Source organism: Salvia miltiorrhiza, chromosome 1, assembly GCF_028751815.1.
Source record: "Salvia miltiorrhiza cultivar Shanhuang (shh) chromosome 1, IMPLAD_Smil_shh, whole genome shotgun sequence".
In the NCBI taxonomy this organism is placed as follows: Eukaryota; Viridiplantae; Streptophyta; class Magnoliopsida; order Lamiales; family Lamiaceae; genus Salvia; species Salvia miltiorrhiza.
In genome coordinates this window covers 38,259,253-38,331,341 of record NC_080387.1, presented here as the reverse complement: position 1 = coordinate 38,331,341, position 72,089 = coordinate 38,259,253, and the positions used below count along the sequence as shown (strand labels likewise).

General features: G+C 35.1%; 2 protein-coding genes and 1 long non-coding RNA gene across 3 annotated transcripts; all 3 read right to left on the bottom strand.

The window, feature by feature from the left end:
- Window positions 1–5,104: 5,104 nt before the first annotated feature.
- LOC131007831 (uncharacterized) lies at window positions 5,105–7,460 on the bottom strand. Its single transcript, XM_057934747.1, has 4 exons — window positions 7,453–7,460; window positions 6,782–7,385; window positions 6,404–6,664; window positions 5,105–6,184 (listed from the first exon to the last, which is right to left on the bottom strand). The coding sequence occupies exons 1-4, from the start codon at window positions 7,458–7,460 to the stop codon at window positions 5,105–5,107; spliced, it is 1,953 nt and encodes a 650-aa protein (XP_057790730.1).
- Window positions 7,461–38,652: 31,192 nt separating this feature from the next.
- LOC131014287 (uncharacterized) lies at window positions 38,653–39,450 on the bottom strand. Its single transcript, XR_009098163.1, has 2 exons — window positions 39,148–39,450; window positions 38,653–38,883 (listed from the first exon to the last, which is right to left on the bottom strand). It is a non-coding gene; the product is annotated as an uncharacterized LOC131014287 (long non-coding RNA).
- An 8,871-nt stretch (window positions 39,451–48,321) lies between these two features.
- LOC131014281 (phosphatidylinositol 4-phosphate 5-kinase 1-like) lies at window positions 48,322–52,684 on the bottom strand. The gene is made up of 8 exons (XM_057942214.1): window positions 51,092–52,684; window positions 50,836–51,000; window positions 50,533–50,698; window positions 50,230–50,340; window positions 49,947–50,140; window positions 49,729–49,859; window positions 49,553–49,646; window positions 48,322–49,071 (listed from the first exon to the last, which is right to left on the bottom strand). Exons 1-8 carry the CDS (start codon window positions 52,297–52,299, stop codon window positions 48,762–48,764), a joined length of 2,379 nt encoding a protein of 792 aa, XP_057798197.1. The 5' UTR covers window positions 52,300–52,684; the 3' UTR covers window positions 48,322–48,761.
- Between the last annotated feature and the right edge of the window lie 19,405 nt (window positions 52,685–72,089).

Here is a 72,089-nt window from a genome sequence, read left to right as displayed (position 1 = left end):
TTGTATAAATGACACTACAACATTATAAATGACACTGTATATAATTGACATTATTCGATTATACAAATGACACTATTCTGTTATACAAATGACATTGCCTATAATTGACACTATTCGGTTATACAAATGACACTAAAACATTTTAAAATGTCATAGTGTCGTTTGTATAACCGAATAATGTCAATTATGGACAGTGTCATTTGTATAACTGAATAGTGTCAATTATAGGTAATGTCATTTGTATAACCAAATAGTGTCATTTGCACGGTTTGGGTTAAGATGCAGATTCGAATCAAGATGCGGATTAGGATGTAGGTCAGAGTGTGGTACAACTAGTTATACCCAAGTTTTTATGAAAAATTAATAAAGTGATTAATTTGCATAATTTTTTGAAATCAAACCTAGCCAATGCAAAAAGATACGTCACACGCGTTCACTACAATTAGACATGTAATCTTGTATTAAATATCTAAACTTTTATATTATATTATATAAGATTAGGACTTAGGGGGGTGTATTCGTTGTGGATTTCCACAGACTTTAAAAAGTCCATGGAATTTAAATTCCATGGAATTCACATAGATTCCAGACGACTTTCAAAGAATTCGTGGTTGGATTCCACCCCGATTTTCACTGATTTTCGAAGAATTTAGGGGATAATTCTGGAATTGAAATCCATGATGCCAACGCCCGCTGAGTCCCAGCACCGCTGGAAACCCAGCGACCGCTGGGAATCCAGCGAGCGCTGGAAACCAAAAAGGCATCATGGAAACCCAGTGTTGAGCAATGCATTGGGCACCAATACGGCACAGCAGCTGAGAGGTGAGGGGTGCGCCGGGGCGGTCTCGGAGGAGTCGGGGAGAGGAGAGATGGTGCGGCGCTCACACTGCGCTGGGGGACTGTGGGCCTGCGGCGGCGGCAGCGGCAACGGCGTGGCGAGAGACACGGAGCGCGTAGAGAGAGAGAGGCAGAGAATTCAGACTCGCTCGAATCCAGTCCAGCATATGCTGGAATCCAGCATATGCTGGACTCTCTCAACGGTGGCTGAGTTCCAGCGCTCACTGGCTTCTTGGCCGCGGGCGCTGGAACTCAGCGCTCGCTTAAAATTTCATGGATTTCAATTCTCGTGGTTCTTGGCCGGATTTCGTCGTGTGTATTTTTTGGATGAAATCCATGAAAGTCATTCCAGATTTTAAGTCAATGGAATAACGAATACACCTGGATTTGTATGGATTTTAAAAAGTCTGAAACGAATACACCCAGATTTATATGGACTTTTAAAAGTCTTAAACGAATACACCCAGATTTCTGCAGACTTTTAAAAGTCTGGAACGAATACACCCAGACTTTTAAAATCCATAGAAATCTATTAAAATCCACAACGAATACACCCCCCTAAGTGAGAATTGCATGTGCATAAATTCATAAAATTCGTGAATAAATCAACAAAATTTATAAATAAATAAATATAGCACATTAATAACCATATTAACTTAATTAATGTGATTATCCGTAAGTTATTATTTTGTTTATTCTCGTTGAATATTATATATGTGTATGGGGGTGTATATTCGAAAGGGATAAGATTGGTTAGGCACTTCCACTAAACTCCACGACATAAAACATGGGAAGTCGAGTTCCAATACAAACAATGTTGTCTATATATTCTAATAGGAACTTTCCCACCTTTTCAACTAATTATATTCCTCTCTCTTTCTCTCCCCAACCTCACAATGGTTTCTCCATTGGAAGATGAACATATGCACTTTTTTGTAATTTTTTTAAAGGACTACCACAACATATTCAAATTACTAATTTTAAAAACCAAACAAACAAACTGATATTTATTTTAATTTATATATATAAGAGAAGTAAATGTCAATAAATTTAATTTGAAGGGTAAATTTGGAATTGGAAAAAATGAGTAGTTAAAAATAGGGAAAATTGCATCTAAATACACAAACTTTGCCAAAAATCCATATTTGACGCGAAGTTATGATTTTACATTTTAATACACCAACTTTCGTTGTTGTCCAAATTTGACACAACTTAATTCTTAAAAATTCAAAAAAACAACCTCTTTTTGTAAATAATTATACAAAGACCCACTTATGTTATAATTTGGGACATTTAAACCAAAACAAAATATTTCCTTATGATGTTTTCTTTTAAACCATTTTAGGCGCGGTTCAAAGATTAAAAGAAAACATCATAAGGAAATATCTTGTTTTAGCTTAAATGTCCCAAATAATAACATAAGTAGGTCTTTGTATAATTATTTACAAAAAGGGATTATTTTTTGAATTTTTAAGAATTAAGTCGTGTCAAATTTGGACAACAACGAAAGTTGATGTATTAAAATGTAAAATCCTAACTTCGCGTCAAATATAGATTTTTGGCAAAGTTTGTGTATTTTCACGCAATTATCCCTTAAAAATAAAATTCAATATATTCACTACATTTAAGCAAAAAAGAAAAAGAAACTGCCGACCTCTAATTAGGATTACAAAACCGCCAAAATAGTTTGTTGTGTAGCATATTATTAAAAATCTTTTATTTATTTATTTTCTTATTTTATAAATAGAACTCATTTCTTCATTTTCAAATAATTTTGTGTTTGATAAAATATGTAATGTACATATTGAATGAAAGCTCATGAAATGACTTAAAATTTGATATCTACACACACACACGCACATATATATATATATATATATATATATATATATATATATATATATATAGGGAGAGGTTCAAGAAAGAACCATAAATAAAAGAAGACCGGAGAACCATTTTCAACCATTCGATCATCAAGATCTACGGTGGATCCATCATCTTGTTGGATGAATGCAGATCCTGGGTTCGAATCCTGAAGGGAGCATTTTTTTTTAATTTTTTTAGTGCATTAATTTTAACAGCGAATGCATTAATTTTTACAATGGATGCATTAGATTTGATGGTTCTCCCGTTCTCACAAATAATGTAGTTCTCTCTAGAACCACACCCTATATATATATATATATATATGTGTGTGTGTGCGCGCGTGTGTGTGTGTGTGTAAAAATTAAATTTAAAATAAGCAAGTTATGATAATTTAAAGTTGTAATGCATAAAATAATTTATATTTATAAACAATGATATTTTCCTTCAAAAAGTATATTTCCTTCCAGAAGTATTTATATCGTGTATATATATATATATATATGAGAGGGCTACAGTGAAAACACTTCTTAAAATATAAATATAAACGTTTTTTAATGTACGAATTTATCCAACATAGTTACGAATTCTGAAAAATAAATTTTTGCTACCTTTGGGATTCGAACCCAAGACCACGAATTCATCCAACAAGGTTACGAATCAACTGTAGATCTTGATGATCTAAGAGCTGAAAATTGTTTATATTTTATATTTTAAGAACTGTTTTTATGGGAGGGCTAAAATAAAAACACTGCTTAAAATATAAAATATAAACAATTTTCAACCCTAAAATCATCAAGATCTACGGTTGATTCGTAACCTTATTGGATGAATTCGTGGTCCTGGGTTCGAATCCCAAAGGTAGCAAAAAATTATTTTTCACAATTCGTAACCATGTTTGATGAATTCGTAACTATGTTGGATAAAATTCGTACATTAAAAAACGTTTATATTTATATTTTAAGAAATGCTTTTACCGTAGCCCTCCCCCAAGAAAGAACCATAAATAAAAAAAGAACGGAGAACCATTTTCAGTCATCCGATTATCAAGATCTACGGTGAATGTATCATCTTGTTGGATGAATACAGATCCTGGGTTCGAATTCTGAAGGGAGCATTTTTTTTTTTATCTTTTTGAGTGCATTAATTTTAACAGCGAATGCATTAATTTTTACAGTGAATGCATTAGATTTGATGGTTCTCACGTTCTCACAAATAATATAGTTCTCTCTAGAACCACACCCTATATATATATATATTCTAAGGATTTGACATGTGTACATTTTTCTTTAAGTATATATTTTCTCCTTTTATTTTCCTTTTTATTTTTGACATTTTCTCCCTATATATATATATATATATTCTAAGGATTGGACATGTTATACAGAAGTGTTTATACCGTAGCCCTCCCATATATATATATATATATATATATATATATATATTCTTCTTTAAGTATATATTTTCTCTTTGAGCATGAATACATAACGATTATCCTGAACCGTAATGAGATGTATTATCTATGAGTGTGTCTTCTATAACGATAGTTTAAGCATTAATGTTCAAACTAAATTCATGTTAATTTCAAAATTGAAAAAGAACAAATGAATTCACTTATCAAATCAACAGTTAGGATGTGATAAATTATGATTTTTTTTCTTTTATTTTTTTTAGATTATTTTCTTTTTTGCATGTAAATGTGTTTTGAATGAAATATCGATGACGCTCTCCCTCTCTCGCACATCTGTATTGCACCGCCGCCAACCCTAGTTCGCGGCTGCCATTCTGCTCGTCTGTTGCCGGCCAGCTATTGGTATTCTTCGGCCCGGCATGATCCCTCCTTCATTGCTCTCCGATTTCCCTCTGCTCCAGGCCAATTCTCGGCCTTCGTTTCCTTCCATGCCTCCAAGTCTAGTCACCGGATTTGCCGTCGATCACGCGGACCTACTCCATGATGGTGCCCGCCTTCCAGTTGCCTTTGACAACGTTTGATTCCTGGATATTGGGGCGCCGCCACTCCGCTCTAACCCTTTTAGGGTTTCTCAGCTGTCTTTCTATTCCATGCCCACGTCCGAAGGCAATGTCGCCTCCTCTCGATACTAGGGTTTCGGCCTCTGCTTTGGCGGCGGAGGATTATACGCCTGGTGGATGTGTTGTTGAGGACCTATCTCAGTCCGTTCCATTCTCCCTGCCAGGTCAGCAATCTCTTATGTCGCCGGACCCTTCAGCTTTGGTCCTTTCTTCGGTTGTGGCCCCGTCGGATAATAGGGCTCCCTTGGTTCTTATTCGCTCGAACGAATCCCATGGTTCCCATGCTGGGTGTTCCGCCGGCGAGTCCTCTTTTTTTTTTTTTTTTGATAAGAAAAAGTTTCATTGGGGCACCAGAGATGCCAAAAGAAATGAGCTACATGAGTTTAGCAAGTAAACCCGGAGAACACCATTCTTCAAAGTTACAGACAAACCCAACTATCTTAAAAACACAGAACCAAGTCCAGCAACGGGCTTTGACCTCCGACACCAAGCTATCAACAGACTGAACCTTACCTTCGAAACGGCTAGAATTTCTTTGCTTCCAGATCGACCAGCAAGTGCACATCCAGAGAGCTTTTAGAAGGTTACGAATCTTCTTGCCTTTCCCAAGAAAAGAAAAAGAATTGAAGTGCACCGTGATGTCGTGATGGCGCGCCGACTGACATCCAAGCCAATTCTGAATTCTATCCCACACTGCCTGCGCTTTCGGGCATTGGAGTAAGACGTGATCTTCGGTTTCGGAGGGGTGAAAACAGGCATTGCATGACGTCTCAACAATTTCCAAAGGCACGTTCTTTTTTATCAAATTGGCGCAGGTTGGAAGCCTCCTCCTCAGAGCTCTCCAACTGAACACCTTTGTCTTGAAAGCAGCTGGGGGGCTCCAAACATTTGCCAGTAGATCTTTGTTGGCGATTGTGGGACCATCAACTGACCTGGCGTTCTTGATCAGTAAGTAAGCGGTTCTCGTTGTGAAGGCGCCTTCCTTTGCTGCTCTCCAAGTCCATCTGTCCACTCCGCCACCTGCACAAATTTTAACGTCGGCGATAGCAGCAAAAAGATTGTTAACAGCCACGGACTCGCGATCGAAGAGATCGCGTCTCCACTTAACCTCCCAAACCCACTCACCATTCACCCACTTCCCAGCTTCTTTGATCGATGCCTCCTTGTCCTCACACAAGTAAAAGAGCCTAGGAAAAACAAATTTAAGAGGGGTTTTCCCAGCCCACTTGTCGGTCCAGAATTTTGTATTTGATCCATCTCCAACCCTCCTCTCGATGTTGTCCAGGAACCAGCTCTCCCTCCCTTTTGAAACCACCATCGGCCACCAACCGCCCCTCGACCTCCCTCCCCCCTTCAAAGACAGCCCATCAGCCCCCCACTGAATCTCTCCGTAAATAGATCTCATCACCCTAGCCCACAACGTCTCACTCCCTGCAAGATACCTCCACACCCACTTGACCACAAGTGCTTCGTTAAACTATTCCACGTTACTAAATCCAAGTCCGCCCTCATTTTTGTCAAGACACATATCCTTCCAACTAACCCAAGAAATTCCGCAACGATCCCCTTTTTCCCCCCAAACAAAATTCCCAAAGATTGAACATAAGGATTTCACCACAGACTTGGGCATCAAAGAAAAAGAGAGTTGGAACGATGGAATTGCTTGCAGTACCGCTTTAACCAGCGTCACACGACCTGCCAAGGACAGTTTTCGGTTCTTCCATCCGTCAATCTTCTTCCTAACTTTCTCCACGATGTAGCTCCAGTCAACCACACTTTTCAGCCTTCCCCCGACTTTAATACCAAGATATTTGAAAGGAAAACTCCCCACCTTACAGTTAAGGTCCAGCGCCAATCTCTCCAGTTGAGCTTCCTCAACACCGACCCCCATCAAGCTGGACTTGTTGAAGTTTACCGCAAGGCCCGACATGAACTGGAATAAGGCAAGAATCGACTTAACAGTCCTCAAATTCTATTCCGTCTTGTTCAACACGAAAATCGTGTCGTCGGCATATTGTAAATGAGAGATCCTGATCTTCTCGGAGCCCACCTCGGCCGGCTGGATCAGTCCTCTAACTGTCGCTCCTTCAATCAAGGCGTGGAGTCCCTCAGCCACAATTAAGAACAGGAATGGGGACAAAGGGTCACCCTGTCGGAGCCCTCTTTCCAAATCAAACTCCCCGGACGGAGATCCATTCACTAAGACATTAGCAGAGGCCGAACTGAGACAGCCCCTGATCCATTTCCTCCAAGTGGGAGCGAAGTTGAATTGTTGGAGCATAACATCGACGAAATCCCACTCCACCGAATCAAAGGCCTTGGCGAAGTCGATCTTAAAAATGAGTCTGCCTTCTCCTGTCTTCTTGGCTTCAGAGATAACCTCGTTGAGGATCACGACTCCATCTAAGATAAATCTGTCTCTGACAAAAGCACTCTGACTCTCGGAGATGATCGAGGCTATAACTTCGCTAATCCTTCCCGCGAGGATCTTGGCGACGATCTTGTAGAGGCTACTGATCAGTGAGATTGGTCTGAAGTCATTGAGCGAGGTAGCATCATTAGTTTTAGGGATCAAGACGATGAAGGAGGAATTTCCTCCCCGAGGGATCTTCCCGTTTCTAAAAAACTCCTGAAGTACCAAGCTCAAGTCGGCTCTGATCGTATCCCAGGAGACCTTCCAGAAATTCAGATTGAACCCGTCCGGGCCTGGACTCTTGTTACCTTCGCATTCCCAAATAGCCTTCTTAAGGCGAGTCCTCTTTTATTGCCAATAGTTCGGCGATGGTTCTTCATGCTACGACTTTTCCGCCGAATGGGCTGGTTGGAGTGGGTGAGGGATCAGGTTCAAAGCTCGCCTTCATTCAGCCTTTCTCCGCTGATCGGACCAATGCTCGCTCCTTTGATGTTCGTTTCCCGAAGACCGGTGTATGCCCTCCACCTGGTCCGACAGATAAGCGGCCTCCCCAACATGCTAAGTCCTTTGTGAACACGATCAAGACGAACTCGGGTCGGCCTGCCTATGTGCCGGCTCACGACTTCGCGGTTCTCAAGCCATCGATGGAGGGGCCGTCCTTGCCTCACCCTCTCACCAGATTTTCATCACCGCCAACTCCGCTCGTTCCAATTTGCTGTGCATGGTCGGCTGTTTCTACGCAAGGGGAATGCTCCCCGTTTCGCTGCCGATATCTATAATGAGCTCAATGTTCTCTGGAAGCCGTCGCACCCTTAGGAAGTCATTCCTCTTGGAAAGGGTTTTTTCACCTTGAAATTATCTTCATCGGATGATTATGCTATCACTTTCTCTAAGGCTTCTTGGCGCCTGCGTACTGGAATTCTCCATCTTCAAGCTTGGGTTCCCAAGTTCAATCCCAATAAGGCCGCGTCTACTCTTGCTCAGGTTTGGATCCGTATTTTCAATCTTCCTCATGATTATTGGCATCCTGAGGTCCTTACTGGTATTGCTACGCACGTGGGTACTCCTATTATTATTGATTGTTGTTCTGCTAGAGCTTCTGTTGGTTATTTTCTCGTGTGCTTGTTGAAATGAACGTTGTTGTTGAGATTCCTGATTTTTTGGATGTGAAATGTGGTGATGATGTCTATGAAATTGAATTTGGCTATGAAAATCTCCCATATTTTTGTTGGATTTGCTCTGTTGTTGGCCATGCTACTGACGATTGCAGGAAGAACCGTAATGAGATGGAACCTTCTTTCCCGGCCGCTGAGCCTAAAAGTAAAAAGCTAAAAACTAGGGTAGGCCGAAAACCCAGGGATCGTTCTTTTGATGTTTGGCATAAAGTTCCCAGGGCTGCTGAGGATTCTGCCCCTCTTCGGGGTAATCATGACCCTGACACTGGCATGAGAAAAGTTCCTGATGGGGGACTTTCACGTCGATTGCCTTCGTCTCTCATCGCCGGGGCCATGATCTCTAATTCTTTTGCCATTCTAGCGGGTGAGGCGGAGGATATGGATATTATCACGCTTAAGCTGCATTCTTCTGGCGCCACGGCCGTAGGGATACATGAGCTGCTTTTAGCCTCTCCTTCTTAGCCAGGACGGCCACCTAATCAGCCGTCTTCCGCTTTGGCCTCGGTTGATACTTCGGATCCCTTCGCCATTCTGGCGACTAAGGGAGATGATAGGGATATTGTCACGCCACATTCTCCGTTATCTACTCCTACCGCCGTGGGTGCTTTACATCAGGTCCCGCAATCGGCGGCTGCTTCTGAGCCGAGTCAGCACGAGTCATCAGATGGGACGCCCCCTTCGACGATTGATCATCCAGCTTCGAACTTGGCTTCTAATGTGCCTAATATGCAGATTGTTAATGAGGTTGTTTTCACCCTGCCAGGAAATGCGGTGATTGAGGATCCTCCCATAACTCGCGGCCAAGGGCGTCCGAAGGGTGCTACCATGAAGGAGAAGATTTCTGATTCCTCTATAAAGCACCGACTCCGGCATATGATCAAGAATGATATGTCTTCGGATACGAGTAAGATCCAAAAAGCAACGGGCCGTGCTGCTGGGGCCGTTTTGCAGGGCGCTATTCTTGACACTTCGCCGCCAGTGGAGTTTTTGAATAAAGTGCAACAGGCTCAAGGTGGAGGTGCGATTCTGCAAAATTTTGTGATTCATTCTTCTTCCGATGCAACTCTATCTATGTCGGCTGTGGTTTCTAAAAGATGAGAAGATATGTTAGACGACGAAGATTCTTTGGACGAGAACGACTCTTAGTCTTGGTTTTGTTTATTTTTCGGTTACCCATGGTTTCTTGCGGGTGTTTTTCGTTTGATTTTGTTTTGCCTTTAGACGGATCCTTTGTGACCCGACCCTTATGCGTCTGTGCTCTCTAGGGTTTATAGGTCCTGTTTCTTTTTTTTCTTTTCCTTTTTCAATAAAATTTCTATTTCAACACTTTAGTAAATCCGTTCCGAATTCACTATAAAATATTCTAAATTTTCTGTGAAAAAAATATATATTTTAAAAAATAAAATTTTCAAGAACCCTAGACAAAAAATTTATTTAACAACGTTATGAATTCACCATAGATTTTCACGATCTAAGAGTTAAAAATATTTCTTATTTTATACAATATATATATATATATATATATATAGATGTGTTAAAATTAAAAGCTTATTTTAAAATATAAAATATAAATTATTTTCGGCCCTTAAATCATCAAGATCTACGATTGATTCATCACTTTGTTAGATGAATTCAAGCTCATGAGTTTGAATCTCATAGGGAGCGAAAATTTAAATTTTAAAATTCAGACATTTTCACAACAAATTCAAAGAATATTCGGAAATTAAACAACGATTGTCCAAAGATTAAATTCCAACCTTAGATTATGGATATAACAATGGTGTAAATTTGATCCTGGTTTACAACCTAACCAATTCCTATATATATCGAACTCAAGACCACTGAAGTACTTTAAAGGTCAAATGCAATTCTTTGGGAGGCTCTCTTTCATTATTCGAAGGGGAAGGTAGGGAAGTTAGTTGGCGGTGTGGATGGTAGTGCATGGAGGAAGAAGAGGTGGCGGATTGGTGGCATGATAATGAGTGGAGTGGGATGGTGGTGGCGATGGTGCTGGTGTGGAGGTGAGTGTAGATCTCGTGCAGCAACTCCGGCAAAGATGAAGCCATCAGAGAGAAATGTGGGCCGCCCATTTTAATTTAAAAAAAAAGTTGACTAACGGAGGAAAACGGCGTTTGGTCAAAGGGGTTTAATTGAGCGATTTTTAAGATTTCGGGGGCTTATTTGCACAAAGAGTGAGTAAGAGGAGCTATACGCTATAGGGGCTACCTGTAATGCCCCGCTCTTTTAAATATATATTAGATTAAACATGTGCATTAGTTATAAAATTCTTTTAATTATTTATTGTGACTATTTTATTCAGATAATATTATTTCAGCAAAAGTCTGTATAAGAGATACAGAGCTGCGATTTAATATTCAATCATGAATCAAACCAATAATTAAATTATTGGTTTAGCTACACGTTTGAGACCTTGCATTACCAGTTGATTGATTTAATCAATAGTATTAGAAATTTTAGATTTATAACCGATTTCATAAATCGTGTTATTTAAATCGAATTGCTAGAATTATAACTCGAGTTTATGTTAATAATATTTTTATTATTTCACGCTTTATATGTTTAGTACTAAGTCGCAAATTAATTTCGACTTTCACGTATTAAATCTCAAGATTGAGGATTTAATTTATATAAATACGACGAGTATTTATTAAAAGAGAATTGGAGAATTATTACAGGAACTAGGAGAAACTAGATCACGGCACTACACGTATGTCTCGATTTTTTTCATCCAACACATCAATTCCTACACTATTCCCTTGTTAGTCAAAAAGTTGGTGCTAACAATTTGTCAGAAAAGTTGGTGCTAACAATTTGTCTCGATTATTGACTAATGCGCATGATTTTTCAAATGCTACAGTAACACTATTCCATTTTTGACTAATACTACAGTAACACTATTCCATTTTTGGTTGACTAATGCGCATGATTTTTCAAAATGCTACAGTAACACAATTTGTCTCGATTATTGACTAATGCGCATGAGTTTTGGCTGCTTTTGACTAATGCTACAGTAACACTATTCCAGTTTTGCCTATAAATTGCTAGGATTCGCAGCAGTTTAAAAACACACCAAAGCAGAAAATACTCCTTTCTGTTAGAAAGAGCTCAAGTGAGCTCCCTTCGCCGGGCTGTTTCTTCGCCGACCGGCCACTAGGCTCTGAACCGAGAACGTGTACTCGTTCCTCCATCTTCAGGCTACCAAACCCAACAATCGAAAGGCCGAAGCCTTCTCTATATTTTCCTGACCAAAGGCCGCAATATCCTTCGGCGGCCAACGTCGAATTCCCGACTTAGCCACCGGCCAACTTACGGCCTTCGTTTCTCACTATCCTTACGACGAAAAAGGATCGAGAAACCACCGTTGTGTAGCCTGATCTACCTCGCACGAGGAAAACTAAGTCGTAGACCTTCGCGGCTAAACACCATCGCGGAACGACGACCGGAAAACCCCCGACGAACAACTTCCATTAGTGCTCACTTGGACAAGGGTAAGTTGACGCCCTTATTTCGATGCACTCCCGTTTCTATTATATTATGGGAAATTTCTGGGGTATATATGGGAGTGTGGTAAATGTTTGTACAAAGTTTCATGTTATTTGAACTTCGTTTACCACCCTTTTAAAATTTGAGAAGTCTACTGCCCGTATCTGTTGAAACTGTCGTGAGGCAGATGATTAGGTTAATTATTTCAGTAACCATATGTTGATATTTAGCTCTCAAATTTTTATTGTATGAAGATATATGTGTTAGCTATCTTCATATAAAATTTGAGGTTATTCCGGTAACGTTTGCTATTTTTTCAAAAATCTGGACTTTCAGTTGGCAGAAACTGCCGAATCTGGTAGGCGATGGGAAAATCGCTATATCTCTTAAACTACTTGGAGTTTTTCAACATACTTTTTTTTCAATTAAACTAGACTCAAAGAGGTTTCTATTGATATAAAATTCGACTCCATACGAGTTCGGAGTAAAAGCAGTTTATTAGTTGAAGTTGAATCTATACAGTTTTGTTGAGATGGAAATAATTCAAAATAATTCCTATTAAGGATTTTAAAGTTTTATTGTTGATAAAATATCAATTTTAGATTATAAATGAGCTATTGATGTATATATATATATTGGTGATTGGCATTATTAAATGGGGAAAAGGAAAACGTTTTATGTTTATAGAATTATTCTTTATTTATAATAGATAAATAAATGAATAATATAAAATGGAATTTCCTACATCCTCAAAGGTACATGAAATATTTTGATAAAGGAAGAACGATTACATATGAGTTAGATATAGTCGTTAAAGGAAATATGGGTAGTTAGAGAAATGAGTGAATAGTGATTCACTGCATTTGTTGTTATCTTTTCTATTATTCACTCGAACACATGTTTTCGTGTTATCAAAGGTTCAAATAAACAAAAGCGTCTGAGTAACCTATCGCGCTAAGGAAAGAGAATCATTGTCTTAAGTAGCAAAACACTGCAATCAGGTGGGCATTACTTTTACTATACGTATATAGAGATCCCCTGCGTGTCGTAGGCCTCTTATACGAATGAATGCATGAGATGATTTAACTGTTAATTTCAGTTTTATATATATCTATCAAATGAGTTTAATGTTACATTTGAGCAAGTTATTTCGTTACAAAATATTTGAGTTAAAGTTATTTCAAGTATTGTCTTGCCATAAAATGTTTAAATTTTAGTATGATATCTATCTGCTTTGGCTTTGCCAATGATGCAATCGAATTCGGGTCCTGAGCAGTTGATAGCTATCCTGCCAGGGCTAGTGTACACCAGTGACCGTGAGTCATCTAGCGGGTTGGCCGGTCAAGTGACCGTGAGAGGTGGCCACCTCTCCGGCACACAGTTCCAGATATGATAGATTACAAGAGAACTTAGACTGCAGTCGAACTTTAAGAATCACAAATGAATTTAGTAAGCTTGGGCCTTTTTAGCGAAAAACTCCCTTGCTGTACTGTTTATGATGGCATGACAATTTACAGTTTTGAAGCATGTATTTTTATACCTAGGCATACGTGCCCACTGAGTGCTTTTGTACTCAGCCCTGCATATGTTTTCTAAATGTGCAGGTTGAGCTGATGTGATGATGGTGCTGCAATGAGCGGAGTCTCAAGGGTTGTTAATAAATAGTTAACCTGTCTAGAATATGTCTTCATACATATGTCTAGCTACTTTCCGCTGCAAGATGTTGTTGATGTTATAGTATGTTATGTCATACTTTGAGTCTTAAGAGAATGGTTTCATATGATGTATAACTTGATTAATGATATTAATTAAGTTTTATGCTGTCTTTCATAGACTATTTTCAATTGAGTATTCATGAATAAAAATGACGAGTTTTATTAAGATGAGTAAGTTTTACGGCTATAAATGACGCCCCTTTTCTTCCCCTTCTTCTTTAACCCCATCCCTAGTCGTAGATCACTCGGCTTAACTATCCTTAGTTAGGGCGGGCTGTGACAAAGTGGTATCAGAGCCAAGGAAAGCTCTGAATTATAAGTCTTGAGTTTAGTCTAGAATGAGTTACTAGACTAATAGTTATTAACAACCGTGAGCTCAGCGCACCATCACACCAGACTCAACGAGGTATGTAAAATTTCAAAGTTTATTTGACATTAAATTTTGAAGAGCATGATGTTGAGGTTATATGATGAGTTATGATGTTACACTTTGAAGGTGCATAGTTTGAGTTTGAGGATGACAACATGATTAATAATGAGTTATTATGTTGTAAGAGCATATGTTGACGTTACATGATGAATCATGAGAGCATTTATATCATATGATGTTATATGATTGAGGATGCATAATTATGAGTTATGATGTGATGTATTTGAGATGTTTTGTGATGAGAATTGTTTGAGCAGTTGTGATAAGTCACGATGATTTAGATGAAGGAATCTAATGTCATTGTTAAGAGAGATTTTTTTTTTACTAAGTAGAAGGATGAAATGAGAACTTAGAGCTAAAGCTTGAGAGAATTAGCAATTGCTTTAAGTACTTGTTGGTTTGAGTTATGAGTTTGAGTTATGAGCTTGAGTATAATAGCATGATTAATGATGAGTTATTAGCATGCTGCAATGAGATATTGTACGATATGTTGAGATGTTTTGTGACGCGAGTTTTGCTCACGCAACCTTAATGGTACTTGAGGAGGTATCATGAGCCATAGTCTTTGGAGATGGCTTTGAGAGAAAATTGTTGAGTTGTCTTACTGAGTCACGATGATTTAGATTAAGGGATCTAATATCATTGTTTAGAGAGATCCCTACTGAGTAAAGATGGGACGAGATGAGAATTTAGATGTTTTGAGCTTGAGTTTTAAGATAACAGTACTACTTAGTAGGAGTTTTGCTAAGTTATGTTTTGTTTATTTCTGTTGCTAGAGCCAAGGAAGGCTAGGGTTGAAAGGATGAGAAGTAGCCGAGGAGGGCTAGAGTTGATGAGAATGAGAAGAGAAGCCGATGTAGGCTAGAGCTAAGGATGATCTTGAGAGTATGAGCAGTACACCCTTGTTTTTGATTAGTTTCAATTATATTGCGATGTATATAACTTACTTAGGAGATATTGATACTTGAGCTTTTGACATGCTGATAGATAAGCATGCGAATATAGTACCCTACTGATGTTAAATAGATGGATGTTCCTAGTGTGCTAAAATAGCAACTAGATGAGTTAACTGGTAACAATTACCGTAGGAAGTCCAAACCGAGACATAGCACCATTAATGGTGTCGGTTTAGAAGGGACATTACGATAGATACTATGGTTTTTGTAGGGTTTATATAACCCCTTTATGTAAGTCCTCTAAAAAGAGGCATTCTACTGATGGATATATTAGGTTGATCAGAGTAGTCTTTTGTTAGCATTTCGTGAGTGCTTATTGCCTTACAGATGAATGTTAAGGTGACCGTGAGGGTTTCCTTAAAATTGAGTTAGTAAATTGCACTTGAGTTTCGAGGATGCTTAGAGCGTTGGTCGAGTTGAGTTTTCCTTTTGTGATTTCAAAAATGCCTCAAGGATATCATCAAGAGTGTGATGTGAAGGATAGGCGGGATAATACTCCGCCACCACCACCGCAACATGAGAGGAGAGTCGAAAAATATTGAACTTTCGAAACAAGAGTCTAGAACATAGGACCCTGAGTTTAAGCTTTTAGCTTGCTGGTGTGAACTTAAGTTTTGTTATGTATAGTATGTTGAGGGTTTAGAAGACACAGAATTTTCAAGTTCGGGATAGTATATCCCGTGTGACTGGGGAGTGATTATGTTGGACCTGGCCAGTCCACATGATCCAAATCTCAGTAGACGTCTTTTGGGTTGAAAATCCATGTGTTTCAACTTTCGATTGAAAAGCCAGATGAGTTCATACTCGAGGTCATTTTTTTCGACCTAGTAGTTAATCATTTCATACCCTCTGGTCATTCTTTTGATTCTCTTGAACAATTTCTACAACACTATGCTTTGATGTTGTGTTGAGTTTGAGCCTTGCAACTCGTGAGTTGTCATAATAGATCCCCTTGTTTGATAAGACCAAGAAGTGTTAGTCTACCGATATAGTATACTACCCAAACTATGGCTTCATATAATTGTGTCTCATTGTGATTAATTTCCTTAGCCTTACTTGAAGTGGACGTGTGGTATGAAGATGTAGGGAAGGGATTAGTGTGTAGGTTTAGGGGGGGACAAGTATTAAATGGTGAATAGTGTTCGGTCTCCAATCATCCTTCCTAAGCAAGACAAATTCACTTCATTTCCCTCATTTTCTTCACCATTCGGCCACTCTCAATTTCTCTCCCTCTCTTCCGATTTTGCTCCAAAAGATCACCATAGATGAATCACCAAAGCTTCCAAGTTCACCTCAAGATCAAATCCTCCACCAAATCAACATAAACACCTTTCAATTCTTGAAGATTTCAAGATGACCGTGGGGTTTGGTTTGAAGAGTGAGAAAGGAAAACTTTGATCTTTGTTTAATCATGGGTAAGTGATTCTTATTTTTATAGATCTAGATTGTATGATGTTATGTGTGAAGTATATGCCTTGAGATGTGAAAGTTCGATGAAGTTTAGTTTACCCAAAATTGGGAACTTTTGAGTCAATGGTTAAGATGATTAATAGATGATGAAGATGAGTCCATGAGATGTATATGATGATGATTGATGGAGTAAATTGAGTATATGATGTCAATTGATGATTTTGATATGAGTTAGTTTAATAAAATTAGGGATATGTGTATCTATGCTCTAATTTGTAAATTGATGGGTTATATGTGAGATTAATTGGCTAAGATTGATAGATCTATGAATGGATTAAGGTATCATGTGTGTTTATTAAATTTCAAAGAGTTTACTTTAATAAAAATTAGGACTTTTTGCCTATGTGTTATTTAAGTGATTTTGGCTTAAGATATATGTATTTGAGCATGATATTAGTGTATAATTATGTTTGAGTAAGTCTTTTGTTGACTAAAAAATTTTTTGACTTAGTTTAGTTTGTATGAGTTTTTGAGTTTTCATATTTTGAGAAGTCGATGATTGATAAAATGAGGTCTAATTGCTTTATGACCATTATGTGAAAGTTTGTCATGTTTTATTAAGAGTTTTATGATGATACATGAAATTTCATTAGAGTTTAGTTTACATGATAAAAAGGAATCTATATGTGTATAATGATTTATATGATAAATGAGATCATGTTTGAGTATTTGAGTAATTTTGAGCACGAAAATGAGAAGAGAATTTTAATGATGAGTTCGTTGAAATGTTTTACTTGAGATTTGAGGTTATGATGTAAGAAGAGAGTCAAGATTTAGTATGATGAGTATTATAATGTGCTTGAATGTTTTCAAGTGCTATATGTGTTTAAAATGAGCTTTGATTGGTTTTCTTTGAAGGGATGTTGAGTTGAGCATTTAAGAGTTTGAAATGAGATTTTGGTGAATTTCGTACGCCTACTGACCTACTGTGATCGACGGTTTTTAGATGTCTAATAGCTTTGATAATTTTATAACAAATCCCTACATGAGTCTTAAGCACACCGGTAAAATTTCAAGTCATTTGGACTTCGTTTACTATTTTTATAAAATACAAAACCTAAACTGCACATTACTACCGAGAATTTCAGAGAACATGAGAAAGAGTCATTCATTTCAGTAGCTTCCTGTGTGATCTAGATTTCAAAATTTTTATGGTATTAACCTTATAGTGTTAGCTAGATATCCACCAAAGTTGAGCCCAGTTTGACAACGTTTACTATTTTTTAAAAATCCAAGTTTTCGATTGCTCAAAATTGCCGAATATGGTAGACTGTAGTAAAACAGTCATATCTCCTACAATACTTGGAGTTTTTGACTCTACTTTTTTTTATATGAAACTAGACTCGAAGACCTTTTCTTTTGGTATGAGTCTCGAGTCCAGGAGGTGTCGGAGTCAGAACAGGTTAGATTTTGAAGATGAGTCATTATAAAAATAGAGCATGTTTTGATAATGTTTGATTGTGTTTTCTTATGGGCCTTAGGTGATTGTGTTGTCTATGTGTTTGAATGAGATTAGACGAGCCTTATATGAGAGACAAATCGAGACTTGGAACCATGATTTTCTTGAAACCTATCCTTGAACTTAAGGATTTGAGATGAGTGGAGAGTTTATATAGAGTTGAGTAAGGAGATAGAATATGAGATAGAGCATAAGTTTCCTTTCATGTCTCTGATTATCATAAGTTTTTGATGTCGAGTCTAGAATAGTATCTCTAGACTTCTAAGAATGTCAGTAACCCTCAGCTCGCCGTCACACTGCCGCAACAAAGATACGATAATAGTTTCAAAAATATACATATATGTATTTCAGATGTTATGAAAGTTTTTTCAAGAAAATGTGCGCCTTATGTTTACGATGCTATGTGAATGCTTTTTGTCGTGTTTGGGACTACCCGAACCCATAACGACTCAATGAATGTATTTCGTGTTTGGGACAACCCGAGCCCTTAACGAATCAATGTATGTATGTATGTATGGTCGAGTTAGATTCCTTGAATCTTTCCGGCATAAGCAAAGTTTTCATGAAAGGGACATTAAATGTCCATATATGTTAAGGTTTCAAAAGAAACAGAAGTATGTATGAATGAATGAATGAGAAAGCTTTATGTTGTCGTTTTAGGCTAGCTGCCTATACGATTAGAATGATGGGTCCTCTTACAAACCGTTTGAGTACCACCCAAGAATGCTTTGAGAATGTTAATCGTGATAGCACCGCTTGATCGATTTAAGTAAAGACTGGTAAGATAGAAATGTTTAACATAGAGATGTTACAACATAGAGGCAATGCTTTAAGACTAAGGATTCACTTGAGCTATTTCAATAGCGGTGAGATTAAGTTTTTCACATAAGAACTTATGTTGCTTATGATTATGATGTTAGTCGTGATAGCTTGGCTAGAACAACATAGAATGGACTTTCATGGTATCAGTAACTTATGATGAAGTACTTATTAGTAAGTGCTTTAAGTTAGAAGTTGACTTAGAGCTTTATAAGAGATAAGAAGTTGACATGATTGGGGGCGAAGCTCCCATTTGACTGAGTGATTCATCGTGCTGGGTCTGGTCAGCCCATATAACTAAGATCTCGGTGATTGTCAATTAGGATTTTGATCCTGAGTAGGGCGTCATCCCAATGTATAGACTCACACTATGTAGTTGTCACAATAAGATCTTATTTTACCACGATAAGCACAGTAATGACTAGAATGACTTAGTTTGCTGTCAGTTCTCGAAGTACTAGAAGGTGATATTCTCACAGTTAGAAAGATACACTAAGCATCAACCTATCTTTTGACCGATAGTCGGTAGAAACAAAGCAACTTCTGGAATCCCAAGTGGAGAACCAGGGCAGATAACTAGTATGATAGATTTTTCAACAAAATGTCAGGACGTGCTCCAAATATGGTGGACACTTATGAGAAACGCGTGAAGGAGTTCGCAAACGAATGGCGTCATGAGATATTCAATTCCCCTACCAAGCCAAAGAAATATTACGTAGGAACAACCAACGAGCAAGACTCTCATCATCGAATCACTGCTACCAAGGGAGAATGGGAAGACTCCGACACAATCTGGATATACACCACCTCAAGATGTGGTGAAGGAAAGAAAATGGAATGAAGAAAACAACAGAAAATTCGAGAATAGAAAAAGAACTTTAGAATAGGACTTAAGATCTAACCCAGCCTCAAAGCCAACAACCTCACACTAGAAGAGTGATTGTTTCGGCTAAAGTGTCAAAAGCTCCATCAATAGGAAGCAAGTATTTGTTTTAAACTTCAGAGAACTTGAGCACTATGTCTCATTAGCCCCAAAGTTGAATTACTTGACTTATGACTTAGAACTCGTTGTGGTTGTGCACGTGTTGGAAATTTGGAGATACTATCTCTACGGAGTTAAGTGTGAGGTCCTTATAGCTGACAAGAATTTGAAGTGCTTTTTCGAGCAAAGAGATTTCAATGTAAGACAACAGAGACGATTCGAATTAGTGAAGAATTATGATGGTACTATCAATTGGACATTGAGATAAGATGTTTCACCACTAAATATAAAGTACTGATTGGTGATTGCCTTATTCGGTTTAGTAATTGTTCACCATCCGGAGACAATATCAAGCTGTGTAGTTGCATCAAGAGTTAAGTGTGAATTGCAAGAAAGGATTTTGAAAGCACGAAATGAAAATGGATATTGGTGAGAAAATGTGTCTCGCCTCAAGAATAAGAAAAACGAAAGGATTCACGAAAGTCAGGAATAGTGCACTAATGGTTAGTGGAGGATTGTGGATGTATACACTGAATATTACGTCTCGCAGTTAAGAAAGTATGTGATTAAGAAAGATGAGATAGTCCAAGCTCAGGGCTTAAGAGAAATCAGTTTAGTGACTAGATTGCAAGGTTCAAGTGTTACGAGCCAATAATATTGTTCTCGTCATGTAGTGGAACCATCACAGGATGGAAAAGGCTACAAAAGAGATGAATGAAACGAATGACTAGTATCACAAGCTAGAATACCAGGTATGCAAATTTCGGGACGAAATTTATTTTAAGGGGGGTAGTATGTAATGCCCCGCTCTTTTAAATATATATTAGATTAAACATGTGCATTAGTTATAAAATTCTTTTAATTATTTATTGTGACTATTTTATTCAGATAATATTATTTCAGCAAAAGTCTGTATAAGAGATACAGAGCTGCGATTTAATATTCAATCATGAATCAAACCAATAATTAAATTATTGGTTTAGCTACACGTTTGAGACCTTGCATTACCAGTTGATTGATTTAATCAATAGTATTAGAAATTTTAGATTTATAACCGATTTCATAAATCGTGTTATTTAAATCGAATTGCTAGAATTATAACTCGAGTTTATGTTAATAATATTTTTATTATTTCACGCTTTATATGTTTAGTACTAAGTCGCGAATTAATTTCGACTTTCACGTATTAAATCTCAAGATTGAGGATTTAATTTATATAAATACGACGAGTATTTATTAAAAGAGAATTGGAGAATTATTACAGGAACTAGGAGAAACTAGATCACGGCACTACACGTATGTCTCGATTTTTTTCATCCAACACATCAATTCCTACACTATTCCCTTGTTAGTCAAAAAGTTGGTGCTAACAATTTGTCAGAAAAGTTGGTGCTAACAATTTGTCTCGATTATTGACTAATGCGCATGATTTTTCAAATGCTACAGTAACACTATTCCAGTTTTGACTAATACTACAGTAACACTATTCCATTTTTGGTTGACTAATGCGCATGATTTTTCAAAATGCTACAGTAACACAATTTGTCTCGATTATTGACTAATGCGCATGAGTTTTGGCTGCTTTTGACTAATGCTACAGTAACACTATTCCAGTTTTGCCTATAAATTGCTAGGATTCGCAGCAGTTTAAAAACACACCAAAGCAGAAAATACTCCTTTCTGTTAGAAAGAGCTCAAGTGAGCTCCCTTCGCCGGGCTGTTTTCTTCGCCGACCGGCCACTAGGCTCTGAACCGAGAACGTGTACTCGTTCCTCCATCTTCAGGCTACCAAACCCAACAATCGAAAGGCCGAAGCCTTCTCTATATTTTCCTGACCAAAGGCCGCAATATCCTTCGGCGGCCAACGTCGAATTCCCGACTTAGCCACCGGCCAACTTACGGCCTTCGTTTCTCACTATCCTTACGACGAAAAAGGATCGAGAAACCACCGTTGTGTAGCCTGATCTACCTCGCACGAGGAAAACTAAGTCGTAGACCTTCGCGGCTAAACACCATCGCGGAACGACGACCGGAAAACCCCCGACGAACAACTTCCATTAGTGCTCACTTGGACAAGGGTAAGTTGACGCCCTTATTTCGATGCACTCCCGTTTCTATTATATTATGGGAAATTTCTGGGGTATATATGGGAGTGTGGTAAATATTTGTACAAAGTTTCATGTTATTTGAACTTCGTTTACCACCCTTTTAAAATTTGAGAAGTCTACTGCCCGTATCTGTTGAAACTGTCGTGAGGCAGATGATTAGGTTAATTATTTCAGTAACCATATGTTGATATTTAGCTCTCAAATTTTTATTGTATGAATATATATGTGTTAGCTATCTTCATATAAAATTTGAGGTTATTCCGGTAACGTTTGCTATTTTTTCAAAAATCTGGACTTTCAGTTGGCAGAAACTGCCGAATCTGGTAGGCGATGGGAAAATCGCTATATCTCTTAAACTACTTGGAGTTTTTCAACATACTTTTTTTTCAATTAAACTAGACTCAAAGAGGTTTCTATTGATATAAAATTCGACTCCATACGAGTTCGGAGTAAAAGCAGTTTATTAGTTGAAGTTGAATCTATACAGTTTTGTTGAGATGGAAATAATTCAAAATAATTCCTATTAAGGATTTTAAAGTTTTATTGTTGATAAAATATCAATTTTAGATTATAAATGAGCTATTGATGTATATATATATATATTGGTGATTGGCATTATTAAATGGGGAAAAGGAAAACGTTTTATGTTTATAGAATTATTCTTTATTTATAATAGATAAATAAATGAATAATATAAAATGGAATTTCCTACATCCTCAAAGGTACATGAAATATTTTGATAAAGGAAGAACGATTACATATGAGTTAGATATAGTCGTTAAAGGAAATATGGGTAGTTAGAGAAATGAGTGAATAGTGATTCACTGCATTTGTTGTTATCTTTTCTATTATTCACTCGAACACATGTTTTCGTGTTATCAAAGGTTCAAATAAACAAAAGCGTCTGAGTAACCTATCGCGCTAAGGAAAGAGAATCATTGTCTTAAGTAGCAAAACACTGCAATCAGGTGGGCATTACTTTTACTATACGTATATAGAGATCCCCTGCGTGTCGTAGGCCTCTTATACGAATGAATGCATGAGATGATTTAACTGTTAATTTCAGTTTTATATATATCTATCAAATGAGTTTAATGTTACATTTGAGCAAGTTATTTCGTTACAAAATATTTGAGTTAAAGTTATTTCAAGTATTGTCTTGCCATAAAATGTTTAAATTTTAGTATGATATCTATCTGCTTTGGCTTTGCCAATGATGCAATCGAATTCGGGTCCTGAGCAGTTGATAGCTATCCTGCCAGGGCTAGTGTACACCAGTGACCGTGAGTCATCTAGCGGGTTGGCCGGTCAAGTGACCGTGAGAGGTGGCCACCTCTCCGGCACACAGTTCCAGATATGATAGATTACAAGAGAACTTAGACTGCAGTCGAACTTTAAGAATCACAAATGAATTTAGTAAGCTTGGGCCTTTTTAGCGAAAAACTCCCTTGCTGTACTGTTTATGATGGCATGACAATTTACAGTTTTGAAGCATGTATTTTTATACCTAGGCATACGTGCCCACTGAGTGCTTTTGTACTCAGCCCTGCATATGTTTTCTAAATGTGCAGGTTGAGCTGATGTGATGATGGTGCTGCAATGAGCGGAGTCTCAAGGGTTGTTAATAAATAGTTAACCTGTCTAGAATATGTCTTCATACATATGTCTAGCTACTTTCCGCTGCAAGATGTTGTTGATGTTATAGTATGTTATGTCATACTTTGAGTCTTAAGAGAATGGTTTCATATGATGTATAACTTGATTAATGATATTAATTAAGTTTTATGCTGTCTTTCATAGACTATTTTCAATTGAGTATTCATGAATAAAAATGACGAGTTTTATTAAGATGAGTAAGTTTTACGGCTATAAATGACGCCCCTTTTCTTCCCCTTCTTCTTTAACCCCATCCCTAGTCGTAGATCACTCGGCTTAACTATCCTTAGTTAGGGCGGGCTGTGACAAAGTGGTATCAGAGCCAAGGAAAGCTCTGAATTATAAGTCTTGAGTTTAGTCTAGAATGAGTTACTAGACTAATAGTTATTAACAACCGTGAGCTCAGCGCACCATCACACCAGACTCAACGAGGTATGTAAAATTTCAAAGTTTATTTGACATTAAATTTTGAAGAGCATGATGTTGAGGTTATATGATGAGTTATGATGTTACACTTTGAAGGTGCATAGTTTGAGTTTGAGGATGACAACATGATTAATAATGAGTTATTATGTTGTAAGAGCATATGTTGACGTTACATGATGAATCATGAGAGCATTTATATCATATGATGTTATATGATTGAGGATGCATAATTATGAGTTATGATGTGATGTATTTGAGATGTTTTGTGATGAGAATTGTTTGAGCAGTTGTGATAAGTCACGATGATTTAGATGAAGGAATCTAATGTCATTGTTAAGAGAGATTTTTTTTTTACTAAGTAGAAGGATGAAATGAGAACTTAGAGCTAAAGCTTGAGAGAATTAGCAATTGCTTTAAGTACTTGTTGGTTTGAGTTATGAGTTTGAGTTATGAGCTTGAGTATAATAGCATGATTAATGATGAGTTATTAGCATGCTGCAATGAGATATTGTACGATATGTTGAGATGTTTTGTGACGCGAGTTTTGCTCACGCAACCTTAATGGTACTTGAGGAGGTATCATGAGCCATAGTCTTTGGAGATGGCTTTGAGAGAAAATTGTTGAGTTGTCTTACTGAGTCACGATGATTTAGATTAAGGGATCTAATATCATTGTTTAGAGAGATCCCTACTGAGTAAAGATGGGACGAGATGAGAATTTAGATGTTTTGAGCTTGAGTTTTAAGATAACAGTACTACTTAGTAGGAGTTTTGCTAAGTTATGTTTTGTTTATTTCTGTTGCTAGAGCCAAGGAAGGCTAGGGTTGAAAGGATGAGAAGTAGCCGAGGAGGGCTAGAGTTGATGAGAATGAGAAGAGAAGCCGATGTAGGCTAGAGCTAAGGATGATCTTGAGAGTATGAGCAGTACACCCTTGTTTTTGATTAGTTTCAATTATATTGCGATGTATATAACTTACTTAGGAGATATTGATACTTGAGCTTTTGACATGCTGATAGATAAGCATGCGAATATAGTACCCTACTGATGTTAAATAGATGGATGTTCCTAGTGTGCTAAAATAGCAACTAGATGAGTTAACTGGTAACAATTACCGTAGGAAGTCCAAACCGAGACATAGCACCATTAATGGTGTCGGTTTAGAAGGGACATTACGATAGATACTATGGTTTTTGTAGGGTTTATATAACCCCTTTATGTAAGTCCTCTAAAAAGAGGCATTCTACTGATGGATATATTAGGTTGATCAGAGTAGTCTTTTGTTAGCATTTCGTGAGTGCTTATTGCCTTACAGATGAATGTTAAGGTGACCGTGAGGGTTTCCTTAAAATTGAGTTAGTAAATTGCACTTGAGTTTCGAGGATGCTTAGAGCGTTGGTCGAGTTGAGTTTTCCTTTTGTGATTTCAAAAATGCCTCAAGGATATCATCAAGAGTGTGATGTGAAGGATAGGCGGGATAATACTCCGCCACCACCACCGCAACATGAGAGGAGAGTCGAAAAATATTGAACTTTCGAAACAAGAGTCTAGAACATAGGACCCTGAGTTTAAGCTTTTAGCTTGCTGGTGTGAACTTAAGTTTTGTTATGTATAGTATGTTGAGGGTTTAGAAGACACAGAATTTTCAAGTTCGGGATAGTATATCCCGTGTGACTGGGGAGTGATTATGTTGGACCTGGCCAGTCCACATGATCCAAATCTCAGTAGACGTCTTTTGGGTTGAAAATCCATGTGTTTCAACTTTCGATTGAAAAGCCAGATGAGTTCATACTCGAGGTCATTTTTTTCGACCTAGTAGTTAATCATTTCATACCCTCTGGTCATTCTTTTGATTCTCTTGAACAATTTCTACAACACTATGCTTTGATGTTGTGTTGAGTTTGAGCCTTGCAACTCGTGAGTTGTCATAATAGATCCCCTTGTTTGATAAGACCAAGAAGTGTTAGTCTACCGATATAGTATACTACCCAAACTATGGCTTCATATAATTGTGTCTCATTGTGATTAATTTCCTTAGCCTTACTTGAAGTGGACGTGTGGTATGAAGATGTAGGGAAGGGATTAGTGTGTAGGTTTAGGGGGGGACAAGTATTAAATGATGAATAGTGTTCGGTCTCCAATCATCCTTCCTAAGCAAGACAAATTCACTTCATTTCCCTCATTTTCTTCACCATTCGGCCACTCTCAATTTCTCTCCCTCTCTTCCGATTTTGCTCCAAAAGATCACCATAGATGAATCACCAAAGCTTCCAAGTTCACCTCAAGATCAAATCCTCCACCAAATCAACATAAACACCTTTCAATTCTTGAAGATTTCAAGATGACCGTGGGGTTTGGTTTGAAGAGTGAGAAAGGAAAACTTTGATCTTTGTTTAATCATGGGTAAGTGATTCTTATTTTTATAGATCTAGATTGTATGATGTTATGTGTGAAGTATATGCCTTGAGATGTGAAAGTTCGATGAAGTTTAGTTTACCCAAAATTGGGAACTTTTGAGTCAATGGTTAAGATGATTAATAGATGATGAAGATGAGTCCATGAGATGTATATGATGATGATTGATGGAGTAAATTGAGTATATGATGTCAATTGATGATTTTGATATGAGTTAGTTTAATAAAATTAGGGATATGTGTATCTATGCTCTAATTTGTAAATTGATGGGTTATATGTGAGATTAATTGGCTAAGATTGATAGATCTATGAATGGATTAAGGTATCATGTGTGTTTATTAAATTTCAAAGAGTTTACTTTAATAAAAATTAGGACTTTTTGCCTATGTGTTATTTAAGTGATTTTGGCTTAAGATATATGTATTTGAGCATGATATTAGTGTATAATTATGTTTGAGTAAGTCTTTTGTTGACTAAAAATTTTTTTGACTTAGTTTAGTTTGTATGAGTTTTTGAGTTTTCATATTTTGAGAAGTCGATGATTGATAAAATGAGGTCTAATTGCTTTATGACCATTATGTGAAAGTTTGTCATGTTTTATTAAGAGTTTTATGATGATACATGAAATTTCATTAGAGTTTAGTTTACATGATAAAAAGGAATCTATATGTGTATAATGATTTATATGATAAATGAGATCATGTTTGAGTATTTGAGTAATTTTGAGCACGAAAATGAGAAGAGAATTTTAATGATGAGTTCGTTGAAATGTTTTACTTGAGATTTGAGGTTATGATGTAAGAAGAGAGTCAAGATTTAGTATGATGAGTATTATAATGTGCTTGAATGTTTTCAAGTGCTATATGTGTTTAAAATGAGCTTTGATTGGTTTTCTTTGAAGGGATGTTGAGTTGAGCATTTAAGAGTTTGAAATGAGATTTTGGTGAATTTCGTACGCCTACTGACCTACTGTGATCGACGGTTTTTAGATGTCTAATAGCTTTGATAATTTTATAACAAATCCCTACATGAGTCTTAAGCACACCGGTAAAATTTCAAGTCATTTGGACTTCGTTTACTATTTTTATAAAATACAAAACCTAAACTGCACATTACTACCGAGAATTTCAGAGAACATGAGAAAGAGTCATTCATTTCAGTAGCTTCCTGTGTGATCTAGATTTCAAAATTTTTATGGTATTAACCTTATAGTGTTAGCTAGATATCCACCAAAGTTGAGCCCAGTTTGACAACGTTTACTATTTTTTAAAAATCCAAGTTTTCGATTGCTCAAAATTGCCGAATATGGTAGACTGTAGTAAAACAGTCATATCTCCTACAATACTTGGAGTTTTTGACTCTACTTTTTTTTATATGAAACTAGACTCGAAGACCTTTTCTTTTGGTATGAGTCTCGAGTCCAGGAGGTGTCGGAGTCAGAACAGGTTAGATTTTGAAGATGAGTCATTATAAAAATAGAGCATGTTTTGATAATGTTTGATTGTGTTTTCTTATGGGCCTTAGGTGATTGTGTTGTCTATGTGTTTGAATGAGATTAGACGAGCCTTATATGAGAGACAAATCGAGACTTGGAACCATGATTTTCTTGAAACCTATCCTTGAACTTAAGGATTTGAGATGAGTGGAGAGTTTATATAGAGTTGAGTAAGGAGATAGAATATGAGATAGAGCATAAGTTTCCTTTCATGTCTCTGATTATCATAAGTTTTTGATGTCGAGTCTAGAATAGTATCTCTAGACTTCTAAGAATGTCAGTAACCCTCAGCTCGCCGTCACACTGCCGCAACAAAGATACGATAATAGTTTCAAAAATATACATATATGTATTTCAGATGTTATGAAAGTTTTTTCAAGAAAATGTGCGCCTTATGTTTACGATGCTATGTGAATGCTTTTTGTCGTGTTTGGGACTACCCGAACCCATAACGACTCAATGAATGTATTTCGTGTTTGGGACAACCCGAGCCCTTAACGAATCAATGTATGTATGTATGTATGGTCGAGTTAGATTCCTTGAATCTTTCCGGCATAAGCAAAGTTTTCATGAAAGGGACATTAAATGTCCATATATGTTAAGGTTTCAAAAGAAACAGAAGTATGTATGAATGAATGAATGAGAAAGCTTTATGTTGTCGTTTTAGGCTAGCTGCCTATACGATTAGAATGATGGGTCCTCTTACAAACCGTTTGAGTACCACCCAAGAATGCTTTGAGAATGTTAATCGTGATAGCACCGCTTGATCGATTTAAGTAAAGACTGGTAAGATAGAAATGTTTAACATAGAGATGTTACAACATAGAGGCAATGCTTTAAGACTAAGGATTCACTTGAGCTATTTCAATAGCGGTGAGATTAAGTTTTTCACATAAGAACTTATGTTGCTTATGATTATGATGTTAGTCGTGATAGCTTGGCTAGAACAACATAGAATGGACTTTCATGGTATCAGTAACTTATGATGAAGTACTTATTAGTAAGTGCTTTAAGTTAGAAGTTGACTTAGAGCTTTATAAGAGATAAGAAGTTGACATGATTGGGGGCGAAGCTCCCATTTGACTGAGTGATTCATCGTGCTGGGTCTGGTCAGCCCATATAACTAAGATCTCGGTGATTGTCAATTAGGATTTTGATCCTGAGTAGGGCGTCATCCCAATGTATAGACTCACACTATGTAGTTGTCACAATAAGATCTTATTTTACCACGATAAGCACAGTAATGACTAGAATGACTTAGTTTGCTGTCAGTTCTCGAAGTACTAGAAGGTGATATTCTCACAGTTAGAAAGATACACTAAGCATCAACCTATCTTTTGACCGATAGTCGGTAGAAACAAAGCAACTTCTGGAATCCCAAGTGGAGAACCAGGGCAGATAACTAGTATGATAGATTTTTCAACAAAATGTCAGGACGTGCTCCAAATATGGTGGACACTTATGAGAAACGCGTGAAGGAGTTCGCAAACGAATGGCGTCATGAGATATTCAATTCCCCTACCAAGCCAAAGAAATATTACGTAGGAACAACCAACGAGCAAGACTCTCATCATCGAATCACTGCTACCAAGGGAGAATGGGAAGACTCCGACACAATCTGGATATACACCACCTCAAGATGTGGTGAAGGAAAGAAAATGGAATGAAGAAAACAACAGAAAATTCGAGAATAGAAAAAGAAATTTAGAATAGGACTTAAGATCTAACCCAGCCTCAAAGCCAACAACCTCACACTAGAAGAGTGATTGTTTCGGCTAAAGTGTCAAAAGCTCCATCAATAGGAAGCAAGTATTTGTTTTAAACTTCAGAGAACTTGAGCACTATGTCTCATTAGCCCCAAAGTTGAATTACTTGACTTATGACTTAGAACTCGTTGTGGTTGTGCACGTGTTGGAAATTTGGAGATACTATCTCTACGGAGTTAAGTGTGAGGTCCTTATAGCTGACAAGAATTTGAAGTGCTTTTTCGAGCAAAGAGATTTCAATGTAAGACAACAGAGACGATTCGAATTAGTGAAGAATTATGATGGTACTATCAATTGGACATTGAGATAAGATGTTTCACCACTAAATATAAAGTACTGATTGGTGATTGCCTTATTCGGTTTAGTAATTGTTCACCATCCGGAGACAATATCAAGCTGTGTAGTTGCATCAAGAGTTAAGTGTGAATTGCAAGAAAGGATTTTGAAAGCACGAAATGAAAATGGATATTGGTGAGAAAATGTGTCTCGCCTCAAGAATAAGAAAAACGAAAGGATTCACGAAAGTCAGGAATAGTGCACTAATGGTTAGTGGAGGATTGTGGATGTATACACTGAATATTACGTCTCGCAGTTAAGAAAGTATGTGATTAAGAAAGATGAGATAGTCCAAGCTCAGGGCTTAAGAGAAATCAGTTTAGTGACTAGATTGCAAGGTTCAAGTGTTACGAGCCAATAATATTGTTCTCGTCATGTAGTGGAACCATCACAGGATGGAAAAGGCTACAAAAGAGATGAATGAAACGAATGACTAGTATCACAAGCTAGAATACCAGGTATGCAAATTTCGGGACGAAATTTATTTTAAGGGGGGTAGTATGTAATGCCCCGCTCTTTTAAATATATATTAGATTAAACATGTGCATTAGTTATAAAATTCTTTTAATTATTTATTGTGACTATTTTATTCAGATAATATTATTTCAGCAAAAGTCTGTATAAGAGATACAGAGCTGCGATTTAATATTCAATCATGAATCAAACCAATAATTAAATTATTGGTTTAGCTACACGTTTGAGACCTTGCATTACCAGTTGATTGATTTAATCAATAGTATTAGAAATTTTAGATTTATAACCGATTTCATAAATCGTGTTATTTAAATCGAATTGCTAGAATTATAACTCGAGTTTATGTTAATAATATTTTTATTATTTCACGCTTTATATGTTTAGTACTAAGTCGCGAATTAATTTCGACTTTCACGTATTAAATCTCAAGATTGAGGATTTAATTTATATAAATACGACGAGTATTTATTAAAAGAGAATTGGAGAATTATTACAGGAACTAGGAGAAACTAGATCACGGCACTACACGTATGTCTCGATTTTTTTCATCCAACACATCAATTCCTACACTATTCCCTTGTTAGTCAAAAAGTTGGTGCTAACAATTTGTCAGAAAAGTTGGTGCTAACAATTTGTCTCGATTATTGACTAATGCGCATGATTTTTCAAATGCTACAGTAACACTATTCCAGTTTTGACTAATACTACAGTAACACTATTCCATTTTTGGTTGACTAATGCGCATGATTTTTCAAAATGCTACAGTAACACAATTTGTCTCGATTATTGACTAATGCGCATGAGTTTTGGCTGCTTTTGACTAATGCTACAGTAACACTATTCCAGTTTTGCCTATAAATTGCTAGGATTCGCAGCAGTTTAAAAACACACCAAAGCAGAAAATACTCCTTTCTGTTAGAAAGAGCTCAAGTGAGCTCCCTTCGCCGGGCTGTTTCTTCGCCGACCGGCCACTAGGCTCTGAACCGAGAACGTGTACTCGTTCCTCCATCTTCAGGCTACCAAACCCAACAATCGAAAGGCCGAAGCCTTCTCTATATTTTCCTGACCAAAGGCCGCAATATCCTTCGGCGGCCAACGTCGAATTCCCGACTTAGCCACCGGCCAACTTACGGCCTTCGTTTCTCACTATCCTTACGACGAAAAAGGATCGAGAAACCACCGTTGTGTAGCCTGATCTACCTCGCACGAGGAAAACTAAGTCGTAGACCTTCGCGGCTAAACACCATCGCGGAACGACGACCGGAAAACCCCCGACGAACAACTTCCATTAGTGCTCACTTGGACAAGGGTAAGTTGACGCCCTTATTTCGATGCACTCCCGTTTCTATTATATTATGGGAAATTTCTGGGGTATATATGGGAGTGTGGTAAATATTTGTACAAAGTTTCATGTTATTTGAACTTCGTTTACCACCCTTTTAAAATTTGAGAAGTCTACTGCCCGTATCTGTTGAAACTGTCGTGAGGCAGATGATTAGGTTAATTATTTCAGTAACCATATGTTGATATTTAGCTCTCAAATTTTTATTGTATGAATATATATGTGTTAGCTATCTTCATATAAAATTTGAGGTTATTCCGGTAACGTTTGCTATTTTTTCAAAAATCTGGACTTTCAGTTGGCAGAAACTGCCGAATCTGGTAGGCGATGGGAAAATCGCTATATCTCTTAAACTACTTGGAGTTTTTCAACATACTTTTTTTTCAATTAAACTAGACTCAAAGAGGTTTCTATTGATATAAAATTCGACTCCATACGAGTTCGGAGTAAAAGCAGTTTATTAGTTGAAGTTGAATCTATACAGTTTTGTTGAGATGGAAATAATTCAAAATAATTCCTATTAAGGATTTTAAAGTTTTATTGTTGATAAAATATCAATTTTAGATTATAAATGAGCTATTGATGTATATATATATATATTGGTGATTGGCATTATTAAATGGGGAAAAGGAAAACGTTTTATGTTTATAGAATTATTCTTTATTTATAATAGATAAATAAATGAATAATATAAAATGGAATTTCCTACATCCTCAAAGGTACATGAAATATTTTGATAAAGGAAGAACGATTACATATGAGTTAGATATAGTCGTTAAAGGAAATATGGGTAGTTAGAGAAATGAGTGAATAGTGATTCACTGCATTTGTTGTTATCTTTTCTATTATTCACTCGAACACATGTTTTCGTGTTATCAAAGGTTCAAATAAACAAAAGCGTCTGAGTAACCTATCGCGCTAAGGAAAGAGAATCATTGTCTTAAGTAGCAAAACACTGCAATCAGGTGGGCATTACTTTTACTATACGTATATAGAGATCCCCTGCGTGTCGTAGGCCTCTTATACGAATGAATGCATGAGATGATTTAACTGTTAATTTCAGTTTTATATATATCTATCAAATGAGTTTAATGTTACATTTGAGCAAGTTATTTCGTTACAAAATATTTGAGTTAAAGTTATTTCAAGTATTGTCTTGCCATAAAATGTTTAAATTTTAGTATGATATCTATCTGCTTTGGCTTTGCCAATGATGCAATCGAATTCGGGTCCTGAGCAGTTGATAGCTATCCTGCCAGGGCTAGTGTACACCAGTGACCGTGAGTCATCTAGCGGGTTGGCCGGTCAAGTGACCGTGAGAGGTGGCCACCTCTCCGGCACACAGTTCCAGATATGATAGATTACAAGAGAACTTAGACTGCAGTCGAACTTTAAGAATCACAAATGAATTTAGTAAGCTTGGGCCTTTTTAGCGAAAAACTCCCTTGCTGTACTGTTTATGATGGCATGACAATTTACAGTTTTGAAGCATGTATTTTTATACCTAGGCATACGTGCCCACTGAGTGCTTTTGTACTCAGCCCTGCATATGTTTTCTAAATGTGCAGGTTGAGCTGATGTGATGATGGTGCTGCAATGAGCGGAGTCTCAAGGGTTGTTAATAAATAGTTAACCTGTCTAGAATATGTCTTCATACATATGTCTAGCTACTTTCCGCTGCAAGATGTTGTTGATGTTATAGTATGTTATGTCATACTTTGAGTCTTAAGAGAATGGTTTCATATGATGTATAACTTGATTAATGATATTAATTAAGTTTTATGCTGTCTTTCATAGACTATTTTCAATTGAGTATTCATGAATAAAAATGACGAGTTTTATTAAGATGAGTAAGTTTTACGGCTATAAATGACGCCCCTTTTCTTCCCCTTCTTCTTTAACCCCATCCCTAGTCGTAGATCACTCGGCTTAACTATCCTTAGTTAGGGCGGGCTGTGACACTACCACTACAATGGTGCATCTGCACCTTTTCCCTAAATTAAAATTATAATAGAGAATCAAAAATTCTCAATGCAATAGAGTAGCATTATTGCAACTTTATTAAAGTTACTTAATTAGATACATACAAAACGGTAAGTTACTTTTGAACAAAAAATATTATAAAAGTTAGTCATAAGAAGTTACACTCAATATGCAAATGTATTTAAGACGCCATTTCTAAAGTAACCAAGACATTTGTTAATTAGGAGGAAAATTATTAGTAGTATGTTATATTTCAGTTTTATAATTAATAGATATGTGAACTTAATAATACTCCTACAACTTAAAATTTTCATTACAATATAAAATGTATACCTTGAAAATATAAAAAGAAGGTGTGTGTATATAAATAATATATGTACAGCTTTTCAATTAAGTAATACTATATTATAATTAAACAATTTCTCAAAGTTCAAGCTATATAAAATATAAATTAAAATTAAGGTTGTAAATTAAAATTTGCTAAAAATTAAAATAAACTATAATTAACCCTAAAAAACTTCAATCTTATAGCTTCAAAGTAGAACACTACATAAATCTACTTTTTAAATTTGAAAGCGCTTTTGAAATAGCCATTTTAAAGAAGGAAACACAATATTTGGCTATTAATTAAAAAAACACAAAATCTGGTCATTTATTACGTGTAAAGACTGTTTTGCCCTTAATTAGGGCGGACCGAATTCAGGTCGAATTCGGGTTTGCGCGCGGGTTAGGCACATATGGCAAAAAAAAAATCTAAGTATATGGCACTAATAACACTAATATATTTATAAGTACCATTCGTGCAACACTACATAAGAGAGTATATGACACTAATGACACTAATATATACGTATCATCCGTGCAACACACTAAATGGAGAATCTAAACCCTAAATGAATAATCTAAACCCTAAGTGATGAATCTAAATCCTAAATGATAATCTAAACGCTAAATGGGTAATCTAAACCCTGTTGGGAAGTGTTCAAATGGTCATATAACTGTACTCATCTAAATAATATCAGCACATAGGTATATGGCACTAATGACACTAATATGGTCATAACTATCATTCGTGCAACACTGAGTATATGACACTAATGACACTAATTAATAGTGTCATGTGTGTCTAACCCACGTTCAAACCCGAATCCGACCCGAATCTGGGCGAATCTGGTTCGTCTTAATAAAGGGCAAAACAATCCTAAAATGTAAAAAGTTGTCAAATTTTGTATTTTTTCAATTAATGGCCAAATATTATATTTTTTCCTTCAAAATAGTCATGCGAGTATATTTTTCTTTAAATTTTGTATGTAATGGAATTTATATCATTGTATTTATTTTTCTATGGTCATTTCACGATTTTCAATGAATTTATCAATATGAAATTTATATATATTTTTTATGAAAAATAGAAAGAGCTTGACAGAGAAGAGCGGTTAAACAGTTTCAGTTAAACAACAGAACTTTGACTGATATCCAAAAAGGGACTTCAGTCAGGTTTTGAAACAGAGGAGTGCTATGAATTTTACCGATTATCCAAAGATTTATCAGTTAGACTAATAACATTGGCAGTGGAAAAACTTAAACTTAAGAAATAGCATTTGTGATTAGCACGTTGTCAGGAGTTTGGTTTCACTTTGCAATTAATCAGTTTCAGTTAAAAAGAAGTTTGTGCACAGATAAGAAAGTAAAACTGAAAGAGAAAAACAACAAATAATTTTTACGTGGTTCAAAACAAGTTCCTACGTCCAGAGTCAGTTAAACACACTGACAATCACTCTGGGCTTGTGCTTACGGGTGCATAGCAAACCTTAGACTGAAAATACAATTTTCAGTACCAACACTCTGGGTTGGATTTCTCGCTCATTCTTAGCACGCTAAGACACAAGTGCCTTTTCCAGCGGGTTGCTAAGATCTCTTGGAGTCAGAACACTGGTGTGAACTCATCTCTACTCAAACTCTCTTTTCACTCGGGTGAAAAAGGGGTTTGAAGTACCAACTAGATTATAGAGAACATGCTCTCTGTAATCGGAAACTTAGGCTTTGGATATTACAAAGAATTTGCCTAAGGAACTAAGAGAATGTATGAAATCAGAGAACTGATTTTGGCTTTGGGAATTCTCTTCTTCGATTCAAAACTTTGAAGGCAGTGAATGGCTGAGTTGCGATTTTGGCAGAGTTTCAGCTTGTGCGTTTGAATCGGTGAAAATTGTAGTGTTCCTCGAGCTCTATTTATAGGAGAAGTCTTGAATAGATCCGTTGGCTGAGATGGTCTTCAAGAATTCATCCGTTGTGAGAGTAATTTGAATTTGGCTGAGGCTTCAATATTCGAGGTTCCTAAATTTGGTGAAGAACGGCGTCTCAGTTACAAGAGGTAAGGCGCCTCTGAAAAGTTATCACCAAAAAGGAATACTCTGCAGAGAAAGGACGATCTTCAATATCTCTGCATTTAATGCGGCTGTACTTGAGGGTACGCGGCTTCCTTTATACTCAGCAGTTTCAGTCCGAGGAAGAATGTCAACTGATACTTGACTTGAGTATCAGTCCGCTAAATCCACGTGGCCTGCATTTTTACTTAAGCCATAATTGATTCTTCAGTAAGCAACTCTTTCAGTCAAAACATCAGTATTTGACTTAGCCTTTTCACAGCTAACTTCAGTTGAAGTCGTCAGTCTTCGGTCCTCAGTCCTCCGATCTTCAGTCTTCAGAACACTAGATAAATTAAAAAATGAACTTCAACACTTGAGTTCAAAAAATTCTAATCTATTATAAAAAAAATCTTAGGATTTTAGTATCATCAAAACTAAGACTAGGATATCTCATTAAGTTCCCAACGATTACTAAAGAAAAACATTATTTTCAGGTGATATTGCTTTTCCGAATATGGCCGAAAACCATATTTTAATTCACATGGGAGCATCAAATTATATAAAGTTCAGAACACACAGACAGTAACGTAACGTCCAATATCAATATGTGGTCACTAACTCAAATATTCACATTTTTTAGATTTTGGACGGTGATATTTCTAGACTAATAAAACAATTTTATTTTTATTGTTGTTTATTATAGTCTGGCTAATTTCCAAATATTTGATCGCCTGGTAGCTCCAGTATTCCTATCAGCTAGATATTATTCCACATAGATTTCGATTCTTGAAATTTAGTACTACTATATGTTTTACTTATTTTATCGTAAAAATTGAAAATATTATATTAAATGTATAAAGTTATTGTATTTCTCGTGAAATTAATTTTATTTAAAAAAAAAAAAATCGTCTTCTATGAAATTTGAACCTGGGTGCTATATTCATCTATTAAGATGATGCATTTGATATATCATAAATCTTAGCGATGCCCTGATCTGGAAAGCGAAAGCTCCGGCCAAGGCCATCGCCACGGCTTCTTAAAGGGAGACTTCCAACCGTGGACAATCTCCGGAAGAGACAAGTGGTGGTGCAATCGGCTGATCTGTGCGCCCTGTGCCAAGAGAAAGAAGAATCCATCGAGCATCTTTTCTTCTCATGCCGAAAAACAGATGGAATTTGGAAGGAGATCTTGAGTTGGATTGGTAAACAATCAGTTCTTCATCATAAAACTAAAACTCATTTCAATGCTTTTGTGAATATTGGGAGCAAAAAGGAGATTATCTCTTTCCTTGGAGTGTGGATCTACGTTACTTGGAGCATTTGGAAGTGTCGAAACAACTGCATTTTTAATAAGGGGAGTTGGAATAAGGAAAGAATGGTAGCTGACATTAAGTCCAGTTTGTGGGGTTGGAGAGCTGCCTCAAATCAGTTTGTCCAGGCGCAGGATTTTAGAAGTTGGTTCTTGGCTGCACGTTTTCCAGTTTAGTTGTTTTTGCTTCGAGTTTGGTTTTAGAGGATTTTTATCCTCCCGTTTCTTGTTTTTCTTGTTTGTCTCTTTGACTTTGTTCTCTCTTTTTGGTACTTCTGGTACCTGGTTTTATAATATGCTTCTCTTGCCTGATAAAAAAAAAAAAAATGAGTGAAAATTATTCTTACTGTCACATTTAAAAAAAATCACCGAGATCTAGGGTATGAACACTTCTTAACATATAAAATATGAATTGACTAATATGTATGAATTCTATGTAGAACATGTATGAATTCACCGTATAACTATATGAATTGCAGAAAATAAATTTTTTGCTATATAAATTCGAACTGGGAACCATGAATTTATCCAACAAGGTTATGAATCAACTGTAGATCTTGATGATCTAAAGCTGAAAATAGTTCATATTTTATATTCTAAAAGGTGTTTTTATTTTAGTCAACCCCTATATATATATATATATATATATATATATATATATATATATATATAGAAAGGTTAAACAGAGAATGATAAGTATTTAGAGAAAAGAGAATTAATCTTGACTCTCCAATTAAACTAATCTAATGGACCAAATTTTTTGTAAACTTTTTCCATATTAATAGCCAAAAAGGATAATCATGTCATTCACTAATCTTATAATGCGTTAATTAAGATGTGTGTATCTTTAATTATCTTTCTTTATTTTAGTAAGATTTGATTTTTCCATATCTTTCAATATTATATATCTTTTCATTCATCTATCACATTAATTTTTCAGAACTCCAGAAAAATGTATATTCCATTCACGTCTCTGAAATATCCAGAAACATAAACTCCATTAACGTCTCCAGCATCATAAATTTTTTAATATTTTTATTTAGTTGTTCGTAAATTTTTTACACCTGTTCGAAATACTTTATGTTAAATATTTTATGTTAGTAAGAAACATTCAAATAGTTCATTTAGGCGTTCGTAATTTTTTTACACTTGTTCGAAATGCTTTATGTTAAATATTTTATGTTATTAAGAGAAATTCAAATAGTTTATTTAGATGTTCGTAATTGTTTAAAACATGTTCAAAATGTTTTAGTATGTTAAAAAAACAAAAAAAACTCAGATTTCATAGCAGAAACGGAAATAAAAGCTATTCGCCGTGAACATAAATGAACAGAAAATAATTTATAAATGAACAGAACACAATATCTAAATGAACAGATAAATTCAGATTTATTGGACGCATGAATATCCCCAAAATTCTAAAATTGCTCATTCAATTTGACGAAAACTCCGTCCACAGCCAGTCCAATCGCCGCCGTTCCATGCCCTCCATCTTCTCAAAGTCATGGTTGAACACAGGCTCCTTCTCAAAATCGGGCAGTGGTCGCCGGTCACTGAGACATAAATGAACAGAGCACAATTTATAAATGAACAGAATATAATATCTAAATGAACAGATATATTCAGATTTACTTGACGCATGAATATCCCCAAAATTTCAAAATTGCTCATTCAATTTGACAAAAAAAAAATAGCAGTGCAGACGCGAAGCTGCAGACCAAAATCACAAATCAATTAAAATATGAATTATAGCTAATTAAAACAAAAAAATATCAACAATCAATTTGTAGATCTCAACAATCATCCTCTTGTCATACTTCTTGGTCGGTCGCACGCCGAATTCGGTCGGCGACGCCAACTAGCCTCGCCGGAAATCCTAAAAGCAGAGGCGATCATTTGAAAGCGAAGACCTCGGTGTGTGACGATGATTGGTGAGGGATGTCGATTCCAGAGGAAGACACGGCGTCGCTGGATTTTCAGAGTCGCAGTGGCGCATCAGATTTCTTGACAAGAAGGTGCAAACTTTCGGTTATGGTGAGCGATTTTGAATAGAGAGAGAGAGAGAAAGAGAGAGATTGTGATATGAGATTTTGAATAGTAATCGTAAATGAGGGATTTGGTAGATATGGGGGATTGGAAAAATTATAGATTTGCCCTTTCATTAATTAAAACTCATATATAATGAATATTTAGAATTTAAGAAATTGAAATTAGGAATGAATCAAAACCGTTAATCTCCATTAAATGTGGGGTTATGATTTATTCTTTATTATCTATACATAGGGTCATTCTTTGTTTAACTTGACCATATATATATATATATATACATAGGGAGAGGTTCAAGAAAGAACCATAAATAAAAAAAGAACAGAGAACCATTTTCAGCCATTCGATTATCAAGAGCGACGGTGGATGTATCATCTTGTTGGATGAATGCAGATCCTGGGTTCGAATCCTGAAGGGAGCAATTTTTTTTATTTTTTTGAGTGCATTAATTTTAACAACGAATGCATTAATTTTTACAGTGAATGCATTAGATTTGATGGTTCTCACGTTCTCACAAATAATATAGTTCTCTCTAGAACCACACCCTATATGTATATAATATATATATGGTTGGATCTTATAGAACCTTTCCCTTAGGTAGTAGGTAATATATAGATCCAAATCTGGACCATTGATTGAAAAAGGTGAATGACATACGACGCTGACATTAAAAAAAAATTATTCTTAAAAAAATACGGGGGGACAATACATTTATTCTTTCTTTTCAACGTTATGTATATATTTATATTTACCTTTATGTATATTTGTGTTTCGCTTATTTCTTTGATGTTTCGCTTATTTCTTTGTAGCATAACATAGTAATAAGAGTTGCACGGAGTAAATCAATTGGATTTTTCGTTTATTTCTTTGTATAAGAATACTAACGTAAGCTTTGATTGCTGCATTTGGGGAAAGTTCGAATTGCATAATGACCATTTACGAGTTGCATTTAGTTTGATGTTTTGCTTATTTTTATGTAGCATAACCAGTGGCGGATCCAGGATTTTTATATTGGGGATGCAAAAAATAATCTTATAAACACTAGTGGAGCTAGGATTTTTTTGAGGGAGTTGAACTTCTACGGGGGTTCGGGGGCGGTAGCCCCCGAGAAATTTTTTTTGAGGCCTTCGATACATTTTAGACATTTTTTTTTTACTAAAATACAAATATAATAGTAATAACTTTGCATTTCAAATGCAAAATGTATACTTTCAACTTTTTTGTTTAATTAAGAATTAAGGTAATTGATTGATTAAATGATGGGCTTGATCAAAAGAATGAAAAAGAAAGAGATGGTGAGCTCTCTTTTTAGTTGGGCCAATGAAATTTAGGATTTTAAAAACTGAATTTCTCTTTTATTTTGGATTAAAACTTTTAATTGGGGGTGCAAAAACTAAATCTAAAATAATTTATATATGAATATTAATACTAGTAAAAAAAAATTTTTTTTTTTGGGGATGCAACTGCACCCCCGTGTTCCATGGTGGATCCGCCCCTGAGCATAACCTAGTAATACGAGTTGAATAGAATAAACCAATTAAATTTCTGATTTATTTCTTTGTATAAGGTTTGGTTGTTGCAATTTGCGTAAAATCGAATTGCACAGAACACTTATTTGAAATGCTCATAAATTGGGATTGTTGAGAGTTACATGATAAATGATTATGAGTTGCATCCTCCCCTATCCCTAGAAAAGAGTGGTACACTCGTTGCATACCTTCTAAATTATTGTTCGAATGTCGATCTCCGCCGAAAAGTTTTGCACGAACGTCTCACTCACTAGTAACCGTTGCATTAAAACGGTTCTTGGCCGAAAATTTTAACACTGTCACCTCACTCCTTTGAGTCCGCCGCACAAATGAATATATATGTTGCAGGAACGAAAATATCCATCACCGATTTGAGTACGTTTCGGACCTCTAGGGCTGGAATAGTTATTTATATGTTTATTTTAATTTATGTTTAATTTTTTTAATTTTAGGTATTTTAAATTTAGTAATTTAAATTAATGTATTTTTAATTCAAGAAATTGTGTTATTTAAATTTGTGTCATTTAAATTAAATCAAAAGGTCAAAATCAAAACTAATTCATATGTGTCAGTAGGATATGTCAAGCCAATGCAACACTTGACTTATAAGTGGTTCCGGTGCATGGATGAGCCAAGACTTGATTCAACCAATGTGGATGCTCTTATAATGTGATTGGATAACAAAATTCAATTAATCAATAATTTTTTTTCCCCCTACAGAATTTGAACCCAGGTCAAAATTTGTCCCCTTTAGATAAATATCAGCCATAGGATTTGAAATTATGACGTTACATATTCATTCTCATTTCTCATTCGATCTTCTATATATATATATATATATATATATATATATATATATATAGGGGGCCGCTCCAATGAGACCCCCAAATTTTAGTGAGATCTAGGGCACGATCTGATGCGTTTATTTTATCAATCTTATGGCTGATATTGTATCCGGAGGGTGATTTTTTTTCGCAGGGTTCGAATCCTGGAGGGAGCAGAATATTTTAAATTTTGTTATTCATCAATATATACTGCATTGTTTCATCAGTATATACATCTTGTTCATTAGAAATACGTTTTGTTCATTAGTATTATATGTCTTATTCATTGTACTCATGTTACACGAAAAATAGGGGGTCTGTAACACCCCGCCCATTTACATTAAGTTTAGAATTTATTTTAAGCTTAGATTAAATGATTTATGCCGGAAAATAAAATGAATTTATTTTAATTCCAACAAAAATGATTTACAAAAGCATTTGTAAATTTAGTTATTAAATTTATATGCATTGCATATTTATTTAATTTAGCATTCAAGCATTTTTCACGAGCTTTTAATTAGCAAACCCTGAAGCATTAGTACAGTCTCGACGATTTTATCCTGAGTGATTTTGGAGTGTCCAATTATCACTCATAACCTATGCCTTTTACAGCCACCCTATCCGCCACCCTACTCTCTGCGGCAGCCTCCAATCTCAGACCCCAAAGGTCAAATATTTCAGCCATGCTTTTGCAGGCAAATCTCATCCCCAATCCTCTGCCACTTTAATTATACAAAAGTCAAATATTTCAACCATGCCACTACAATTCAGCTGCTCTATTCACCAACCCATGCTGCTACACTACTCATCAATCCATTCAACTGTTAACTCATTTTTCTTTAAATGATCTTTCCTCATTCACAATTCATCTTTACCCAGCTGCAAGAATTCACACGGTAAAGTTCTCTCTTCAACTCATTTTTCCCTCAACTATGTAAACTCAAACTCAAAACTATTTCCTCTGCATTTCATTTCCTTGCAGAACCAGCTTCATCCCAGAACAAATCCTAAAGGTTTTACCTTTTAAACTCCAACTTATTCCCTCTGCATAAATGACAATACAATGCATCCTATCTATGTATGCTGTTTTACTTCTACAACTTATCAAACCAACAAAGCATGAGAATAAACTGCATAACTTGGATACTACTACACATTTGTGCTTTTACAATGTTATACATTCAAAAGATGATAAAACAAGATCGATAAATTGAAAAGAAAAATTCAAACTTGAGTCTTGGTCTTGGCTGTTGAATGTTGAGTGTGTTTTTGCTGTGAGAGTCGAGTCTTGAACTGATTCTTGCTTGAGTCGGTGGTATTGTTGGATGGTTGCCGTCTGTCGAGTCTGAATGGGGGAAGAAGGAGGTGGTGGAGAGAGAATGAAGGGTGAGAGGGAGAACAGAAGGGGGCTGGGACGACGATGGCGGCTCTTGCTGCTCGCCGGAATCGAAAGGGTGGCGCCTGGATTTGGAGGATTAGGGCTCGGAGGCGACGGCTCGGTCGTCGATCCGTTAGGAGGGAGGAGAGGGGAGGCAGAAATGAGAGAGAGCGGGCGGCGGTCGGCGGTGGTTCGGCGCCACTGTTGTCGTCGGCCGGAGTGAGTACAGGAGAGAGTGAGACAGAGACGTGGTGAGGGAGGAAGGCGGCGATTTCAGATCTAGGGCTGGAGGCGGTGGTGGCCGGCTCTTTGCTGCTGCTGCCGGAGTCGAGGAAAGGGAATGGGCGACGGCTTCCAGTTCGTGTGGGTGAGTGAGCTGTCGTGAGAGAGGGAGACAGAAGGAGATGGAGGTCAGGGGCGGTGGCGGCAGCGGCCGGAGGCCGGCTGCTGTCGTCCGCCGGATGAGGGAAGGGGGGGGGGAGCTGGGCGGTGGTGTGTGTGTGTGCGTGTGTTTCTGTGTGTGGGTGTGTATGCGTGTAAAAGAAGAGGGAGGAAGAATTTTGGGCCATTGGGCCTCCTTAAATTATTTTACAAATGGGCCGTTTTAATTAAAATCTGGGCTGAAATTTTAGTTTAAATGTGGACTGTTATTTATTTTATTTGAGCTGCGAATTTTTCAAATAAAATATGGCTTTCATTTAATTGTTGGACTTGTTTAATTGATTTATTAATTTGACTCTTTATTTGAGTTTAATTAATTATTTTTGAAAAAAATTTGAATAATAGTTTTTCTTATTATGTGCATATGTTAAATATAATTATTTAATTATGTGAGTTAAAGCATGAATTAATTTTGCATCAAACATTTTACATAGAATCATTTATGATTAAATTGGTTTTATTAATTAAGAAAAATCGAGCAAGGATATTGTTGGTGTCCTTGACTTAAGAATTTAGTTTTCAAATATTTATTAAATTTTGAAAACCCGGCTAAGTGAATCATAGGATGATAAGCACTTCACTATGACTTAAGAATAGATTCAGGAGACCTATTAAGATTATAGATTTCTTGTAGGCTTTATGGATCGTGAGGACTAGCACTGCTATACCAATTCAGAGTTAAGAATAAACGACAGGCTTTGCCTATTCAGGTGGGCTTATTTTCCAAATGTATGGTTTAGCTATTGAGCTTAAATGTTTCAATGAAATGAAAACTGTTTATCCGATAAAATATTTTGTGCACTCTGCTCTGTTTAAGGCTCGCATAAGTTAATCGATCGAGGTTCTCTCTTGACCTAACACGTTATTTGAGAATTGTGTACACCTATTAGCTGACCTGGTGGGTTGATCTCCATCGGGCACTAATCATGTATGAGGCGTTATAAGGGTGCTCGACGGGATGTGTTCCGGAGCATTGGGTCCCAAATGGGAACTTGGCTGGGTTACGCCCTCAGTTCAAGTAAGCAGGAGTAATGGATCCGTCGGTGGCTAAAAGATCCGGGATCACAGCGAGTAACGGAAAGGGAGTGTGACAATTGCGTGCAATACAATAAAATGTTTTAACATGCTTAGAAGTTATTTCAATTTAAAACCTTCTAAGTCATGTCAAGTATAATTGGATAAACTGCTCTTATGATTATGAAATGTTTATAAAAATGCTAGCCCACTAAGTGCATTAGTACTTAGCCCAAAATTACTTTCAAATGTTTTCAGGTTGATTGGTCGGTGCTGACGGGGCAGAGCTGAGGCTAGGGTTCAACTCCGTATTTTGTCTTCCGCTGTTGCACTAGCTTTTATTGGTCTTTTGTTTCTCCAACTTAAGACTTTTATGTTAAATTCCGAATTTTGTTTTATCGAGCTTAAACTCTCAACTTCTAGCTCTATGTTATTTAACATTGGTTATCGGAAGCATGAAACCGAACTTGTGATCCTAAGGCTTAGAATGTTGTTGATTGATTAGTATCACCTGAGTTTTGTCTTTCTTCACTCAAAGGGTGTTCCCCGACTTTTATCCCATTATTTGAATCCCACAAGGTTCTTTCCTTGTTTATTTCTATGATTTTAGTCGCACCTCGATTATATTTTATTCGTTCAAGAATTGGGGTGTGACAGGGTCTCATATATATATATAGGGAGAGGTTCAAATAAGAACTACTAAATAAAATAAGAACGGAGAACCATTTTGAGTCATTTGATCATCAAGATCTACGGTGGATGCATCATCTTTTTGGATGAATGCAAAACATGAGTTCGAATCCTGAAGGGAGCAAACATTTTATTTTTTTCGAATGCAGTAAATTTAATAGTGGATGCATTAATTTGTATAGCAGATGCAATAATTTTAATAGTTCTCATGTTCTCACGAAAATTATGGTTCTCACTAGATTATCAAGATCTATGGTTGATTCGTAACCATGTTGGATGAATTCGTGGTCCTGGGTTCGAATCCCAAAGGTAACAAAAATTTATTTTTCACAATTCGTAATCATGTTGGATGAATTCATACGTATTCTACATAAAATTTGTACATTGAAAAATATTTTTATTTTTATTTTAAGAAGTGTTTTCATATATAGGGAATGGATCACATAGAACCTTTTCTCTTCGGTGGCATATAGATTCAAATTTGAGCCACACAATATGAGTATGTGGCACGCTGCCTTCTAATGGCTTACAAGGCACAATACACGCAAGGGTAAAATATGAATAAAATTTTTGAAAATTAAAAAAAAAATACTCCCTCCGTCCACCAATTCGTGTCCTAGGGGAAAGGGGCACAATTTTTAAGAAAAAGTGTATTGTTATTTATTGAGTGGAGAAGGGGCACGACTTTTAAGAAAAAAAAGTAATTTATTTGTTAAGGAAATAATTACTAAAAATATGTAGGACACAAAGTGGTGGACGGACAAAAATGACAAATTAGAACACGAATTGGTGCACGGAGGAGTATTTTTTTTTAATTTTTTTTTGTCGAAAATTCATTTTTTTGGCATAGCTGCCGTCAAAATTATGCACATAATTGAACACAAATATGTATAAACATAAACACAAATCTGCATAACGTTGGATAAAAATATGCATGAGAAAGTATCACTATGCGACTCCTCTAATGCCTCTTGCCGTTGTTCGTCGCCGCCATAGTTATGCATATAATTGGACATGAATATGTATAAAAGTAAACACAAATATGCACAACGTTTGATAGAAATATTGCACAACAGAACAATGAATATTATAAAACTGAACCGTGCATATTATGTCAATGAACCCTTCATATTGTGTTAATGAACCATTTATGTTTTAGGGTTCATTAACGCGAGATGCATGGTTCACTGATACGAGATGTACGGTTCATTGACACAATATGCATGGTTCAGTTTATATGAATGCATAATTTAGTTTAAATATTTTCTTGCAATTAGTCGTGCATAGTTTTGTTTTATAACATAAATTATTCAGTTTTGTAAAATACAGTGTTCTGTTTTGTCATATGTATTGTTTTTGCAAGAAATAAAAAAATGAATGTTTTGTTCCTCCGCATTTTTTTAAGAATGAAATCTTTTAATGTTAGCGTCATGTATCATTCATCTGTGCAGTTCGTCTTTTTCAATTAATTGTTCAGATTTGAATCTATATATTATCTAAGGGAAGGGTTCTATGAAATCTCAATCCTACATATATATGAGTTGATTATTGTGAAAATTATATTATCGGGAGAACTGAAAATACTGCATCAAATTTATAAAATTACTATATTCACTGTGAATAAATTGTAGTATTTGGAAAAAATGAGATAAAAATAAATAAAATTTCACCACTCAAAAAATTCAAATATAGATATTTGCATTCATTCATTATTTTAATGTATTCACTATAGATTTAGAGACTAAAGAACTAAAAATAATTTGTATATTCATATTTTAAAGTTAAGCTCGTATTTAAACTTATATTAGCGAGAGAGAGAGAGAGAGAGAGAGAGATGAAGAAGGGATCTGAGGTATTAGACAAGGGAAGATCCTAAGAAAAAGATAACAAGGTCAAAAAGAGGAGACACACTCAAGAGATGACAAACCCTATGGGCCCCACTTCCAATAACTTTGACCCACTTATAATAAAACCCTAGCTAACACATTACACAAAACCATATGCATCTCTATATCATTGCATCAAATTGACCAAAATGCCTTCCACATTCCCAAGAAACAACAAAGAGGGTTGAATTTTGTCATGCTTTCCACGATCACCAATTTGAACCTCACAAACACAAATTAATGGTTACATTTTATTTTATCACCCATTGTCTATTATTTCCTCTCCTCGCTTCAAATAATTTGTAGCCGTAAAAAATGCAACCAAGAAATTGGAGAAATTTACTTATGCTTCTACCCATGATTACTGTGGGGAATATGATAAGTGTGGAAAGTTATAGTAGTATCAGAGAAGGAGAACTAAACAAGGTTAAATTCGATAGTTCGAAATTATCTTTGTATAGAATTCTAAAGTACTCCCTCCGTCCCACGAATCTTGACACGTTTGGATTCAGCACGAGAATTAAGGAATTGTAGATTAGTATTTTAAGTGTGTAGTTAATAAAATATAAAAGTGATAAAGTAGGAGAGAGAAGGTAATAATTATTACCCAAAGTGGAAACTTGTCAAGATTCGTGAGACTGTTCAAAAAAGAAAACGTGTCAAGATTCGTGGGACGTGGGGAGTACAACACTAATTTGGAAATGAAAATACTAGTATAGAATCGTTGTATATATTCCATCGAATGAAGCAATTATGATTGCAAAATTACTTATTTGGGCTTTTGAAAGGTGTCATGTTAGTTTGTTCCTTGAAATTTAAGAAGGGGGGACCAGATTATGAGTCAAAATGCTATGACAGTTTCTTGGTGGAGGGATCGAAATATATATTTTTCTTGTTTATAAACAAAATATTGGGATTAGAATGTGTAATCAGGTACACTAAAAAGGAGGAAACGAGTAGACAAAAGTGTAACAAACACATCTTTTTCTCCCCTTTGCTTTCTCTCCTTTTCATGTATTATTATATCTCTTTCCTCTGTCCCAAAGGCCAAAGGCCCAAGGCCCCCTCTCTCTTTCACTGCAGCAATCAAAAGAAAAAGCAAATGTTCTCTCTCTCTCTCTTACACACACACATTAAAAGAACACTGAAGAAATGGGTGGGGTTTCATATCAAAGAGAGAAGCTTTGAAATCTCAACAAAAATTTCTTCAATAATTTAATAATTCTATCCAACTCTTTTTCATGTATGCTGTACAATGCCATTATTCAAATCCCATCTCCCATATTTTTGAATATTTTTTTTGGGGAAACGCTCAGTTCCCTTTTCTTTTTTCCTATTTCCACAAATCTTACATTTACTAACAAAAAAGAACCCAAAAAATCCCAAAATGTTTCTCCCTCCCACATTTGAATGTACAAAACAAACTTACAAGTTGCCAGCCACGGCTGATCCCGCAAAAACATAGCCCCGCGCGCGCAATCCGCCCCTCCCTTGGCTCGGTTGAACCCATCATTGGCTGGCCGTGCACATAATATACTCTGCAGCCTCAACTCAGGAGTGTAGCACGTTGGCATTCTAGCCAGGGGTTCCAGACTTTCCTAAGAACACACACCAACATTGGCTTCACCTGTCCTCTATAAATATTCTCCCAACAAAATCTCGAAATCTTTTGGAATATAGTTTCGGATCCACGGCTGAGATCGAGGTTGGATCAACTTGCAATGATTTGTATGCGTGTTCGAGCTTCTTGCTGATATCATAATCTTGTAAAATGTCAATGATCCCAAAGTAGAGAACTACTTCATATACTTCACCACTGCGTGAGGGTCTTAAATTGCTAACTCCTCCACTGGAATACTTGTCAAAATCACTCCTCCTAGCCACGCGCTCGGCTCGTGCGGGCATGTTGGCACCTAGTCTGATCAGTGGTTTCCTGATCATGAACAAATACAAGAAACAAAACTCAGAATTTGAACAGTATTTGCTATAAGATTTAAGAAGGTATATACATCTATATAAATCTAGATCCCAAATAAGGTTGAATTTGAGTTCTTGAACCCACAGATTCATTTTTGCTAAGAGAGGAAACAAAACCAGCATGTCAACTTTGTCATTAAATGATATAGATTGCCAAATAATGTTAAGAACAGCATTGCAAGAAAAAGAAGAATAAAAGCTATACCCCACTAACAACTGTCTTCTAATAAACTGCCTAAACTACATAGCCACCCCCATCCAAAAGGCTCTTTGAAATATTCAACTACCATATTCAAATACTATATAAAAAGTAATTAATCTAAACCTAACCCGAAAGAAATCAAACACTACATGCTGAAAATTTCTACTTATTTCTCTGAAAAAATTATAGAGCAATCCATAAAAAGAGAGCATAATCTGTGGGTTGAAAATTTTACCTGCCAGCTAGAACTCGATCCATGTCCTGCAGCTCTGCTTCAAGGAAGCGACAGCCACGCATGAACTTTTCATTCTGAAATGAATCGCTCTTTCCTGATAAGCAAGAGTTTAATATAAGCAATCTCCCAGTGCCACAAACTAATTACCAAACACTTATGATGATAATTATAATTACCTGTACGCAATAGAAATGGCGACAAACCCATTTTGTCTCGAGTGCTATCATCGCGGAAATGAAGACCTACTAAGAGACTGTAATCCATAATTCTCTCTGCCTCCAAGAACTCACAGTCGCGATCAATTTGCCTGTATAGGTGCTTAAACGGATTAGAACAAAGCCATCATCTAAAATTGAAAATTCCAAAGATAAACAGGAAGCATCGAAGCACTAACTTGATAAGTTCTTGATACCAATTGGTCTGCAGCCGAAATACAAAGTTCAGGTCAAGGTCCTTGAGAGTTGTAGTTTCATCAATCTCTCCCTCGGGTTTATCGGTTGTCCGTCCATGGGATGATCCTTTCAAATCAAACCTTCGATGAATTCGGTAGTCTGAGCAGAACATGTTTCCCATCACAATGAAACGCGTCTATTGTTCAAAAATGTATTTCTAATTAGCTATCTCGCAGAAGATCATAACATTATCAGAGAACTGAAATAATAGCAACGACTATTTACCTTGACGCCCCCGACTGGTTTGACACAATGGACACCATAGAACTTAGTTACAAGGGTATTTTCATATCGGCAGACGTGCTGGTAATAACTTGGAAGCATCTTAGTAAGCACCTGAAAAAATAATTCACCAAACTTCAATATCAATGACAATTATCAAGAACAAAGTGGTCCAATCCAAGTTGAACCAGTCCACCAATACAGAAAGATGATATAAGCAGTAAATGTTGATTACCAACAATGCGACATTTTCATAATCATATAATTTTTTTTTCTTCTCTTAAGTCAAAGAATTAGACAACAAACCTTGACTTCTGATTTCTTGACTGTCTTGATCATGAATCTATCATCCTGTGTCAAGTAAAAGAAACTTCCACTCTTCCCGGGAGACGAAAGCTCTCTCAAAGCATCATTCCCACAAATGGCTAACATGTAATCCGCGGGATCAACTTGAAATAGCTCCCTTAAATGTCTGAACACGCAGATAAAGAAATCAAAATCTAAGCAAAATCCAGCAGTAAATATGTTCAAAAAGTAATATAATCTTTCTCACATGCCATACTAGCAACTGCACATACTAAAGTTATTTGATCAAACAAGATCAGTTACCTAAAAACCACAGGACAATAGTCCTTCCAACGGAAGTCAATGGATTGATGAGGTGGTGTAAGCTTTGATCCCTCGGGTGGAAACCTTGTCCAAAACTTTTCTTTAGGATCAAAATCACTGAGCTTAAGATTACGCGACATGGAACCATGCTTCCCTATTGAATACCTAATTAACAAACACAATAATAGAAACATCTCAATACAAATGAGAAGCATAAACAGATTAACATTACAACTAGGATCACCATTATTGTTACCTAATTCCCAACTGGAGATTTAGCATCAGCTCATAATTTTTATGCCCCTTCGAAATGGTCACCCCCGGCTTCTTCGCCTCCCCACTGAGGAAGCAAGGGTTCTTCCTGAACTGCTTGATAGCATCCCTATCAAACACAAAGCCATCTCTATACAACATAGACGCCTCCACATTATCAATAATGTCACACGTTATATCCCCCTCCTCTCCATCCGACTCCCAAATGCATATCCTCGGGAACGCCCTATCCGCCCCAACAGACGACCTCTTCTTTCCCGCACCTCCCCCCGCCATCATATCCATACTCTCCTCCCCCACAACCAGCAAGGGCGCCGACAATTTACACCCAAAATTCCTCACTTCCCCATTGTTAGCAACACCACCACCATTCTTGCCATTGTGAGCAGGGTAAAAAGTCCCATTCAACGTCTGATTCGGATTCCGATTCCCATTCTTGGGAGAATCATTCGTCCAACTCCCCATGTAACAGCTCCCATCCGGCCAAGTGAAAACACCTTGCCCTTTAGGGCTTCCATTCTCCCAATTCCCATCATACCGATTCCCATTGTTCCACACCAAAACCCCCCTTCCATGAATCACCCCACTCTTCCACTCCCCAATATACTCATTCCCGTTCCTCCACAGATACCTCCCCTGTCCGTCCTGCAAATTCCTCCTCCACTGCCCCTCGTAGTAATCTCCATTGCTGTAATGCTTAATCCCGTAGCCGTGCTTCCGATCCCCGGACCACGAGCCGCGGTACATATCCCCATCGGACCCAATGAACGTGCCGGTTCCCTCCATCCGACCCGATTTGAATTCGCCCTCGAACGTCGCCCCCGACGGCCATGAGAATTTCCCCCTGCCGCTCGCCTTTCCCTTCTTCCAATCTCCCTCATACATGCACCCGTCCTTCCACAGATACTTCCCCGATCCGTGGGGTGTGTTGCTCGAGAATGTCCCGATGTACAGATCGCCGTTGGGGAGGCGCTTCTCGATGACGCCGGGTCCACCGTCGGGAATCGACGCCGGCGTCACGCGCCGGCAGGTCGCCTGAGATTTACTGCGCGGCACTATTATCACTGATCTCGGCGTGGTGGTGGTGGTGGTGGCTGCAGCATTATCTAGGGATTTATCGCCGGAATTCTCGCTGCTTGGCTTTCTGCGCTCGTTCTCGGCTGGCTTCACGCATAGCAGCGTCTCTGGCATTTTCCCCCCTTTTTCAGCTGGAAATTGAACAATTTCTCCAATTTCTCTCTCTATCTTTTTTGCTGGGTTCGATTAACTCACAACGGCCGGAGAAATTGGCGCGGAATAGCTGGGGAATCCAGCTTACGTAGCATTTCCGGCGTGTATTGCGGTCGATTATTGCCGGAGGATGAGCGGCGGATTGGTTTCCCGGTGGCTTGTGAAGTGGAAGTAGTCTAGAGAGAAAGTTATAGAGAGAGCGAGAGAGGGTGAGATGGGATGGAAATGGAATGAGAAAACAAGGAAACTGAAAAAGCAGAGATGGGAAAAGAAAGAGAAAAGAAAAGATGGGTTAGAGAGAGAAAGGTGAGTGCGTGAGAGAGAGAGAGAGATAGTAATAATAAGCTCGCTGCGTCAGCCGGCGTCGCACTGTAAACCTATACATACACACACACTGAATCGTCCCTGTACGTATGTGTTTAGTAATATGACAAAGGTACCCTTCTGCAAAATGTAGCATTGTAGCTGGAATTGGAAGTCACACATTTTTTTTTTCTTTTTATTTAAGGCTTTTTCTTATTTTCAATTCATATTCCATCCATATAAAATTATTCAGTAAATATATGATAAACGTGCTTCAACCTATGTTGGTGGTGACGTGTTGTCCATTCGGAAAAAAAAAAAAATGAATTTATGAATTCAATTTAATTTTGCTCGATTAAAATATTTTTTAAAAACATACTCCTTGTTTAGCTATTTTTGTTGTTATTTCTATGGATGTAATAACGTAAGCTCGGCTTGTCCTATCTTCTTATTATTATAGATTCGGACTCGGAATAATATCTAACTTCTCTTTCGTCTAAAAATATTCATATTAATTATACAAGAACTCGTTAAAGACGCATAATGACCTAATTAATGGAGTTAAGTTACGAGTTTATTTGTTTTTTTTTAGTTGCACATATAAAACTATAAAAGTTTTAGTTTATTTTCGATATATAGAAAATATTTCATTCTACTTTTTATACAAGGTTTACATTTTAACAGATTTTTACAACATTAATTTTGACACCATCTTTAAATTTTCGGCATTCCCAGATTACTAGTAATAAATGTATGTGGTTTTTTTTTTTTTGTAAAATGATGTCATTTTTTGGTGCATATCAAACAAACTTCGACGAAAATTCGATGATGTTATAATTGCACAAAATAATTTGATGATGTAATTACAAATTTTCGAAAATAGTGTGAAAATTGGAGTAATACATTTTGTTTGTTTCTACCATTACCCATCTAAGTGTCATTTCACTTGACTTCAACTTATAAAGTTTCAGCTTATTTGGTTCAATTTAAGAATTATAAAAATGTGTCTTATGACATGGAGTATTTTTATTTTTTTTGATAAAATAGTCATACTCATCTTTTCGATGTTAAAATTTTATATCGTGCCACATTTATAATGTGTTTGAAAGATCATTATTTTATTATGTTTTAAAATTGTAATTTGAAAGATCATTAACAAATCAACTTAATTTTAAATTGAGCTAAAAATGGATTCCCTAAAATATAAATGCAAAACGTTCACAACAATGGGAATATCCATACCTTATTTTCATCGAGAATTGACAACATTAACAAAAGAAAAAGGGCAGGCTGTGTCGTGTCAATATACAAAAATACCCTCAACATATGTCTTAAATTACCATTATACCATTTACTTAAAATCTTGGGAATTTTTTATAGGGCGATTAATTAATGTTAAGAAAATAGAGTTTAACATTAATTTATTTTGACATTGACTCGCTGGGAGACAAGTCACTTCTTTCGAACACATATAAATGCATTGGTTAATATTAACCCTTAATTTACTTAGGTGTGTTTCAATGAAGTGTTTTAATCAATCAGCCCATCTCAAAATAAATTAATGTTAAATCCCAAATTTTCAAATTTAATGTTATATTATTTAAGATTTAATATGAAAATTTCTATAAATTAAATTATAAATTTCACTAATTTTTTTTCGTAACATTTATTTATTTTGACATGAAATTTAAATTACATATTCGTAACATTAATTTATTTTATTAATAATTTAAATTTAGTGTCACATAATAGGACACTTATGAGTGTCCTACTATAGTTTTAGTGATTGATCAACCAAAAAGGTTAATAATAACACTTTGGTACAATATCAACAGTTAATTTGAGTATTTGATTGATATTATTTGAAAGTTGAAGACATTTTTAAGATAAACAAATAGTTTATGGTTTAATTTGATAATGAGCTTTTTTATATGGTGGTTCACATCTAGGTGAACCATAAGGATTCTTAATAGCTTCGATTTTTAAATCATTTTTCAACTATCCCCTTAAAAATACATTTTCGTGCGTAAACGAGATTGAACTCAAAACCTCTCACAAAAAAGAATTTTTAGGTGCCTATGTTTTGACACTTGAACTATACTTTATTGGCTATGAGCAACTTATTATGGTAACTAGAAATAATTAGTCCTTATTATAGTTTTTATTTGTATCGTATCTCATTCTACCTATATGCCATATAAAAAATATAAGTAGTGTGTATTCTGTTAAAAAATGATTTGTCATTTTTTCTTTATTTTGCGTAAATTATATTTAGATAATTGAGTTTATCAGTTAGAAAGTAAATTATGAGATAGAAAGAAAAAAAATTAATTATATAGATGAAATTGAAAGGATATATATATGTGATAAAAATAATAAAGAATAGTTTATTTATTTTTGTAAAATAATTGTTTGTTACTCTCTACATCTCATTACAAATATATATCTCACTTTTCATAATAGGATGTTCCATTACAAATGTCTCATTCTTTTTTGACAAATAATTAAAGGAATTTAATGGATCCACCCATCATATTCTCACTCCATACTAACTTTTAAAATAATATTTAAATAATCTTCACCAATTCATTTTATTTACTAATTACACATTTCTTAATCTCTGTATCCAAAAGTAATGAGACATTTGTAATGGGCAGAGAATATAAAATAATGAGAAAAAGTTGTGGTTGAGATTTTTTTTTTTTTTTTGAGAAATTAAATTTATAAACACCTAAAACTTATTTTTACAGCTTAAACTATTTAAATACTTATTTTATCAATACCTTTTAAAAATTTATAAGCAGCTAAACAACTTAGCTTAAGTCATATATAAACCTAGTTCAAATATGGCACCCCATACACATGTACGAAATGCTTAGCAATAATTATTTGATTAGTCGCTGATTAGGAGAATATATCATGCAATTATTGGGTTTATATATGTATAGATCAAATTTGAAATGGTTGGTGAACAGTGAGATAATGCAATCAAATTCCAATTTTAAAAGAATGGGATTAACTAGCATTTTGCCATCTGTAATAAATATTTGTCAACTTAGGAATAATTTATTATTGGGTGATGTTATTTGGATCAATTTGATCCGGATCAAACACAATAACTATTCAATTTTCAATGTAAGAAAATATTCTTACCCTTAATATACTTTTTCATTACATAATTTTATTATAATAATTATATATATCAGAACCTATCACTTACCTACTATGGACAAGTATAATGTGTCCATCACTGATGTGGCAATTTTAAATTGGAAAGAAAATTAACATATCTTACTCTAATTAAAATTATCTTACTCTAATTAAGATTGTCACATCAGTGGTGGGCACATTATACCTGCCCACGGTGGGTAGGTGATCGGATCTGTTATCAGAATACGTATATATTGGGAACAAAAAATTCATCAAATATTTGTATTTTCAATAAATAAAAAAATTGACTTATTATATTAATATTTATATATAGTTATTAATTGAATAATGATTCATCATTAAATTTACTTTAAAAATCATTATTATAAGGATATTTTTATTTTAAAAAATTGGTAATTTATTTTAATTAAATATATATTTTTCATTCAATTAACTTCAGTGTGAAGAACTAGTCGTCAAACTGAAGTTCAGTTGAGGGTGCAGCCTTTTCAATTTTGAAATCATAGTAATGTTAGAAATCTTACTGACTGTCAGAAGACTTGTCAGTTAGACTGATAACACTTTTGACGGAAGCGATTTATGAAATAGCATTTAGTGAAAATATTGTCAGTTTTAGGGTTTATCCTTTAGGTTATCAGTTTTCAGTGTATGTCAGAATGAGTGTGCATGATTTTACGTGGTTAGCAATTCTGATTCCTACTACGTCCACGGTCAGTAGATCACACTGACAATCGATTAGGGTCGTGCTTACGGGTGCACACCAAACCTTACAACTAAAAGATTCCTTTCAGTGCCAACACCTATTGGACTTCTCTTCCTTAGCTTACTGGTGCTAAGTAAACCACACGTCTAGCTTGCGGGTGCTAAACAACCTAGTGTTCAGACAACTGTCTCGAACAGTCTCTCAAACGCTCTTTTCTCTCTCTTGAAAAAGGTTCGAATTTCCAACTAGGATTACTGAGAACAGAATCTCAGTAATCAGTTTCTAGGCTAAGGATGAGAGTGTATATGCCTAGAAGACCTAAGAGAATTTTTGCTATCAGTTTAGACTGATATTACAGCAATGGGTATTCTCTTATTCGATTCAAACTTGATAGCAGTGAGTTAGTTGGCTCTTGAGTTCGACAGAGTTTCAGCTTTGTGCATTGAATCGGTGAAGAATGAGGTTGATCATTGTGCTCTATTTATAGGCATCATCTTGAGAATAGATTTGTTGGAGGAGGTGTGTCTTGAGATTTCTGTCGTTGTGACTCAGATTTGAATCTGGGCTAATGTCCTCACTCTTTGTTCTCCTAATCTGAAAGAATAAAGCAGCACGTAAAGGGAAACTCCGTATTCTGAAGGGCGATTCTGCAGATTTGTGCATTAAATGCAATTATCCTTGTTGACTTTCCACGTGGCTTAATTTGAAATGAATGAGACAACCTCAAACTGAGAATCAATTTGGGACATAGAATAAGTTCGAGGTTTTAGCTGATACTTTACTTCAGTATCAGTCTTGCTTTATCCGACGTGGCATGTATCAGTGTTTCCCTAACACTGATACTTCAGTGCACGCGTCGTTTAGTGCGAGTTAGCAGTCTTATGTTCTTTGGTTTTCAGTTTTCAATACTTCAGTCTTTAGTCTTCAGAACTTCAGTCCTCAGTACTTTAGCCTTCAGTCTTTGGTACTTCAATATTCAGTCTTTAATACTTCAGTCTTCAGTCTTTGCCTCTTCAGTCTTCAGTCTAGCTAAAAACATGGACTCTAACACTTGAGTCCAGAAATACTCTAGTCTAGTGAAGATAAACTAAGTGTTTTGGGATCATCAAAACGAGGATATAATATTTCTATTATTTTCCCAACAATTATAATTAAACAAAATCTTGAAGTTAGAAAATATAATTAATGGTATGCATGTAAAATTATACTCCTCCTTCGTATGTGTAATTTTGTGTCATATGACACTTATTTAAAGATGGAGGGAGTATTTATAAAAAAGTTGGTAATCTTCTTTTTTTTAGAGAAAAAGTTGGTAATCTTTTACTATGGGTATTTAAGGTAAAAATATATTTTTATTTTTAATATTGTAATTATTTTCTCCTCATTGATTCGATCCAAATAGATTTACGTTTTATTAATTAACATAACTTCGATACTAATTAAAGCTCTTAATATTGTCGTATTGAGCTAATTTGTTGAGACAAGGGCGCACCGTCTACAATAATTAAGATTTTCGAAAGTTCTAATCATCAGTTGTTGAAGTTGATGACGAGTTATTTTTATGTCTGAAAATTGTTTGTGTGGGTATGAAGGTTTTTTGAAACTCTTCACTTATTGTTGGTTTAAATAATTGAAGCAACTATATTGTGAGAAGACATGGGTGCAATTAGAGTAGGGTTAATAACTGACAATTGTTGACATAAAAATGACACGGGTGTAACATATTTATGCTTAGGAATTTCACATTGATATATTAATGATATTTAAATTATTATCTCATGTTAATTTGCAGCAATATGTTGATCATGTTGAAAACTGAAAAAATAAATTGTTATCTTACTTTGCTGTCTTACAATATTTTACCAGATAAATTGTTGTCTTACTTTGCTGTCTTACAATATTTTACCACAATTCAAACACATATATACGTGACAATGTATCAAAAAAAAAATTGTATTCAACAAATACTCTATTATTTTATTACGACAATTCTATTACGAGTTGCCATATAATTAGTTTTGAGGGTTATAGTGTTTTTTAGGATAATAATTTTTACAGATTTAGAAAATATAATAAAATTTTTGAAAATGTAAAAATAGGGCACTAATTAATAATTAATAATTAATAATTAATTAATTAATGCACCCGTATGATAACTTTCAACCTATTTGACGAGTTTGGGGTTTTACTTTGATTGTTGTATGTATAGTTACATGCTCGGTCTGTGCAAGTAAACCTGAAATTTTTAAAATGGATTAAAAATTGTCCTGTGAGTGCATTACTAATTAGTATCATACTTTTCCAAGCCTTAAACTTTATGTCCTAATTTTATAATCAATCTAAGTTAATGTTCTAAAAATCCTTCAACTCTCAATTTTGATGTACAACTATACTAAAACTCATTTACTTAATGATATTCATATCATCATGACCATTTTTGAAGTATTGATGTTTATATTATATATTTATATTATATATGTACTCCTTCCGTCTCATATGCTTAGATTTGTTTTCCTTTTTTGAATGTCCCATTTATATAGGCTTGTTTCCATAAAAAGTAATATTTTTTTTACTCATTCACTATTATATCCCTATTTAATTCTTTAATTTACTCCCACTTTAATACATCATTAAATAATAAATATGGGCATACTAGGAATTTTACTTATATATTTTCATTTTTAATGATTTTTTTTAATCTTTGTGAAAATCTCAATCAGCCTATCCATATGGGACGGAGGGAGTATATTAGAACTAAATCATGTAGATCATCTTCCCTTCGGTAGTATATAGATCAAAATGTAGTCCATACATTGTATTCATGTGGACACCTAATAATGCGACATGTGGTAAAGATCTTCCAAGAAAAAAAAAAGGTATATTATTGTCCCTTAAAAATTTAGCAAATTAGGACTTTTCGCATTTTCTCAAGCAAAAAAATGTGTAGTTGTGTTTCATTAAATTAACGCAGAACCGAACTTATGCATATTTGTATTTAATTATATGCATATTTATTGAATTGAGTTTGAATCTCAATAGCTAATATAGAAAAGGTAGAATATATGAACCAAGTAAGAACATTGAGAAATATGAAGAATATATGTTTTGAATGCATAGAGAGAGAAATAGATAATGTTTTTTATTTTCAATTGATGAGTAATGAATGACTTGATAATTTATACATAAAAATATTATTTATAGATTACAAAGCAAATCTAGCACTAAGTCCCATTAATTGAGGCAATTGTGTCCAAGGCTCGTTATAATAATTTTATATTGGAGCGGATCATCAAAGCTAACAGAATTGTCATATAGGGTTGGCGAAGCTGTCTGCCAAGGTTGACATTTGGCAAGGGAGGCTGCCAAGGTTGATTCGGCTGAGCTGAAGTGCTTAGGTTGAGGTGGAGCTAAGCCCTAAGGTTTTGGCAGGGTTGATCACCAAAGTTGTGGGAGCTGACTGTCAAGGTTGATGTTTGGTGGTTTGATCGCCAAGATTGAAGTTTGGCAAATCTATTGAGCCAATGTTGACGTTTGGCAGAGGTGATCTCCAAGGTTGGCGTCCAGCGGAGCTGACCGTCAAGATTGACATCTGGTGGAAGTGACCGCCATGATTGACGTCCGGCGAAGCTGATCGCTAAGATTGATGTATAATGTAAGTGATAGCTAAGATTGACGTTTGGCGTAATTGACATCCGGCGGAGCTAACCGCCAAGGTTAATGACTGGCGGAGGTGGCGAAGCTGATTATCAAGGTTGTGGGAAGGTTGACTGCCAAGGTTAGCGGAGTTGAAACTCTTTTTTTTTTTGTCTTATTCTTCCATCTTTGAACGAATGAAATCAGCTTTGACTATCTTCTTCCTTCTACCAAGTTTGATACTTCTTTTTAATCCGTAATCTTTATCCATTAGGCTTAATGCAAAGAGAGGTGCATAGTATTATCCACATCAATATTTGTGTTTAATTATGTGTTCAAACAACTTTTACGTAAAACATATTTTAATTTTTTGGGATGGCCACTAGCGTAGAACGCACGAATAAGGTACACTCGCCACCTGTGTGGACGCTGCCACATGCTCCTCATCTCTATTATCCGTCGAACAACTTGCGCCAACAACTAACTTAGTCGCGCGCCGCCGCCGATTTTTGATAGAAAAATAAAAAGAACGAAGTTGATTTTTTGGAGGGAGGGGGAAAGAGAGAGAGATATCAGATCTAGATCTAGGCCCAACACCACCTGCTCCTTGTCTCTATTCTATGGCGAACAGCTCGAAACAATGGTTAACTTAGCCGCGCGCCACCAATTTGTGATAGAAAAAGATAAAGAACAATATCGTTTTGTGATAAAGATAGAGAAAGAGTATGTTTAAATTTAGGGTTTATGATTGGATAACTTAAAATCGTGCAAGTAAAATTTGTGCTTCGGTCGACATCAGCAGCACCACGCCACCACTTTTACCCCCTTATATCCTCTGCACTCAGATACAACAACAACAATAACCACATCAGATGAATAGATTACATGGGAAAGAGAATATAAAAATAAATTAGGATAAGATATTAAGAACATGCATATTTGCGTGGAACCCATATTAATCTAGTATCTTATATATATACATCCTAATTATGATTTGTATAGAGTTAGTAATAATTAACTATGATTTGTATCTTGTTTTCGGACTTTTGATTTATACAGAGCCTTGTATTTTGTACCAAACAAAATATTAGAGTGTCATATGTATATATACATCCTAATCACTATGTTAAACGAGCCTTAAATATTTTTATATGATTTTATATACCACCACTGGATGGAATTGATAGTGAATGTGGAACCCATGTTAACTTAGTATTATGCTAAATTAACCTTAATATCACATCAATTAAATTTTAGAATTATAACAATAGTTTAGAAATTAAAAGCTAATACACGATACTTCATCATATCATATAATGAATTATATGGTGTACATATTCTAATATATAATATTAAATACTTCATTTCGTCCACAAAGAGTATGTGGTGGAATGAAAGACACGAGTTTTAATAAAAAAGTTGGAAGATGTGATTTTTAATGTTAAATAATAGTATTGAGCCCACCAAATTATAAAAGTAAATGATGGATATTTTGTAAATTTTGATTGTAGATGGGATTCAAAGTATAAGGGAGTTTTCTAAAAAAGGAAAATACATATAATGTATTAGTCAAATATATCATGTTTTTATCATTATTACATAGCAAACTAACCATTAACATGACAATATTCAATTAGAGGACATCATAAATAAATAAATAAATAGTATATAATAATAATAATAATAATAATAATAATAATAATAATAATAATAATAATAATAATAATAATAATAATAATAATAATAATAATAAGAACACCTTTTAAAATATAAAATATGAACCATTTTCAGCCCTTAAATCATCAAGATTTACGGTTGATTCATCACCTTGTTGGATGAATTCATGATCGTGAATTCGAATTCCATAGGTAGCAAAAAATTTAATTTTCGCAATTCATACATTTGCATAGCGAATTCATACGTGTTCTACATAGAATTCATACATTTTAGCTAGTTCGTATTTTGTATGTTAAGAAGTGTTTATTAGCCCTTCCCAATATATAGGGGTGAGCTAAAATAAAAACCACCTCTTAAAATATAAAATAGGAACCATTTTAAGCCCGTTAGATCATCAAGATCTACGGTTGATTCATCATCTTGTTAGATGAATTGATGGTCCTGAGTTCGAATTTCATAGGTAGAGGAGAGAGAGAGAGAGAGAGTAAATATTTTAACAAAATTGAGAAGGCGTGAACAGATCAATAATTATTATGAATAAATCAATAATTTTTATGAACAAACATATTAGTTTGGGATTAGAATCGTAGAAGGCCGAAATTTTCAACATACTCCCTCCGTCCGCCAAATAACTTCTTAGTAGGGGACGACACAAGTTTTAAGGAAAAGTTGTTAAGTGTATTGGTAGTGGAGTCTGTGGAGAAAAAGTGTTATAATTAGTATTGAAAATAGTGAAAATGTGTTATAATTAATATTGAGAATGGTGAAAGGTTGAAAAATAAGAATAAATAAAGTATTGTTAGTGGTGGGGTAATGTCTCAAAATGGATAGAAAGTTATTTGAGGACGTCCCAAAAAGAAAATATAAAAAGTTATTTGAGGGGCAGATGGACTATTAAATAGATGCATTTGTTAATCAATTATATTAATTTATTTGTAGAATTTATTGATTTGTTCATTATTCTCAGTTCTTACGAAAAATAAATTTATCAATAGAACCTAAAAGAAAATACAACATGACAACATAATATATAATATAAATACTATAACCCTATTATGAAAATATTCCAACAAATTCCAGGCTGTTAGCCATCATTAATCTATCACTTTAGATGGATTAGGAGCAAGCTTAACTTCCAAATCAAGTCAATCAAATATTTTTCCTTCTCACCACAATATTGTTTGCACCCTCAATTTCTTTCTTGATTTACAATGAATACAAAAATAATTTCATCATTCCCTTGAAAAAATAACTCAAACGTTGGAAATGGTGGTGGATGATGAAATGTAAAGCCATGAAAACCTAGGTAAAAACCTAGATGTGGGCCTACCTTAATTGGCCATTCACATAGTGGTTTGCCTAGTTAGCATCCCACCAATTAGATTACAATTTTCATATGAGTAATTGTCATTATCATCATTTAATTTTCCATTTAAAGATAATTAAACATCTTAATCCGAGGTGTTTTCTTGGAGTAGTAGTCATCGATCATCCACAAATTTCTTAACCTAATAACTAATTGGGAGTTAAGAAAAATTAATCCTTTCTTTCGTGCCAGTCTTGATGGCCATTTTTGAGGTAATTTTATTCTAATTTCATGATCATTATCACAGTCATATCATTTTCTCACCAATTTTTTTCTTCTTGAAAGGATTTGCTAGAAATTTATGAAAATGGCATGGCAAATTATCATTCTAACACTATGATGTTCGCCTAAATCACTCTATTGAGATGTAATGCAAACGGGATGGAATCATTTTCATATCCATGATTTTGTTTTAAGATGCTGCATTGTGATTTGATATTGTATAAAATATTAATTTTATCGATGTAACATCGTTTATTCAATAGAGGAGTCATATGTAATTTGGTTTGGTTCTACGGGTCAAGATACGTTAAATAGGTTATGGTTCGGATCAAATCATTATGTAACACTATTGTTAATTAGTTACGGATCTGAATCCAAAATATTATCATGTCAGATCGTGTGAGTTGAGTAATCTCTTTATATATAGGGAGGTTCAAATAAGAACCGAGATTCAAAATGAGAACGGAGAATCATCCTCAATCCTTGGATCATGAATATTAACGGTGGATGCAACATTTTGATGGATGAATGCATCATCTGGGTTCGAATCCTGCATGGAGCGAAATTTTATTTATTTTTTCATTCTTCCCGAATGCAGTTAATTGTACAGTGAATGCAGTAACTTTACATGTTAGTGCAGTGTTCTCAGTTCTCATTTTAAATTGTGATTTTCACTATAACCAACATATATATATATATATATATATATATATATATATAGGGGCGCGCTCCAGTGAGACCCCCTATTTTTCGTGTAACATGAGTACAATGAATAAGACATATAATACTAATGAACATAACGTATATCTAATGAACAAGATGTATATACTGATGAAAAATAAAATTTAAAAATTCGTAATGAATAAGACATATATACTGATGAACAAGGCCGTATATACTGATGAACAATGCAATATTTACTGATGAATAACAAAATTTAAAATATTCTGCTCCCTCCAGGATTCGAACCCTGCGAAAAAAAATCACCCTCCAAATACAATATCAGCCATAGGATTGATAAAATAAACGCATCAGATCGTGCCCTAGATCTCACTAAAATTAGGGGGTCTCATTGGAGCGGCCCCCTATATATATATAATTAATTAATTATAATGAATGTTTATTACTAAAATTTGGAGTTTACAAAATTATATACCCTAATTATGGAATAATAATATTAATTAATTAATTAATAACTAAAAAATGCAAACAAAATATTAATAAAAAATATAAACTAATTACATTACTCGGGAATCATGATTAGTGAATCCTAATTAATAACTTCAAATTTGTTGGGGTCCCGGAGGGTTGACTGACACGTGTATGGGGGAGGGGGAAATACACTTGTGGGCTATTTTTCGCAAACAAAACAAACTTAACCAAATTTCAATTCGAAATAGGTTGTAGACTGATACTGAAAATACTTCAGTAGATTGACATCAGTCGAGCACTGGGCTTAACTGATATCCAAGTAAGGCTTTAGTCTAGTTTGTAAAACAGAGGAGAGTTATTTATCTCTCTGACTATATATTGAGTCGCCAGTAAGATTAATAACTCAGCAGAGGAAATTAAACTTAATGCGAATAGCTTTTAGGAAAGAGTTTGTCACTAGTAAAATTCTTAGTTATACTTTTCAGTTAATCCATTTCGATTGAAAACAGTTTAGCACAAACAAAAAAATAACTGAAAGCATATAAGAACACAAGGATTTTTAACATGGTTCGGAAACATCTTTCCTACATCCACAACCAGATTATTTGTCTGACAAACTCTCTGGGCTTATGCTTAAAGGTGCACATCAAACCTACCAATCCACTCTGAATTGGATTTAACACTTAGCACGCCCTGACACTGTCGTGTCCAATCAGCTAATGCTAAGGTAATTGGAGCCAGAACCTTTAATCTGAACACCCTCTTAGTTTAACTGGTACCAAGGTAACCGTCTAGTTTAGTTTTCTGGTACTAAACAACAACCACTTGGCTTACCAGGTGCCAAGGGACCGAACTGTTTAGTTTATTGGTACTAAACAACAACTACTCAAACTCACTTTTCTCTCGGTTGAAAAGGGGTTTGGACTCTTCCAACTAAGAAGACTGAGAACAGGCTCTCAAGTAATCCATTCTAGGCTTAAGATAAAACAAGATGTGCCTAGTCTAATAAGAGAGTTTAGGTAATCAAGTAGACTGATTTTACAACGTTGAATACTCTCTTCTTAGATTCGAAATATATCTATCTAAGGAAATGATGGCTCTCTAATTCGACAGAGCTTCAGCGTATGTCTTTGAATCGGCGAAATTGCAGTTGTTCCTCGAGCTCTATTTATAGGCGAAGTTTTGAATAGATTCGTTAGAGAGATGGTCTTTAGGATTTCTGCCGTTGTGAGAGGATGTCGCTTCTTGGGCTGAGGTGGCAATCTTCGAATACTCCATTTGACAGAATTTTGAATTGTCTTGTCCTCGGAGTATGATGTTTCTGCATCTTTACACGCAAAGGAAAGCTCAGGTACTTGCAAGGACGATCTTCAAATCTTCGACATTTAATGCTGTTGTACTTGAGCATTTAATGCGGCGTGTCTGGTACTCTTCTCTTCATTCAGATGCAGAATGTCGACTGGTACTTGATTTAGTCTTCGGTTCAATGCTAATATTGATTTGTGTGAACATCTTCGACCGATGACTGATGACTTCCAGTCATGGTGCGTCCTTCTGTTCGTTCAGCTAAGTGTGCTTTAGTTGTGTTGTCTTTGATCTTTAGTCTTCTGTTTCTTGACCAACTGATCTTTAGTCTTTGCAGCTTCAGTCAAGGCTTGTAAGGACCAACATATTTGAACCTACAAGAGAAGTAAAGACAAGCGAAACATTCTAATGATTTTGGTATTATCAAAACTAGTTGGATATCTATTTGTGTCCCAACAAAATTAAACCAAAGCACTATAGATTAACAAAAAACTTAAATCAAACTAAAAAATATTTGTATTGGAACATGTACAAATTGAGACACCAAAAAGTGTTAGAGGTTCTCAAGTGAAAAAATTGGATATGTTATTTATTAGTTTTAGACAATTTAATTTGTTTCTCATTAATAAATACTTCTTCCGTCCGCCAAAAGTAAAACATTTTTACTATATCGGGCGTCCGCAAAAAGTGTATCACTTTTCTTTTATAGAAATGGTCTCACTATCCACTTTAATCTTTTATCCCTACAAACACTCTTTATTTACAAAAAAATCACCCCAAATTCAATCTCAACCACACATTATCTCATAAAGTGGTGGGACTCTTTCTCCACTACATCAAAATCATCACCAATTTTATTAAATATCGTGCCTAACCAAAGTGTTCCACTTTTGACGGACGAAGGAAGTATGAATACACGTGAAAAGAATAGGTTTACTTCGACTAAATTTAACAAATCCTATCAAAGAAAGAATTATTAATAGATCAAATTTAAAAACATAGAAGATATAGATGAAAGGTATGACTAAAGCAATGAGTTGGCCACACTTTCATATTTTTTTTTTAAATTGCAAGAGGTTATATAATCAAATGTAAACAATAAGTCATTACACTGTATGCTGGCAGGATTTGTGCATCATACAAAAGTGATAAATTTCTACACCGTATAAAGATGGGACCATTACATCACACAAAGATGTACGAAAATTATACCATTACACCACAAAGTTGGAAAATTACAACGCTCGCAGGCAGGATTGAACCCAAAATATTCTTTCTACTTTCATTGAAATCCTAAAATTTGTAGTAAAATCATATTGAAAGAAGAATTTCTTGTGTTCTCTTTAATTGATAAATTTATTATGAGAAAAGAAAGGATAACAAAAAATCTTCCTTTAAATGTCTTTTTTCTTTTCCCCATTCTCTATAAAAGAAAATTTCATAATTTCTCACCTCAAAGAGGAATAATTTTATCACACAAAATGAAGGGATAATAATATCCCTTTTTGAAGTAAAAAGAATGAATGAGAAATGAATAAATTCTCTTTTGTAGAAAATAAGGAAAAAAAAAAACATTTAAAATGACAAATTTATCGATATCCTTTATTTTCTCATTATAAGTTTATCAATCAAAGAGAACACACCTTATTAACAAACCATCTTATATTCAATCTATAAAAACATCTAGATATTCAAGCTTTAGATTTATTTATTATCTAGAATCAAAATCAACTCATCGGTGCAAAGGAAAATATATAGAAGCACACAAAGCAAAAAATTCTTCAAAGTCAGGTAATTTGATTTATGAAACAAATAAATATATTTATTACTCCCTCTGTTCTATTACAAATATCTCACTTTTTATAATGGGATGTCCTATTATAAATATCTCTTCCCTTTTTGGGCAATATATTCTCTTCTTATATCTAATACTATTTAAATAATTTTTACCAACCCATTTTATCTACTAATTAATTACATACTCCCTCCGTTCCATTACTAATGTCCCGTTACTTTTGGACACAAAAATTAAAAAATATGTAAAAAGTAGATAAAGTGGGTTGATGAAAATTATTTAAATATTAGGTATATAAAGATAATATATTGTCAAAAATGGAATGAGACATTTGTTATGAGACGTTTCATTATGGAAAGTGGGACATTTGTAATAGGACGGGAGAATATTCTTAATTTTCGTGCCCAAAAATAATGAGATATTTTTAATGAGACGAATGGAGTAATATTTAATAATATTGAATTAATGCAAAAGAGATTAGCATATATTACTTTTGCAAAAGAAAAATTGTAATTTGAGATATACAGATTAACTAACAAAAAAATGCTTTTCTTTTTTATGTCTTTAATCGAATAAAGTGTCAACCTTTTTGCATGTACATTTCATTTGTTAGTTATGAGCATGTATTGATGAAATGATGTAACACCCCAAATAATTAGATTATTATATAGGTTTAATTATTAGTATTTTCTGATATAGCTTATTATTTTTTTTAGATAATTACATGATACATACAGACATGTACCATTAATTTTATCTAGACTATAATTATTATTTATATTTATGATGCCTAATAGAAGTTTGAGTTAAACTTGTTATTTATTTATTTATTTATTTTTCAACAAATGCTACTATTTCTTTAAATTCGGTGGAGCATTAGTTTTTTTCGGAAGTTAGACTTACAATTTAGAATGTAGGAGTTGAATGAAAGAAAATTAGTTTTTGGATTAATTTTTCAATTGTGGTCAATTTTTTTAAATACTGTTTTATTTGACCGAATAATTGGAAGCTATTTTAAGTAGTTAGTGAACTCTTATTTTATTATGATTAGTCTTGTTAGTTGAATTAATTCGTACTTGGGATAGAGCTCAAAATTGTTGAGTAATATTTGGCTAAACAAATTTATTATGGGCTGGTCTCCTGTGCGACGGTCGCACAGGAGTGCGACGGGTTGACCCGGCCCAAACCCGCCCTCCTGACCCGGAACCCGCCCAAACCCGGAACCCGCCCAAACTCCTAATTATTACATTTGTGTATAACAATTGTTACTTTTAATAAGCATGATATATACATTTGTTCGCACAAATGTATATTTATATAAATATAGGTATTTTCCTTCATTTAATATACAGTATTATATTTTCTAAACCCTAAATTCTATAAACTAAACCCTAAACCCTGTAAACTAAACCCTAAGCGTGAACACTAAACCCTAATAGGTGAAAACTAAACCCTAATAGGTGAAAACTAAACCCTAAGCATAAGATATACATTTGGTCGCACAAATGTATACTTATTTTTTTTTTTTTTTTTTTTGATCGGTCAAAGTCATGTTAGATGTTAGTAGTTAGTTCCCCATCCACTCCAAGAACCACCTTATCTCTCCATTCACCAAACTCCACCTTATATCTCCAATCACCAATTCGTTCCCAAGAGGGATCGAACCCGGGTCACTTCACTTAAGTGAGGACCCGGTGGCCAGTGGGCTAAGCCCCCTGGTTGCACAAATGTATACTTATATTAATATAAATATTTACCTTCATTCAATATAAAACATTATACATATCAATATACATTTATATGAACAAATGTATATTATGTTTATGAAAAGTAACAATTGTTATGCACAAATGTAATAATTAGGAGTTTGGGCGGGTTCCGGGTTTGGGCGGGTTCCGGGTCAGGAGGGCGGGTTTGGGCCGGGTCAACCTGTCGCACTCCTGTGCGACCGTCGCACAGGAGAATTTGCGATTTATTATATATAAATACGTGTGTATACGTGAGAGACCAAAGTGATATATTCAAAATCTGATTCATGCTTATCAAAGAGTTTTCCTAAAAACTTATATATATAGAGGGTCACATACGCATTAAACGCGAAGTGTATATACAGATATACTTTTTCTTCTTCTTTTTCTTTTCGGATAGAGGAGTTTAAATTTTTGATCAGGAATCAACGTATTTATGTTTCGTCAAAAATATTTTCAAAGCAAGTTTTAAGGTGAGGGATTAGATGCTTGTGGTTATATTCATGTATGTTTTTATATGCTCTTATTTCATGTTTGATTATACTTGCTCAGCCATGTAGGAATACATGTTCAGCCATGTAGAAATACATGTTCAGAATATCAGCCATGTTGAAATATATGTTCAGCCATGTAGAAATACATGTTCAGAAATTTAGCCATGTTGAAATACATGTTCAGGGGCTTTCAGTTCGTCCATCAGATTATCAGTATATGTGTATGACAATGTGAATTATTTGCATGTTTAAGCGTATGTGAATATGTGCATGACTTCTCACTGAGTATATTTTCAATATGCTCACCCCTTATCTTCTCAGTTTTGCAGTTATGCAGTTGAGGTGGCCATGGAAGTCGAGAATGACTAGAGATTTAGTATTTCCATAGAAATTTAAGTTGAACTTGTTAAGTTTTAATTTATTATTATTTTTTTTTTCATGTTACTACTTTAGTTTTAGCAAGTTGATTTTAAATTAGTTTAAATTTTGATAGTCAATGAATTTTATTTTTATCTATTAGTTTTTCAAAAATTTTATATAGAAAAGTTTATGAAAATTGGGGTGTTACAAATGACCTATTTTTCAACAGATTTACAGTTGACAGATGATCAATTAAAAAAAATTAATTTTCATTGAAATTGAGAAGTTGCTTGTTGCTAATTTCATCGGTTTAATCAATTTTCCTAGCATGCTTTTCAGAAATATTGATCTATTTAATGAGTGTTACAATGATGCTAGGCTGATAGCATCTCAACTTGGGGAACGCTTAATTGAAGGCAAACTAATTTCAGGAAAAAAAATACGGGCAAAAAGTTTTTTATGGCAGAATAATTATGAGTCCATCGAATTTCACTAAATTTTCTATTCGGTTCCAGATAACACAATTTCCTATGAGTGTCTGTTTTGCTATGACAATAAACAAGAGTCAAGGCAGCCTATTTCGAATGCAAGATTATACCTATCAAAATCTGTATTTAGTCATGAATAATTGTACGTAACAATCTTAAGAGTCACTAGAAAAATAAGTCTAAATATTTTAGTATGTAATGAGAGTGGTCATACGCATGACACAAAAACTAACGTGGTGTATGATGAAATTTTCGATAAATTATGGAGTAATTACTAATTTAATAATTTATTCAGACTTTGTAAGTTGAAGTCATTATTGATATATCTATATATATGTATATTTTTTCTTTCAATGAGTGGTTGCAGCTACTGCTAAATAAAATTTTATTGGCAAAAAAAGGAGAAAGCAAAAACCTAAGATGAACCCATCGAGTACACAAGAATGTAAACTGAGGGTCAGGCTTCATTAAAACCTTCCTGAGAAAAATTCAGTGGGAAAAATTCCGAAAAGGAAAAAGAGTGTCTGTTTATTACAACAGCAAAGAAGAAAACAAAGCAGCGACCCAAGGAAAGAGTGAACGCAAATAGAGCTCCGACTTGACCATCGCCCCGAAGCAACTCACACCTCCCCAGGCCGAGGGCCAAACGAAACAAAGAGTGAACCAACAGCAACAAAATCACAACCGCACCAAAGCCGCCCACTCTTCTCCACGCCGACCAACGAAGGCTTTCCTTCATCAGCCTCGGAGCTACCAACGAGGCATACGAGTGGTAGCAGCTACAAACATCTAATTTAGATCAATTTCAAATAAATGTTGCAGGTTCTCTTTTAAAATTTTATGGATCGCTACTCTGCTTAAATATAAAAAAAATCTAAATTAAACTAATTTTAAATAAATGTTATTTTAAATTTATTTCATTCAATACTCTATATTAGTAAATGGAATTCATATATAAAAAATTACATTAAATCATTTCATAAATTTATATAATAATAAATTCTCGTCAAATTTAGACGGACTACTTACTAATAATATAGTATTACATTAACAAAATATATCATGTGATACGGTAACTACTACTTCCTCTCGTACTAATTATATGTCGGGTTTTTTTACCTCGTCATTTAATTTAATGGAAGAAGATTTTGAGAACTCCCACCTATTCACGTGGAGATTTAGAGTTTTACCCAAAGGATTAATGATAGTTACTTTTACTATTTTTTTATTTTATTAATTTATGTGCTTGAAATTTGGATCACATATAAAAAGAATGGAAGGGAGTATTCAATACTCCATATTGACAAAAAAAAATTATTAGCCCATTTAATAGG

Bases quoted from the DNA above. Each gene is read 5' to 3' on its own strand.
- LOC131007831 (XM_057934747.1), bottom strand. The intron at 6,665-6,781 runs GTGGGCTCCGAG...GCCTTATTCCAG, and splicing joins GACTGATCCAGCCGGCCGAG to TTCATGTCGGGCCTTGCGGT. The intron at 6,185-6,403 runs GTACTGCAAGCA...CTTGTGGTCAAG, and splicing joins GTGTGACGCTGGTTAAAGCG to TGGGTGTGGAGGTATCTTGC.
- LOC131014281 (XM_057942214.1), bottom strand. From the start codon at position 52,299: ATGCCAGAGACGCTGCTATGCGTGAAGCCAGCCGAGAACGAGCGCAGA. The intron at 50,699-50,835 runs GTAACTGATCTT...CTGCGTGTTCAG, and splicing joins TATTGTCCTGTGGTTTTTAG to ACATTTAAGGGAGCTATTTC. The intron at 49,860-49,946 runs GTTAGTGCTTCG...GCACCTATACAG, and splicing joins TGGTATCAAGAACTTATCAA to GCAAATTGATCGCGACTGTG.